Source organism: Gossypium hirsutum, chromosome A13 (assembly GCF_007990345.1).
Source record: "Gossypium hirsutum isolate 1008001.06 chromosome A13, Gossypium_hirsutum_v2.1, whole genome shotgun sequence".
NCBI classification, from domain to species: Eukaryota; Viridiplantae; Streptophyta; class Magnoliopsida; order Malvales; family Malvaceae; genus Gossypium; species Gossypium hirsutum.
The window spans coordinates 15218641-15290729 of record NC_053436.1 but is presented as its reverse complement, the minus strand read 5'-3'; the positions used below and the strand labels follow the sequence as shown (position 1 = coordinate 15290729).

Genomic DNA, 72089 nt, shown 5'->3' with positions numbered 1-72089 from the left:
GTAGTATAGAATTATTTAGAAATAAAAATGTAATATATATGTATATATTTAAATTTATAAGTAAATAAATAATAATAATAGATTATGAAATTATGAAATTTGAAAAGAAAATTATAATTGGAGAATATAAGAAATTATATTGTTTGAACATTAAGTAATAATGTTGTGACAAAAGTATATGTGTGAAAAAGATTTGATATTTGTGAATTGTGTAATATGTACTAAATTGTAATGATGAAGAAATGAAAAATCTTTTTCGAGATATTTATGTAAAGTATTTAAATGTATGAAATTCAGTTTTAATGCCCAAATAGATGAATCTAGAACTACTAGGATATTAGTGGCATGCCATTAAGGAACTCTAGCGCGCTCTCTGATTATTAGCACATTAGTGCTCTCTGTTCTATTATTAGCACGTTAAGTGCTCTCTGTTTAGCACATCTGTGCTCTCTGTTCGTTTGTGCATAATAATGCACTTTTGTATTTGTTCCGTATATCCAGTGTGTTCTATTAAGTCTACTTTGGGCTAAAGTTATAAGTTGTGAATCAAGGCGAATTATCAATGTACTAAGGTAAGTTTTATAACTTATATAATAATAAATTAAATTTTGTTATTATAAGATACAACTAAAGAAACTTATATGCATATAAATATATATTGATCAAAATGGATTATAATATTTTAAATAGGATTTATTTGCCTATTTATTCTTGTAGTGCTTACTAAGCCTTCACCGGCTTAACGCATTTAATTTTAATGCGTAGGTACAGTTACACTCGAAGAGGTAGCGTCGACTAGAAGATCTCTCATCTCATCACATCCTCAAGAGCTTCATAAGTAGGTACCATATTTTGAATTAAAAGTGGCATGTACAAAGGCGTTATTTTGATCACATCAGAATGTTACAAGACTTTTGTTGTAAAAAAAAATGGTAATTAGTATTTTTAATGTTTATACTAATGAAATGGTACAAAAGTTTATATAGTATATATGGTATTGGTTGTTTTTGGTTTGAACTTGCAGGGGGTTTTATACAAAATAAGCAGAAATGCTGCCGAAATTTTGAAAAAAAAAATTTTGTTCCACTCTTAATACGTATTTTGGGCCTCGAGGGTTTATTATAAAGACTTAAAAGTTAAACTATGCTATGAATTTTATTTATTTATGAATTATTTCTAAGTTGTCCAATATGTCCGATAATGCTCCGTAACCCTGATTCGGTGATGGTTTAGGGTTAAGGGGTGTTACACCGTTGGCCCGGAGTCGCTCAGAAATGGACCCCCTATTCATGGGCCCGATATTAGCTCCAGCCACCCTTTCCAGAACTCTTAACATGGCCTGGGACAGAGCGTCATCCCCCGCGGCTCGATCATACGGCCCATTCTCATCCATCGGTGGTGGTCGTGCTACTCAAGCGGGTATGTGTTCAGAAAACGAAGATCCAGCTTGAGTACTACCTCGGCCTCGACCACGGTCTTTTCCCCGAGTAGCTCTCGTACTCATATCGATTTATCTGATTACGAATTTTATGCAGTTAGTTTACTGTTTCCACTGTTTATTACAGAATATCTTATGAACAGATAAGGTTTCAGAGTTGTTCTCGCGTAACCACAGTTTAGCTACTGTCTCAGTTTCCTAGGGCTTAGTTTACCCTACAGTCTCAGTTTCGTAGCCTTTACGCTATATTATCTATAGTACTATCTCTAAGGTTTAGTACTAACTACAGTACAGTTCAGTATATAAAACAGAATAGTACTTACAGCCTTGGTGCCGGAGATTCAGTGTGCCACCTCATCAGTTTTCAGATAAACTCAAAAGATTTAGACTTTTTGAAATCCATTTTCCAAACATTTGTGTTTAAAAAAAAACAAGTTCGGGGATTATCTCCTTTAAACAGGAAATTTTCAAAAGTTAGGTTTTTCTAAAAATACCCTTTTTTTGGCATAAAGTTTTGAAAACCCTTTTTGGACCCGATCCACAGCCGAGTTGTTGCAACTGGGCTCTGATACCACTAAATGTAGCACCCCAAACTCGGCCCAGACGTTAAGGCCGAATTCGACGTGCCACTTTGAAGTCAAAAACCCGTGTTCCCTTTTTAGTGTTTTAAAAAGCCGACTTTTGTCAAACTAACCAAGTGAATGGAAGCTGGGCACCAGGTAGGTATCCATAACAGAGGAGGTGAGCCATGAAGGCTGCTTAAGTACCAAGCTCTCCGATTGGATCCAATCCTAGACATGTCCACATCCATTACCACACTTGGTTATAACAAGTTGAAATTTTTTTGAGTGGTTATCTTTGGTAAATTGAATATTCGTGACATCGTGTTATTTAAAAAAAACAAGTATCGTTTTGAAATCGTGCCCTAAGTCTAGCCCATTTGAATTATTATCCATCAATTTAAAGTTGTTTAAAATAATATAATCCCAGAAAATCAAAGAAGAAAATAAAGTTAAAATGGCTTTATTACAACCTAAAATTAAATAGTAATTAAAAATAACTTAAGAAAACCAGTCTCTTTTTCAAACCCAAAAGTGTTCACCATGGCCACTCTGAATCCCCTCCGGCTCCAAGTCACCCACATCAAGGCTCATCTGCAAGGTTAAAGAAGGGGTGAGTTTGGGGAAACTCAGTGTGTAAGGAAAACCCATTCAAAGTCCAAGTCAGCTCAAGCCCATTGGGCCTAAGCCCATTCAGGTAACAGTGGTACTGGGCCAGAGCCCTTTTCAGATTACAATAAACTGGGCTTTAGCCCCTTATTCAGATAACAGTATGGCCCATAGGCCCATTTCAAAATACATGCAACATCAGTAAACATATGCAAGCCCATTTGGGGAGACTACTCAACCCACCAACCACTACACTCCACCCGTACCAGCCATACACTCCATGTGGGGAATAGCTCAACCCACCCAGCCCAACACTCCACAGTTGCAGCCTTGTTGCTCAGTTAACAGTAAATTGAGGCAAAGCTTCCAGTACGTGGATAAGCCACTTTCAGTACTTCCTCCGTCAATATCCTAGTCCCATGCATCAGATAATAACAACATGGCATGCGGTAAATAACAACAGTCAAACATGCATTTAGGTCAATTTAACCCTAGGGGTATTTCGGTAATTTATCTCCTAGGGTAAAACTGTAAATTTTCCACTTTTAAAGGTATTTCAGTAATTTATTTATTTTAGGGTTTTTCATGCATATTCCTACCTTTCACATACTAACAGAATCACTACCGAGGGTTCTTACCGAATTGGGCCCGTTGGGCCATCATTCCAATTTTGGCCCATTAAGCCCAAAAATATCGAGGGCACAGAAATCATGTACTTTGCAGTCCAAACATTGCAGCTTACCAAAAACATTAATCGATTCACCTCACGAGCATTCGCACACTCGCAAATCTACAAAATACCGATTTTCGGCATTTCGACTTTTTGACTTTTGTCGATCTAGACTAAGAAAGAGGGTGTTAGTTACACACCTGTTTGCGACGATATACTGACGAGATCCACATACGAACCGCCTACAATTGGATTACTAACACGTTAATCTAACTATTCAAATACAAACTACGTATTAACCCCTTACAATATTTGGCCAACCACACCTATAGATCATGGTAAGCTTATAAGAAATCAATAAGCAACTCATTAACAAATTTTTGTCAATGTTTACCACATAATCATAATTTCACTGCAAGCTATCTTCCTAAGCAACAGTCACTCAATCATTTATAACTGGAGCTACGAAACTCCAAATCAAGTGCCGTTAATTTTCCCTGAAAATAGACTCATATATCTTCTATCCATAAAATTTTCAAAATTTTTGGTATGGCCAATCAATACCAGATTTTTCTTAAAGTTTCCCATGTTTCACTGTTTGACTAATCTGACCACTCTTCATTACGAATCAAATTTCTCATTGTACAGAATTCAAAATATATTCTCGTTTATTCCATTTGAAACTAGACTCATTAAGCTTTAATTACATAATTTAAGCAGCTTCTAACTCATCTCCCACAATTTATGGTGATTTTCCAAATTCACGTTACTGCTGCTGTCCCAAGCAGATTTATTACCAAATCACTCTTTCACACCTAACTTGCATGCTTGTTATTTAAACATGTATATCACCAATCAATCATTACATATCTATGATTTTACTTAAGTATAATCTCCATTTCATCATTTTAAAGCACAACATGTTAGCCGATTTTTCCCTTTAACATCTAAGGCACATGCATGCTCATTTGTTTGGTTCAACTTCACCTATCTTCCATTTTTCATCAAAAGAACATGAAACAACAACCAAAAACCAAAGTATGCTTCATGAGTTAGGGTAGAATCAAGAAGAACTCATGAACATTAAGATAGAAGCAAAGTACCAAGAACTTATCTTCAATTTTTCCCCCTCCTAGTGACCGAATATTCAAGGGTTTCCTCCCCTATTTGCTCTCTCTCAAATTCGGCTATGAAGAACAAAGAATGAACAAAAACCTTCCTTTACTTCCTTTTGTTATTCTTATCACTCAACATTTTATGACACATAAATGATATACTAATATTTGTGCCATACTCATGCCATAATTCCAATAAAAATATGCCCATAATGCTTACCATGCCCATCATCCATTAACTATTAAAATGTTAAAATGCATACATTATCAACTATCCATCACCTTGGCCGGCCACTACATTAAAAGTGGGGAATTTGACATGCAAATCCTCCTATTTTGCACTACTATTTATTTGGCCACTACAAATTAGCTTATAGCATTTTCAAACATTTTCACATAGATCCTATTTCATAATTTCACTCCTTTTTTCTTATGGAACAAAAATTAACTAAAATTACTGGGTTCTATCTTAAGCTTGGGCCTTCTAGAGGCCCACTAACATAATTAAACCTATGCCAACATTCACAGAATTCGCAAAAATTGGGGCGTTACAGAGTGGTTGGAGCAGACGTAATCTTTCATCCAAGCAGGTGGCCTAATAGATCATGTGGTATGGCGTAAAGGGGAAACAGTTGGCGCAGATAAAGCTGGTTGGGGAGCAGAAGGAATGGATAAAACAAGTGAATAGGAAGGAACAGGAATGGAAAGCAAAGATTCAAGTTGAAGAAAATTGAAACTATCAGTGATAAGGAGAGACAAAAAATGTTTGGTAGGAAAAGAAAAAGGAAATATTGTTTCATGAAAAACAACATCACGGTTAACAAAGAAAGTTTTGGTTTCAAGATTGAATAATAAGTAACCTTTCTGCACAAGAGAATAACCCATAAACACAGACGGAATAGCCTTAGGAGAAAATTTATCATGATAGTTTGGTGTGGTAGCATAAGCAAGACAGGCAAAGACTTTCCAACGAGAAAAATCTAGAGGCGTATGATATAAAAGTTCAAAAGGACACTTCCAATCCAAGAGAGGAGTAGGGATATGATTTATCAAAAAACAAGCAGTTAACATACATTCACCCCAAAATTTACTAGGCATATAAGACTGAAATTTTAGTGACCTGGCCACTTCAAGCAAATGTCTATGTTTTCGTTCAGCAACTCCATTTTGCTGATGAGTGTGTACACATAAGCTTTGATGTATAATGCCAAACATACTAAAAAAATCATTGCACTCATTCTTAAAGAATTCATACCCATTATCACTTCGAACAATTTTAATACCAGTGGAAAATTGAGTCTTAACCAAGCTTAAAAAATTGTTTAAGACAAACAAACCCATCACTTTTATACCGTAACAAATACACCCATGTCATCCTTGTGTAATCATCAACAATTGTTAAGAAAAATCTATGGCCATGATGAGTAGAAACCCGATAAGGTCTCCACAAGTCGATATGAATAAAGGAAAAAACAACATCAACACGAGACACACAGATGGGAAATGGATGCCTAGTTTGTTTAGCAAAAGGACATATAGGACATTGGTTTATACTATCAATATTTGAGGCTGTAAAAAGAAGGTTAGGCACCTTATTCAATCTTGAAACTGAAGCATTGCCAAGTCTAGTGTGCCAAAGAAAGGATGAGTCAACGGAAGCAACAACGACAACGGATGAGGGCAAAACTACACGAGTCTGTCGGGCTAGATCGAGGATGTAAAGACCACTATGTGCCTTACCAATCCTCTTCATCTTTCCACTAGAGAGATCCTAGATAAAGCAAAAATGAGGGTAAAATGAGACAACACAATTAAGATCAACAGTAAATTTTGAAATAGAAATAAGATTATAACGAAAATTTGGAACATAAAGGACTTTCGTAAGCTAAAGGCCAGGTAAAATGGTACAAGTACCGACATGAGTAACGGAAACAGATGAACCATTTGAGAGTCCAACACAAGGTGAACTTGATGCACACACAGCATGAGATTCTAAGAATTGAAAATCAGAAAGTATCTGGTCAGTCGCCCCAGTATCCAGAATCCAATTGTGACCAACATCAATTATACCTGCTAGACTGGCAGTAGCCTCAACTGTAGGTTCCTTGTTCAACAAACTCAAAATTTGATGATACTGTTCCTGAGTAAACATTGGTGCCTGTGGATGAGAACTAATGGAATCAATCACTTCATTATCAAGTGCAAGAGCAGTAGTAGAAGCATTATTCACTGCGAATCCGGAACCATTGTTCGCCTTTTTCTTGGTAAACTTAAAATCTACAGGATAACCAATTATCCTATAACAATCTCTCTTTTATGCCCTTTAACCTTGCAATGATTACAAGTTCCAGTAAATCATTTCTTTTATACCATCTGAACTGAAGAAAAAGAAATCGGATCAACCTCAATAGCACTGGAGCTATGTTGTCTCTAGGACTCTTCTTGCATAAGCATTGAGTATGCATTGTTGACAAACAGTAATGGATTCATCAACATAATTTGACTACGCACCGCATTATACGTCTCATTGAACCTCATGAGAAACTGGAACAAATGTTATTGCGAAACATGGGCAACTCTCTGTTTAGATTAGACACATCCACAAGAAAAAGATGGCACAAACGCATCATATTCATCCCAAAGCAATCGCAACTTAGAAAAATACGTAGAGATGGAAGCAGTACCTTGAAGCTGCGAGGCAATTTCACAATGCAGAAAAAAACTCTTGAACCATCCATTTTATGGAATCGTTCACCAAGATCACTCTATACTACTGCTGCACTAGAAGTAAAAACAATCCCTTCCGAAAGCTCCTTGCTAACCATATTTAATATCCTAGATAAAACAATAGCATTACACCTCTCCTACTGGTATCCTAATTCTCCAAGAAACAACTCCTTGGAACAATAACGACCTACCAATCTTAATTTATTTTGGCCAGCAGTGCAATTTTCATGGTTTGGCTCTAGACATTATAGTTTTCAACTCCAGTCAATTGGTGAGAAACTAATAGCGTACCTGGAGTATGCATTGTTGACAAACAGTAATGGATTCATCAACATAATTTGACTACGCACCGCATTATACGTCTCATTGAACCTCATGAGAAACTGGAACAAATGTTATTGCGAAACATGGGCAACTCTCTGTTTAGATTAGACACATCCACAAGAAAAAGATGGCACAAACGCATCATATTCATCCCAAAGCAATCGCAACTTAGAAAAATACGTAGAGATGGAAGCAGTACCTTGAAGCTGCGAGGCAATTTCACAATGCAGAAAAAAACTCTTGAACCATCCATTTTATGGAATCGTTCACCAAGATCACTCTATACTACTGCTGCACTAGAAGTAAAAACAATCCCTTCCGAAAGCTCCTTGCTAACCGTATTTAATATCCTAGATAAAACAATAGCATTACACCTCTCCTACTGGTATCCTAATTCTCCAAGAAACAACTCCTTGGAACAATAACGACCTACCAATCTTAATTTATTTTTGGCCAGCAGTGCAATTTTCATGGTTTGGCTCTAGACATTATAGTTTTCAACTCCAGTCAATTGGTGAGAAACTAATAGCGTACCTGGAGTATGCATTGTTGACAAACAGTAATGGATTCATCAACATAATTTGACTACGCACCGCATTATACGTCTCATTGAACCTCATGAGAAACTGGAACAAATGTTATTGCGAAACATGGGCAACTCTCTGTTTAGATTAGACACATCCACAAGAAAAAGATGGCACAAACGCATCATATTCATCCCAAAGCAATCGCAACTTAGAAAAATACGTAGAGATGGAAGCAGTACCTTGAAGCTGCGAGGCAATTTCACAATGCAGAAAAAAACTCTTGAACCATCCATTTTATGGAATCGTTCACCAAGATCACTCTATACTACTGCTGCACTAGAAGTAAAAACAATCCCTTCCGAAAGCTCCTTGCTAACCGTATTTAATATCCTAGATAAAACAATAGCATTACACCTCTCCTACTGGTATCCTAATTCTCCAAGAAACAACTCCTTGGAACAATAACGACCTACCAATCTTAATTTATTTTTGGCCAGCAGTGCAATTTTCATGGTTTGGCTCTAGACATTATAGTTTTCAACTCCAGTCAATTGGTGAGAAACTAATAGCGTACCTGGAGTATGCATTGTTGACAAACAGTAATGGATTCATCAACATAATTTGACTACGCACCGCATTATACGTCTCATTGAACCTCATGAGAAACTGGAACAAATGTTATTGCGAAACATGGGCAACTCTCTGTTTAGATTAGACACATCCACAAGAAAAAGATGGCACAAACGCATCATATTCATCCCAAAGCAATCGCAACTTAGAAAAATACGTAGAGATGGAAGCAGTACCTTGAAGCTGCGAGGCAATTTCACAATGCAGAAAAAAACTCTTGAACCATCCATTTTATGGAATCGTTCACCAAGATCACTCTATACTACTGCTGCACTAGAAGTAAAAACAATCCCTTCCGAAAGCTCCTTGCTAACCGTATTTAATATCCTAGATAAAACAATAGCATTACACCTCTCCTACTGGTATCCTAATTCTCCAAGAAACAACTCCTTGGAACAATAACGACCTACCAATCTTAATTTATTTTTGGCCAGCAGTGCAATTTTCATGGTTTGGCTCTAGACATTATAGTTTTCAACTCCAGTCAATTGGTGAGAAACTAATAGCGTACCTGGAGTATCGGAAGGATGTAAGTAAAGCGGATGATTGAAATCAAGGACTGATTCAATACTCATGACGCAAAATCCCCAACGTTGGAGCTTCAAGAGAAATGTTGAGTAAAACCAGAAAGCAACAATTGAAGAGTGCCCTAGAATGATGACCAAGAAACCACCTAATAGCTAGCCTTGGGCCAATATGACCCAACTAAAAAAACTTACTAACTAGCCGATAAAGGCCAAAAACAAGCGGCAAAACAAAGTAAACTGAAAAACCTGAAAACAGTTCAATTCTGCAAAATCATGAACGACTCAAGGAACACCGACGATTATGAACGGCGAGATTATGAACCACTAGTAAACAACGATTTCCCTAGCTTTGATACCATGTTGAAAATGATCAAGAATTCATTAATGTGTTGTAAATTTGATAGTACATTCTACACTTATAAACTCTGCTAACAAACTAACTTACACAAACTAACTCTAACTACCTAGCTAATTGTTTTCCCTTTTCAACATTTTGGCAAATCCAAGGCCAATTGTGGTTGACAAGCTCCATGCATCAAAATTTCATGAGATGATAAGGGAAGATAGGATCTTCCTCACTATGGAGGATGCAGTTGTAACATGTGCTCCAAAATTGGATTTAGAACCATAAGTTATCGTCGAACTGATTCGGAATCAAATTAAACAATATAAAGGTTTTCACATTGAAATATCTCATTTTATTATATATTAATTTTTAAATTAATAAAAAAGATATTAAAAAGAAATATCAATTAAAGTTTTTGTTTTTATTGAAAATTACTTAATTAAGTTGGTGTCATTTTAACGAAACCTATTGTCTATTTTCAATTAATTCTATAACTCTAATGAAATCCAACTAAATTATCCAACAAAATAACTTCTTCTTCTTTTTTACTTTTATATTGATAAATTTTATAATTAAAACAATAAAAATTAAAATATTCTCAACAAAAATGAATGTTTTTAAACTTTAAATTTATTATTTATTTTAATAAAATATGGTAAATTTAAATACTAATAATTAAGTTTGTCTTGAAGGCGAAGCAACCATTAAGAACTACATTAATGTAAGTAAGGCGAACCATTGTCCAATGAAATCATTTAGAATAATAATAAGTATACAAAGAATATAAAAACTAAAATTTGAAAAATTAAAATATAAAGACTAGCCTCTCAATTTTAATAAAGCAAAAAAGCTAAAATTTATAATTAAATAAAATTAATCTTGATAATGGCCAATAATACTTATAAATAGATTCTGACAATTTTGGATACTAATATCAGCTAAAAATAGATATAATGTTGCAATAAATTTAATCTAATATCAATTATTATGTTTTTAAAAATAAATTTATATATTAATATGATTTAATTTCATAACCATTGTTAATGAAACGTTAAAAAATTATAAAAAATAAAAAAAAACATTAAATATAAGTTAATTAATATATAGGTAAATAAAATTAAGAATTGTGTAAAATTATTATCAGGTATATATCATTCAATTATATAGAACACATAACATTTTGCGGAGCACCTAATATTATTTATTAGATGTATTTGCCAATACTCTTTCTTTCAACTTACAAATTTTAAACTAATTTGTTTTTCTTACAATTTTGAATATATATGCGTTTGCTGTATTCTTATTAGTTGCATTTTATATATTTTTTTGTAATTTTCAGATCCACATGTGGTTTTTAAATATGTGATAATTTATTAGTATATAAATTTGAAAAAAAACGAACAAAAATATTTAATTTTAAATATTTAAAAATTTTAATAAAAGAAAATATAAATATTGTCGGGATACCTTCAAATTTAACTATTAATAATATTCTTTACAAAAAGTAACAACTATTATTAAAATTTAAAATTTAATTATTAATTTCAACGTATTAAATCTTAAATATTTTAAAATTCAACTCAAAATTTAAAAAAATGACTAAGAAGATAAACTAACTTTAAAATTAAAGGTATTAAGGATGTGCTTTCAAAAATTAATAAATTATTTTAGAAAAAATTATTTGTAATAATTCATCGATTAAAGTATGATCTAAGTTCTGTACTCTTTGTATATTTAAAATCTAGTCACTTCATTTTTCAAATTTACAATATATTAAAATTATTAATACAATTAAAATTCTTCTGTTACATTTGGATTCGGTGCCTCATTCTTTTTGCTATATCAAGTAATTTTTTTAATTTCAAAATACCATATAAACAAATTTAATAGAAGAATTTTAACAATGTTAATAATTAGACTTGAAATTTTAAGTTCGATAAGTAGATGAACTATATTTTTAAAAATAAGAATAGAGTGATTAAATTCAAAATGTACAAAAAAAAATAGACTTGAAGCACGTATTAACCTAAATAATTTATAAATAAAATAATATATAAATTAAAATTTGAATAATGTTTCATGCATTGTCTATGCATGAGTCTCATGCACTGATAATGATTAATAACACCTCAGAATAAAAAATAAATTTATAATTAAATACTAATAATTTTATTTAAATATATTAAATATTAATTAATTATAATTATTATATATAATTACTAATAACTCTCATGTTTAAAGTTTGGGTTTAAAATTTAACATGTTAGATTTAAAGTCTAGGGTCTTAAATTTAGGATTATTTTTGTATTTATTTATAATAAATTGATATTTAATTATATTTAAATAAAATTATTAATTTTTATTTATAAATTCTACTTTTTTGTTTTATTAAATGATAAAATATTAAGTTATTATTCACTAATGGTATATAAAATTCTTACGTGGATAATGGATAAAATATCTTCTCTTAATTAGTATTAAATATTATTATTTACAAATCAATTTGAATAAAATAATTTTGTTTACGCAAAAATACGATTTAGTTAACCAAGTTTGATATGGATCAAGCCTATTGCTGATGTAAAGTTTCAACAAGGTGGAGAAGGTGGTGAAATTTTAGAGCTATTCGCCAGTGTAAGGCATAGATCCATCCGTGATTGGAACGAGGGTGAGAAGTCATGAAGAGCTCCCTTAGTGAGAAAAAAAGCCCAAATATGTGTGTGGTAATTGGATTCCCTTGGCCTAATCTCGAAAAATGTATATAAAGGGGCCCTTGGTGAGTCTCACAATGTGATCAAGATGTTTAGGATAAAAATTCCGTCCAATTAAAGTAAATGTTACAAAGTGACTTTGCTTAAGACAAAAGCAATAGTAAGATTTTTTTCTTGTGGATGAAGTCAATTTGATTTAGGAAAATTTATTACAAAAATTGTGGTAGTCCTCAAGTCTTTTGAATTACACCAACATCGTAAGCATTGTAACCATTGGTAAGTATTTAAAATTATGCTCATGGTGAAGATAAAACAATTGTTTGGAATTAAATTTGCCTCGAAGGCGGAGCAACCATCTGAGATTACATTAATGTAATAAGGTGAGCCATTGTTCAATAAGATCATTTGGGATTATAATAAGTATGTAAGGAATAATTATTCCATGAAATCGTTCGAGATTACACTGAGTATGTAAGGATTGATTACCTTTAGAAAATTCATCAAAAATGACAAAGTGTGAACAATCATTTTTATGATCATACATTACATACTTGTCTAATTTTTTTGAGTCAATATCAAAATGTTCTAAGATATTTAAAATAATTTTAAGGCACTTTGGTAGTTAAGTCTTAAAACATAAGACCATATGCCTAGATACACGAAAGTTCAAATACAAGAATCTACTTCAAAGATTGTATGTATTGAAATATAACCTGCCAATTGCTATATAACTATTTTTCAATCATATTTTAAGATATTTTAGCAACTCTCGAAACCTGAGTTATAGGAACAGTTTTTAAACCTGAAATTAATATTTACAAGAATTCATCTCTAACTCTATAAATGTCCACAAATTACTTTCTTAATATAAGTACTCTTCAAAGAAAAAATTGGCCTTATATGGTCCCACAAAAGGCAACAAATAGAAAAGTTTTTGAAGTATTAGTGACAAATAAGTGGAGTGGTTATAACAAAACATTATCTAAAAAATCAAAGCCTAAAAAAAATGCAGAATCAACCCTTTGCATCATCTTCGTATTTTCTGATGCCTCACCCACAATCATTTCACATGATCATAAATAAGATAACAATTTACAAAGTGCTGCACTCTGTTATTTTATCAAATTCACAAAGTTACCTGTTGTTATCTGAAACAGCACCGTTTTCTTCATGATCGATTTGTTTTTCAGCGGAGGCAGGTCGAGCAGTGGGGGAGCCATGAATCTGCCATTTCAAATCCGCAGCATAATGCTTTGTGAGCTTAGGGGAAACATGAGTTTTCTTCAAACGAAAATGAACAAGTGCTTTACCATGCCATGAGACTTTAGAGAAGCGGTATCAGTAGCAGGCCGTAGAGACGGATCCGAAGACCTGTGGAATAGTAAGTGTGCTGTGGATCTATCTATAGGGTTTGTGTCAGTTTCTATGTCCATAAATCTAGTGCACCTGGAAAACAAAACGAATAAACGCAGAATTTAGAATTACAAGAAAGAATGAGACAAAAGAAGCACACTGTACTCAAGATGTAACTATTCATAGTTCCTTAGAAATCGATACTTGCCAAGTTCACATCTTATGTGTGATTATCATTAATGTCCAGATTTTCACATCATCTGCCTTATGTAGTCAAACAGTGACAACATCAAAAGTACTAAGAAATTCATGTCAAAGCAACAAAACATACTTGTTTGTTTCTTCGGCCACCAATGGACCACTTGCATCTTCATCATCTCTAATGCCATTTTTCGTATCTGTGCAGTTATGCCTTTGTTCAGCAGTTCTACCCAAGCGATACAGACTATCCTGTATGCACAGTTTTGTCCTGATATCCAACTGAAAATTCAAGCAGTTTTAACTCAATCAATTACTGTTTTACCAATTACCTACAAGAGACATGCAAATATGTGCACATCATAAAACCTTTCCATCAGTTATACCTTTTCCATGATCTTGTTGAAGCTGCCGAAAACTCGTTGCTTCTAGTGAGACTTCATCCAACATTGAACCTACACAGGAGCTTTCCTACCTGTTTGAAAAGCCTAATTCTGCTTGCTTCCCTACACTAAATCCTTCAACTTCACTATGATCTTCGTCCTGTTCGGACTGACAGACCTGCTTTTGAACAGTGACTGGATCATAAAATGCAATCTGACTTTCCACTCTTGCCTGGTTGATATTCCCGTTGACTGGGGCTTTTGTATCTTGTTGATGAAATGGCTTTCCCATCTTCTCATTCGTTATAATGTCAGGAACCTCAAATGAAAGACCCCGAAGCTCTCTACGGACTGTGCCTGACTCGATGCACAAGATGACCCGTTTGTCGAAGGATGCTCGTTAATTTCAGATTTGGCACTAGTTAGAGTTGGAAATCTTGAAATTTGGTTTGAAGGACCGCTGTTATTGTGATGCATATAGGGAACACTGGCCTGCCCATAGCTTACAGAATCAGGCCCCGTGTTTTGCTTGTGCTGTTGAAGGTCCAGTGGGGAAAAGAGTTGACATGATGAATCAGTAAAGGGATGCTTCACATCTACAAACTGCTTGATGTTACCATAATGGTGATAAGAGCCACCGTTTTCGAGGAGATGATCTGTTTCTTCTCCAGATGCTCAGTTGCTTGGACTGCCTTTTCTGTGGGCTGATCTGTAATTTAACGATACAACTTAGACAACATAGTAAAGATTCCACATGGCAATAATATGTCAAAGAAAATTTACAATCAACTCTTTCATCTGAAACCAGCTTAAGCGTGGATATAGCATTTATTATCCAACTTTAGATTGAAGATTTATATACATTATGAACAAGGACTATGAAAATGTCATAATTCTTGCTGATAGTAGGCTGTAGTTTCCTTCGAAGTACCTTATTAGTAATATTTCTATTTAGCATCCTAATTTAGTGTAGCTCGAAATTCATCATCAGAAAGAATAAGTGGCTAAAAGATTTTTGGAGGATGACAACTTCTAGCTGAAAAAGTTAGATATTCAGATATTCCTAAACAAAATATAAAATTAAAAAGATCAATAGGGAGAGACACAGAAAGTTTAGAAAAAGGAAAGATTTTACTAACCTGCTCAGTGGGTGTCAAGTCATCCTTAATTTCAGATTCTTTATTGGATACATCCAAAGAAGACATGTCAGCAAGACCAGGATTATCACCACTCGTATCAAGGGAACTTATTTTGTCCCTTGGAAGTACATTTTTCTTGTACGAATCAATAGTTGAAAGACCGACATTGTCTGGCCTGGAAGTTGCACAATGCTCTGGTAAACTATTCAACTTAGCATCAGCCTTCAACACATCCTGAAATCCTTCAGTAGCATGTGAAGATGAAACCCAGCACAAATCATCTTCATTACTGAGACTCCCCAACCCAAACGTTGAATCACAACTTCTGTAAGATCAATATGAAAGGTTAAGTACTGATAAGTACTATGTAAACCCAAATACATGCATGCGTACAAATATGGTGCAGGTACATGTATGTGGATATTTACAGATGTTCAAACATAGATGCTTTTTATGTTATACCCAAAGCACAGATCCTACTGAACCTTGGGTTTTACATAGTAAAGCAAAACGAGAAACTTATTAATAATAGGATTTCAAGATCTACCTGAACATCCGGTCAACATCCTCAAAATTTCCAATGTCTCCCCAGGCATAACATAGGAGATCGCAGTTTTCTTTGTCTTCATGGTTATTATTAAAAAATCTGAGATCACCATTAGTATCAGACATGTGATTTAGCGGAAAACGGTAGATGTTATTGTCCTCTATAGCCCAGTTGTCAACCAAGACAGGATCTTCAGCACAGAAATCACTGCTAACTGAATCTATATCACCAATTTTGAGACCCTGGCTGGACACCATTGGATCATCAGAAACCATGCCCGTAACTTCTTTGAGTGAGTCATTATCACCTGAAGTGGGAAATATGCCATCAGAACTGTGAGACCAAGGACATTTTTCTAACATTTTGTTCTTGGTCAAAGTATGAATGCCTTTTCTCTTCTCGCTCAAAATACCATATTTAGCCGTATTATCTGCATTCCTAGCAACTCCAATCACTTCGTGTTGTGGTTTTGTTCGACCATCCCCTTGAATTTTGAATTGAGCCCTATATTCATCAACAGTACGAGGAACTATATGATCATCGGTAGCACTAGCACCAAATTCATCCCAAATATTATCTTCAAGCTGTAACATCAATTACATAAGTTTAGTCATAATCGGTCATTCTTTGTCAAAGGAAATGAAAATAGAGTAGATGAAATTAAAGAAACTTGATCACGTAAATTTAAAAAAAAAAACTACTTTACAAAAATTAAATTAGAAAAAAAAAAAACTTTTTACAACCAACCCCTCAAATCTCTAACAAACATTTTTAAAAAAATAAAAAAGCCTCCATTGTAAGATTAAAAAGTTACCATGAGTAAAATTATGTAGTCAAAGAAAAACAAAACTAAATAATTTAAGTAAGATAAAAGTTTTACACTTCAATACGATATAGGAATCAAAGTTAGGTGTGGATTAGAACTCTGAATATATATATATATAAAAGCAGACACTAGTTTATTCATATTAAAGTTTTTTGTTAACAAATCTGTCATTATTGAAATAAGTTTTGAAGAATTGAATATGTCCAAGTTAAAAGGTAAAGAGAAAGTTGATGATGGTGATCGTTCATGGCTGGAGTTGTTGAATAGTGTTGAAGCATCTACTTCTAGTGAAGGCGAGAAGCTACAGAAATTAACTCAGATGATATTGCCCAAGTTTGTAGCTCGTCTAGTTACGGAGATGGAGAACAAGATGATGGTTGAGAAAGAGGGTCTCAAATCCTGTCATGAAGCTGGAGTTGAAGAAGGAAAAGATTACTTGATCAGCAAGCAAAAGAAACTAAAGACGAGCGACAGCAGAAAGAAGAAGCAGAAGACAAACAACATTAATAATCAAAGAAATAGACAAGATCTGGAAAAGTTTATGGAATTGGGTTTGGAACCACCTCCGGATATGCCACAAGCATTCAAGGATTGCATTAAGGACTTGGGTGGGAGTGAAATAAAGCTGATTATTCAAAAGTTTCTTCAAGTTACTGATTTGAGGTCTCAACAAAATCGTTTGTCAATATCTTTGAAACAAATTAGGAGTACATTCCTACACGAAGATGAAGAGAGAATGCTTAATGCCAAAAGACAAATGGCAGTAACTTTTGTAGAACCATGCCTTAGTGTATCTACGGTGAACTTGGCCAAGTGGAAAATTGGATCGAGCCTGTCATATATTATAAATGGAGATTACAGTAAGGTGTTGAAGAACAATAGGGATAGTCTAAAGCCAAATGCAGTGGTTCAAATTTGGTCGTTTCGTGTCCAACCAAATTCGCTGCTCGGTTTTGCCTTGATCAAAGTTATAGACGGAGAAGATGGTTACGTTATTGATTAAGGATACACCCAACTTGCCGGGTGCTTCAGTTTTTTATTATGATGGCGCCACGGCGGGGCTTACAAGAAAGAGGTCCGTGGAAAGCTACCTCTGCTGCTCTCTGTTGTGTTACATAAATGGTAAAATTATGATTTTAATCCCTGTGGCATATTTTATTTAGTTTATATAGTTTAATTTAACTTAACTTCTACAGTTAATTCAATATTAAACACTAATAACATATTTTTCTCTTAGAAACTGACACAAAAAAGCTGTCAAAATTTTATCCCTTTATATTTAACTATTAACTATTAATTTTTTTGGTAATATACGTTTACCTGCTAGTATTTTTTTGTAAAAGAAAAAATAGCCCACGAGTATATCCGTTAGAAATTAATTAATTTTTTTTAAAATTAAAAATTGTAAAAATATATATTTTTATTTTTAAATTTTTTTTTAATTTTAAAAATTATTTAATTGTGTCAAAATGAAATTTTTATTTCAAATTTAAATGATTTAAAATTTTAAACGAAGAGTTAAAATAAATTTTTTAAGAGCTAAATAAGTTATTATGCCAAAATAACAATTGATGTCAAAGTTTAATTACTAATTTTAACATAATAAATAAACAACGCAAATTTTATCACAAAATCCAACTCAGAAATTTATGCATATCATTATCTAAGTTTAAAAATTTTAAGTTAATTCATAAAAAATAAATTAAAATTAAAAATTAGAGGTGTTAATGATTTTTTTATTCAAAAATTAATGAATTAATTTATAGAAAGCACAGAAGAAAAAAACACAATTTATATATAAATCAAAATTTTAATATTAAATATTATTATTACAACTCAAATTGAATTCAAACTAGAATTTGAATTTTGAAGAAGGATAAGAGATAAATTCTAATTGGGATTGAGGTGAATTTCTAAGCTTTATAAAGCTTTGGGGCATCATTATAATTTTTCCAAATTTGAGGGCGTTACTGCAATTTTACCAAAATTGGGGCGTCACCTGCAATTTCCTTACGTTGACCGAATTCAAAAGGAAATATAAGGGAAGAGGCGTGAATTGATCTTGGGCAAGGAAAATAGAATAAATGATTCTTGACCTTTAAGCTAATGTCCATTTTACGGTAATATTCTACAACAATTAATACCTAACCTATTTTTACCTTGGTTCCTTAATGCAGAAAAATGAAAAGGAAAAAGTGAAAATAAGTAGAATAAAATTCTTCTAACCTCTTAACCATTAAGGCTAGGATTTAAGTTATGTAAATTTTAAAATTATAACATCTTAATTCTTGGAGTGTTACACTTATCGCAAAATTCAACTCATAAATTTATGCATATCATTATTAAAGCTTAAAATTTTAAAATTAACTCGTAAAAAATAAATTACAATTAAAATTAGAGGCGTTAATATTTTGTTTTCAAAAAATTAAGGAACTAATTTATAAAAAGCACAGAATAATTAAAAGAAATTATATATAAATCAAAATTTTAATATTAAATATTATTATTACAAATCAAATTGAACAATACAAAGGTTTTCACACTAAAATATCTCATTTTATTATATATTAATTTTTAAATTAATAAAAAAGATATTAAAAAATATGAATTAAAGTTTTTTTGTTTCTATTAAAAATTACTTAATCAAGTAGGTGTATTTTAACAAAACCTATTCTCTATTTTCAATTAATTCTATAACTCTAATGAGGTCCAACTAAATAACTTCTCTCTTTTATCTTTATATTGAGAAATTTTATAATTACAAAAATTAAAATTAAAATATTCTCAACAAAATGAATTTATTATTTGTTTTAACGAGATACGATAAATTTAAATATTAATAATTAAATTTACCTTGAAGGTAAAGCAGTCATTAAGGATTACATTAATGTAAATAAGGCGAATCATTATTCATTAAAATCATTTAGAATAATTATAAATATGTGAAGAATAATTGCTTAATGAAATTATTCAAGATTATACTAAGTATGTGAAGATTGATTACCTTTAGAAATTTCATAAAAAATGGTAAAACATAAACATTATCATTTCCATGGTTATACGTTATATACTTGTCCAATAAAAAAAAATATAAAATTAAACAAGTATAGATTTCAAAAAAAAACTAAAAACATGTAACTAACCTCCAGGGACCCAAAGTAAATTGAATACCAAAATCCAAGTGTCTCTTGCAAGTATTTTCAAACCTTTAAAAATTAATATAAAATTAAACTTGTATATTTAAAACCTATACTTTTATTTTTAAAATTTTGTAAATCTATAAAACATTAACAATCCAACTTAAAATTTTAAATCTAGATAATAATATCTTGAAAATAAAAAAAAAGCATTATGATGTGTACTATTGCATGTTTTAACTATTTTTTGTTTTCAAATTCGTTAATATATTATATAATTAAAGATTGCTTTTATTGTTTTATTTAAGAATTGAAAAGAGAGATTATGAATAATTAAGGGGAAATTAAAAGAAGAGAAACTATTTAACATAAGAAAATTAGGGGAAAAAATCAACAATTCAACAATTTAAATGAAAAAAGAAAGAAAAAAACTAAAATTTATATGTTTTTTTAATTTTCTTAAAATATAAAATCTAAAATTTGAAAAATTAAAATATAAAGACCCTCTCAATTTTAGTAAAGTAAAAAAGTTCAAATTTATAATTAAACAAAATTAATCTTGATAATTGCCAATAATGCTTAGAAATAGATTCTGACAATTCTGGATACTAATATCGAAATCTATTAGAGCATGTGGATAAAAACAAACTTATGAGAAATTAATGAAGATTTCAAGGAGTGTAGCAATGCCACTTTCTTTAAGATTCTATTTGCCCCCATCTATACACGGTTTGCAAAAGAGTTACTGTCAAATAAACTTCGATGATACAAGGAAGCCTAGTAACTATCTACGTTTTGCACTAACGGAAACAATTCACTGAACACCGAGCAGAGCATAACAATGATATCAATTTCTATTTAAAATTTCTACAGGAATTAAGTATTTCAAATTACACTGACATCGTAAGCATTGCAACCATTGCTAAGTATTTAGAATTATGCTCATAGTGAAGATAAAACAACTGTCTGAAATTAAGTTTGCCTCAAAGGCGAAGCAACCATTTGAGATTACAATGATGTAATAAGACAAGATCATTGTTTAATGAAATCGTTTGGGATTATGATCAATATGTGAAGAATAATTGTTCAATGAAATCGTTTGAGATTATAATGAACATGTGAGAGCTGATTAACATTAATTGAAAAAGTATAATAAAGAGATTATCTTTAGAAAATTCATTAAAATGACAAAGTGTGAACATTGTCATTTTTATGGTCATGCATTGCATATTTGTCTAATGATATTTTCAAAATTTTTAAAGGGTATAATGATATTTTCCCAAAATTTTAGAGGGATATGGCCCCGAACTTTGAGAAATTATATCATAGCTCTTCTACATGTCATTACTTTTTTTTAACCATAATCATTAGTAAAAAAAAAAAGGAAAAAACTTTGCCTACAATCTATAGTGTCAAGAACAAGGTCAGAAAATTTCATCCAAAGAATCGGTTTATATTGGGCCCATATAATGATCACGTAAATTATAAAAAAATACTTTTTAGGAAAATTTACAATTAACCCCTCATATCCCTAACAAATATTTTTTAAAAATAAAAAATGGAAGCCTTGTAAGATTAAAAAATCATAGGAAATATTGTATAGTTAGAGAAAAACAAAATTAAATAGTCTGGATAAGATAAAATGTTTTTTACACTTCAATACGATATATGAATCAAAGTTAGGTGTGGATTAGAACTCCAAATATATATATAAACAAGAACTAATTTATTCATACTAAATTTTTTTTTGTTAACAAATCTATCATTGTTGAAATAAGTTTTGAAGAATTGAAGATGTTCGAGTTAAAGGCTAAAGAGAAAGTTGATGATGGTGATCGTTCATGGCTGGATCTGTTGAATGGTGTTGAAGCATCTACTTCTAGTGAAAGTGAGAAGCTATAGAAATTAACTCAAATGGTATTGCCCAAATTTGTAGCTCGTCTAGTCACGGAGATGAAGAACAAGAGAATGGTTGAGAAAGAAGGTCTCAAAGCTTGTCATGAAGTTGGAGTTGAAGAATCAAAAGATGAGTGGCTACAAAAAGAAGAAGTAGAAGATTAATAATCAGAGAAAGAGAGAAGATCCGAAATAGTTTATGGAAATGGGTTTGGAACCACCTCCGGATATGCCACAAGCATTCAAGGATTGCGTTAAAGACTTGGGTGGGAGTGAAATAAAGCTGGTTATTCAAAAGTTTCTTCAAATTACTGATTTAAGGTCTTAACAAAATTGTTTGTCAATATCTTTGAAACAAATAATGTAACACCCCCTACCCGTATCCATTGCCGGAATAGGGTACGAGGCATTACTGGAGTTTACTGAATATTTTCAGATAATTCTGAGTCATTTATTATTCATATTTTGAAAATAATCATAACGTCTCTCTATTGGGCCCTCGAAGCCCCAAACATACATTAGAAACCAACCGGAATTAAATCGGGATCATAAAAAAAATTTCGCAAAATCTTAAATTTTATTTTCATCTAAGTACTTACTATTTCAATGCTCCTTATAATTAAACATGTTACCATTCAATTAATAGCTTGGCACTTGTCTAAGCGTCAAACAACATCATTGTTATTATACTTGCACATATTTCATCTAAATTCAACATTGATATACTTATTTTCTCGACATATCGCACTTGAGTTTAATAATAGTCTCAACTTACATAATTTCCTTGTATCAACATATCAAAGATAATCATATATATACATGTCATGAAACATATCATGCTCTTACCGTTTCTTCATAAGCATATATCATTCATTTCATTATATCAATATTTCATGCTCCATCATTTCCATATATTTTATGTATATTTATTCCGGTAATAGTTTATATCAAACTTAACATAAATTATATTCCATGTACTTATACTTATTTCGTTTATCTATCTTTATAATTATTTCATACAACTATTTTGTACATATATTTCCATATGACCAGTTCTTGTAAACATTTCACACAACCATTTCATATAACCATTCGTCATCTGATACGTATTACCTGAATATCAATTGTTCAATAGATGTCATAGCGTCTCCCATCCACGGTCTTATTTATCTTTGACATGATGCCATAGTGTCTTTCAACTATGGTTTTACTCATTTTCTATCATGTTGCCATGGTATCTTTCAACCATGTTCTTATTCTTTTCATGTCACGTTGCCATGGTATCTTTCAACCATGGTCTTATTCATTTCATATCACGTTTCCATGGTATCTTTCGACCATGGTCTTATTCATTTCATATCACGTTGCCATGGTATCTTTCAACCATGGTCTTACATATTTCATATCAGAGACCACACTCCCGCAAACCTCATCCTTACAATGGGATTACCAGTCCAGGCTAAATCCCCTGCAGCGACAATTACTCTAATGAGCTTGGTCTGAATTACCAGTCCAGGCTAAATTCAGACCCTAATTCGGATTACCCGTCCGGGCTAAATCCATTTTACATGTATTCTTCGGGAGGGCTATATCAGAATAGAATCACGGGCTAAATCCATTTTACATGTATTCTTCGGGAGGGCTATATCAGAATAGAATCACCCGTCCGGGCTAGATCCTTTTTACCGTCAATTCCTTTTCAGAGATCCATCGAATTTTCCTTTCATTCAACCGGGATTTATTTTCAATTTATATCGAGTATTAGCAATATTTCATCAATTATCATGAATTGAACATTCAAATCATATTTTTATCACATAACCACATTTTTCAAGTATTTAAAATACAATTCAGGTTACATAAACTTACCTCATTACTTGTTTGTGTTTATAATTTCATTAATCCGATATCTTTTTTTTTTCACGATCAAGTCTCATATTTGAGTCGTCCGGATCTTTATAAATAAATTTGATCATCATTTTCATTCATTTCATATTCTAATGCATTTAATTAATGCTCTAGGAAAAATTACCATTTTGCCCCTAAACTTTTAATTATGACGATCTCATCCTTAGGGTCAGGAAAATAAAATTCTTGCAATTTAATCCTTATTTCCAGCTATTATTCTCATACATATTGATAACAATCCATGAATTCTATAAAATATCAAAATTTTCCATAATTTCAACACTTTTCAATTTAATCCCTAAAACATGTTTTCCCCATATCTTGAACTAAATTAATAATTTCATTCAATTTTGTAATTTAAATAATAAAATTAATCCATTTCATGCAATTTGGTCATTTCTGACATTTTTAAAAAATTACCATAAAGTTTTACTTTTATTCAATTTAGTTCCTGAGCCTAAAATATGCAAATTAGCCATGCTAAATGAATATTCATATATGTTTTCCTCCTCCTCCACTCCATTCCACATCCTTAATGTATATAACACACTTGTAAGTAACATTATCTATATTTTTTTATTATTTACTTTTATGAATATTCAAGCTGTCCATCTGCGTCATAGTCACTAAATTATTCATATCTGGAGCTATAGAACTCCAAATTAAGATCCGATAATTTTCCCTGAAACTAGACTTATATATATTCTTACCATAAAATTTTCAGAATTTTTGGTTTAGCCAATAAGTACAGTTTATTCTTTAAAGTTACCCCTGTTCTGCTGTCTGACAGTTCTGACCCTTCTTCACTAAAAATTAATTATCTCCTCGTATAGAATTCAAATGATGTTTCCATTTGTTTCTATTGAAAATAGACTCATTTATGATTCTAAACATATACATTTAAGCTCAAAATTATTTTTTTTTCCAATTTTTGATGATTTTCCAAAATTAGAACAGGGGAACCCGAAATCATTCTGACCTTGTCTCACAAAATTTATTATATCTCATGATTTACAATTCCATTGCTTACATAATTTCTTCTATAAGAAACTAGACTTAATAAGCTTTAATTTTATATTTTATTCATCCTATAATTAGATTTCTACAATTTTTGATGATTTTTCAAATTTAGACTACTGCTGTCCAAAACTGTTTTAGTACAAGATATTAATTACCATGTTATAACACCCTTATTTTCTTTTTCTACACCATTTCTCATCACTTTCTCTTATTTTCTCTTCACTAGCATATCAAGAACATAGGACCTTATGTAAGAAAACTCTACTATAACATTATTTTCATGCTTTGTCAATAATAACAAACTTAAAAAACATATTGAAATCTTGATATACTTAGCTTGTTCTATTGATACTAATCTTTAACTTGATTTTCTCTTTTCTCCAGCTTCTATTTCTTGAATCCAACTTGATATTTTAACTCCCCATGGTCTCCTTAACATTTTTCTCTCTTGGTAGCTATGGAAATTCTTTTGATTTTTGGGTGAAAAAGGTGAATTTTTGGTAAAAGGACAAAATTGTAAAGAAAGTAAAATTTTCTTTCTTTCTCTCTTTCTCTCACATTAGTTCATAGGAAATATGGATGAAAATTTCTCATCTTTCTTTCTTTATATACTAATAAAATAATAATAAAATATATTATTAAAATATTAATAAAATAATATTTATCTAATTAAATAATTATAAAATATCAAAATATCTCTAGCATTATTATTACTTTATAGATTTCTCTCTCTTTCAATTGACCATTTTTCCCTTCATTATCTTTTAAAATTCCATCCTTGAGTCATCATTTAATTTGGTAAAATTGTAGTTTAGTCCCTCATAGTTATTCATCTATTCAATTTGGTCCTAATTCATCCATTTTCCTTAGTTTCTAGATCATTCCACCCTTAAAATATTTACACTATTGGTCCTTCAAATTTTTCATATTTACACTTTAACCCCTCAAATTTTGAGTATTTACACTTGTGCAACAAAACTTTTCTCACTTTTACAATTTAGTCCTTTCTTGAATTAATATATCATAATATACTTCCCAATATTGACATAACTCAAAATTTCCCTTTTTGTCACTTTATTTCCTTATTTTACTATATCACGGATAATATTTTACTATAAAAATTTTCAAAATATTACAAATAAGGAGTCCATTCCTAAATGAATATGAAGAGAGAATGCTTAATGCCAAAAGACAAATGGCAGTAGCTTTTGTAGAACCATGCCTTAGTGTATCTACGGTGAACTTGGCTAAATGGAACATTGGATCAAGCTTGTCATATATTATAAATGGAGATTACAGTAAGGGGTTGAAGAACAACAGTGATAGTCTGAAGCCAAATGTGGTGGTTTCGATTTGGTCGTTTTGTGTCCAACCAAATTCGCAGCTCAGTTTTGCCTTGATAAAAGTTATAGACAAAGAAGATGGCCACATTATTAATTAAGGATGCATCCAACTTATTGGGTACATCAATTAGAGGCGTTAATGATTTTTTTTTCAAAAATAATTTATAAAAAATATAGAATAAAAAAATTTATATATAAATCAAAATTTTAAAATTAAATATTATTATTAGAAATCAAATTGAATAGTATAAAAGTTTTCACACAGAAATATATTATCATCATTTTATTATATATTAATTTTTAAATTAATAAAAAGAGGTTAAAAAAGTACAATTAAAGTTATTTTGTTTGTATTAAAAAAGACTTAATTAGAGTTGATAAATCATCAAGTTGGAGGGTTTGTGTCATTTTAACAAAACCTATTATGTGTTTTTAATTAATTATATTACTCTAATGAAATCCAGCTAAATTATCCAACAAAATAAAATACAGGTCCCTATAAACATATCTCACACTTCGTATCTAACCAATGTGGGATCTAAATCTTTACTTTTCCTCAACAATATTTCTATGTAGCTTATTTTGAGCATCAATTTCTCTTTCATCACTCAACCATTTTGAGCATGTGATATATTGTTGTAAAGGTCTCATGGAGTAGAATATGGAATCATAATTTTATGATTCAAGTTTCTATTTTTACTTATTGAGAATATGCCTTAAAGTTCTCATAAAAGTAATTTTTTCCGACAGGTTTATTTCAAAGGATGATGTGAACTTAAATTAATTAATGATCTAGTAACAAAAAGAGAAAAAAAAAGATTAAAAATAAAATCCATAACCTGATATAGTGCACAAAGTTTTAAATTTCAGTGAAAAGAAAATCGTAGGGACATAAAGTGAAAGTTAGAAAAATGAAACTCTAGGGGAGCATATGCACAATTTAGTTTACCAAGATAGATCAATTGTTGTATGTTCTCATGGGTCTAACCCCATATTGAAACTTCTTCGATACTAGTTGACCCTACAACAAGATTGCGACATGGAAATTATGTGAAATCTGCTAACAAAAGGCGACGTCGAGAAAAGCATGAAATAACATTACTTTTACATGAATGTAATTGATAATAGTGGTAATAATGTTTAGATATTTCTATGCTTCATTTAGCAACAAGAGATCAGTTATGCAGGGGCGAAGCCAAAAATTTTTTTTAGGTGGCTAGATGAAATTTTAATTTTTTATAGTTTATACCTTTATAATTTGTAAAGGATTAAATAAAATTTTTATAATTTTGAGGAGCCAAAGTGTAATTTTATCTTTACTAATTTAAATTTTTTTAAAAAAATTGAGAGCTTAAATAACAATTTTATATTTTAGGGGAGTGGGGTCATGCCAGCCCGCTGGCTTCGCCCCTCCAGTGATGATGAATATCAAATGGTTGGCTCAAATTCGTTACGAAATAATAATATATAAAAGTTGATTACATGATTTTTCTTATGTTTTGATTCTATGCAATTCAAATTTGAGGTACAAAAGAAAACCGAATTACTTGGTTAAGATATCTAAATTACTATTGATTATTTGAAATAAAATTAATTTATTAATATTATTATTTTCATATAATTTATTACTTGGACAGGATATTTGAATTAATAAAAGCCCATTTTATTTCGTTAGGGAGTTAGCTATATTGCTTTGTTGGATTGAAGAGAAATCATAAATTTTATTAACAATCTATGAAAGTAAGTAGATTTAATGTTTAATTTAAAGGAACGAATTATGACAGTGAAATGGTGTTTGTTCACTAATTGAGCAAGAAATTGGTCAATTGATTGATGAAAAATTATGTACGGTTCCATTTGCCTCTTTTGTTAAAAAGACAATATGTATTAAGCTGGAGTTTGTACTACTCTTAATTATATTTCGATATTCACCACAATTTGCAACCATGGAAGATCAACAACCATTGTTAAGCAAATATTACATCAATAAATTAATTAATTAACATTTCGATGGGGATTTAGGGTATGGACTTAAAAAAAGACACATTATATATGATCAATGAAAGTAAGTTAGAGAAAAGTAGTGTTTATTCATTAATTGAGTGGATAGTTAAGTAAATTCACTTGGCATGTATGTAAATAAAGGAAAATGTAAAAAAATTCCCAATGCCCCCATTGAAGGAAAACTGGAGAATAATCAAGAAAACCCTCTAGTAAATTTTACATTTTTACAAATTTTGTTGAATCACAATCCCGTATAATATCTATTCACTCTCGACATTTAATTTTATTTTTTCTATTTTTTTCAATATGAATATTTTCTGAATTTTGCGCTGACAAGCTTCTTTGTGTGATCTTGTAAATCGAACCGTGTCGAATAACTTGAATTCTGATTCAGTTCGACAGTAACTTATGGTTCCAAATCCATTTTTGGAGCACATGTTACAATTGCATCTTCCACGGTGAGGAAGATCCTATCTTCCCCTATCATCTCATGAAACTTTGATGCATGGAGCTTGTCAACCACAACTGGCCCTGGATTTGCCAAAACAAGCTGCAAAAAGAATGTATTATGATGCATGAACAATAGTACTTAGTTTAATGTATGGCACGTATGATGTATGATGCATGAACAGTAGTATTTAGTTAAAGTATGCATGGCATGGATGATGCAAAAAGAACGTATAATTCATGGACAATAGTACTTGGCTTAATGTATGGCATGTATGATTCATGAACAATAGTACTTAGTTTAATGTATGCCATGCATGATGTATGATACATGAACAATAGTACTCAGTTTAATGTATGGCATGTCTGATGCATGAACGATAGTACTTAGTAAAAAGCATGTATGGCATGGATGCCATTACAAATATTTTGAGTTTAATCTTGATCTATGTTACCTTAACATCTCTCTTCTCAAGGCTTCTGAATAACTCTTCCATGGCATGTATGCCACTAGTGTCAATGTCAGTAACGGCTGAAAAAGAATGTGTAAAGTAAGTGACAGTTCGATGAACCCGGAAAACGAAAAATCGAAGACAGCTTACGTGACATTTCGACGATGAGATACTGGACTCCAGGTCGGAAACTTTCTTTTAGTTGTTCTTCTTCATCAGCCAGCCATCTCAAAATCCTGCAAAATGTTTGCAGTTTGTCAATGTCTATACATCCTTTTTGGTACTTTATGTATGTGGAAAAGCTAACCTTTCTTTTACATAGTTGGAGTTGGAAAAGTAAATTGCAGAATCAACTCTAACAATGAGTATGCCAGGAACTTTCGTTGCAGCTGGATATTGAAGGATGTTTCTATAGACCGTAGTCCTCGGGATCTTTCCGAGAACCGCGGTTCGAGGTCTTGTAACTTGTAAGAGGATTTTCGCGAACGATATTGAGACCTGTTGCGACAACAACATGGATCATATAGGTGGATATGTGTGGCAAATCAATAAAAAAAACTTTAAGAATATGTCAACAGTCTACTTATGTTCCTCACCGCTATTAAAAGGCCGATCTCGACGGAAGAGAAAACGACGCCAAAGAAGGCTCCCATACAAGCAACAAAGTCGAACTTATCGATCTTCCATATTAGGGTCATTGCTTCAATGTCTACTAAGCTAATCACCGCAGATATAATGATGGAAGCAAGTATTGCATTTGGAGTGTACTTGAATAATGGAGTTATGAGTTCCAATGTTAGTAGCACGACAGAGGACATCACGATATTAGATGCCGCAGTATTGCATCCAGCCATGTAGTTTACTGCCGAGCGAGAGAAGGATCCTGCACAAGCATGTAGATGATTGATATTGGAACATTTTATTTGATTATATAAATCGGAAAGAGGTGATGAATCGTGACGGATATGACTTTCTGTTTTCTTACCTGTGGCCACGTAACAAGATGTCATCGAACTGACGACATTCATTGTTCCCAATGCTACCATTTCCTTGTTTCCATCCAACTGGTAGTCCTTCATGGAAGCAAATGTTCTTCCAATTGCCACAGCTTCCTAAAAGATGAAAGACACGGCTATTACGATCTAATCTCCTTAAGTAAAATCGAGGAAAAAGGGGGCTGGATTTGCATACCGTCAACGCAATCATACCAGCTAAAACACCTATTCTGAAACCTTTGGCAAGATATTCTCCAGAGAAAAATATTTCATTCAAAGATGATGGGTTGATTCCCCTCCTAATATGTTTCACCTGAAGATAAACATTGTGAAAATGAATCTTCATTACTTTTGCAACAAGCCAAGGCTCGTAAATAAATCGAAAAGAAGAAAGGATTATGCATACAATCTGAACACCATGCTTGTCAGCTCGTGTGATGTACACGAAAAAGGTGGAAAGGACAACCGAAATCAACGGAGCAATTGCCGGCACCCAAAATAGTTTCTTCTTCTTTTTCCCCTGCTCAGTTTCATACAGCGTCATGATTACATGAAGAAAGCTTTCTACATATACGATGAACGAAAAAATTACGAACTACGATCTTACAATGTATTTTGCGACCAAGAGGAAGGCCAGGAAGGACATTCCTATTAGTATAGTTTCCCAATTCCACTGTAAAACAAAGTTGCCATTACGATTAGCCGAATTCAAACATGTTCAATGCCTCAAAAGTATGATAGTAATCACTTACACCATGATGTGCTGCACTCCAAGCTGAGCGCATAACGGAGACAATATCAGTTTTCTTCGTAAACTTTTTTATGCCGAGCAGACCCTTAAGTTGTTGAAGGGCAATGGTGATAGCAGCACCAGCCATGAAGCCAACAATGGCAGCATGAGATAGGAAGTCTATCAAGAATCCTAGCCTGAAATTGATCACACCAACCATTCAGCATATACAATCTAAACCCGGATTTTCACCATAATGATGAAACATTCAAAGGATAGAGCAAAACAGGTACTTGATAAGTCATAAGGCATTGGCTATATTACCTGAAAAATCCAAGTGTGAATTGAGTGATACCAGCAAAGAATGTAGCTGTGAATGCAAGGCGTAGGTAGTCCACCGGATTTTCAGATGGGTCGATCTCATTCTGCAGGAGAGTACCAAGCAAGAGAGACACCACAGCCACCGGTCCAATAGCGATATCCCGTGAGCTTCCCATGAATGCATAAATAAGAGGTGGAACAAAGCTACTATCTGCAATGCAATCCGAAAATCAGTATGATTCCCTCCCACTCCACCATGGAAATACAATCTTAATAAGTAGAAAGAAGGTTACACAATCCATATTGGGGGTCGAGATTGGCAAGCTTTGCGTATCCAATGTCCTGATGTAAATTACAGTATATTAGAAACAAAAAGAAGAAGAAAAATGGAAAACTCAACTACATTAACTCGCAGACAGGGATACCTGTGTGTTGCGCGGAAGCGTGTGAAAGAGTAAAATTATTGTACTAAAAAATCACACTAAGTTCAATTCCCAGGAAAGAGAGGTGGATCACGAGGATCACTTAAGTACCAAGTCTTTCCTAGCCAGAATATCCCTCTATCGTAATTTAATAGCACAATAAATCACTACAATCAAATTCACAAAATATGAACAATAAATAGTAAAGAACACCAGAATTTTAACGAGGTTCGGCAAATCTTGCCTACGTCCTCGGGCACTACCAAATATATTTCACTCCAAAAATACAAGTGAAACTTTACAAATAGGGAGAGAGAACAATGCCTTAAGTAGAGAATGGCAAATGTGGGATGATGAGAATGAGCAATGGTTGGCCTATTTATAGTTGAGATTCAAGGGCCACCTTGCAAAGTCCCTATTCACTTAGGGACCAAAAATTGCTATTATCCCATGCCCAACACTAAATAAATATTTGGTGCCCATAACTTTGACCTTTCCAAGGTATGGGTAGGTATGGGAAAGGTATGGGCAAGGTATGGGATATATTCTAATAATCTCCACCTTGAAGATTTGATTAGGATAATCTTATCTTCACACAATTCTTTTTGCCTTTGACAACAATACTTGATAGTGCCTTCTTCGACTGTTAAACTTGCAGGATATTGATCAAGTTCAAACAATGTTCGAACTTGGTTGCTGTTACCACCTTGGTCATCATATCTGCGAGATTATCTGCAGTCTTGATCTTCTGAAGACAAATTTTCCCCTCTTCAATAATTTCCCGCACAAAATGGAATCGTACGTTGATATGTTTTGTACGTGCATGATAGACTTGATTCTTTGCTAAATGAATAGCACTTTGACTATCACAATACACGTTAATATGCTCCTGAACCAACCCCAAGGTTTTAGCCATACCTTGTAACCAAATAGCCTCCTTTACAGCCTCTGTTACAGCCATGTACTCGGCTTCTGTGGTTGACAACGCAACTGTAGACTGTAGTGTAGACTTCCAACTTATTGGTCCTCCAGCAAGTGTAAACACATAACCAGTGGTTGATCTTCGCTTGTCCAAATCACTGGCATAGTCAGAATCAACGTACCCAATAACACCTTTACCAAGTGTATTATCCTGCTTGAACAGTAATCCAACATCCACGGTCTTCTGAATATACCGTAGAATCCATTTCACAGCTTGCCAATGTCCTTTTCCAGGATTATGCATATACCTGCTCACTATACTAACTGCCTGTGAAATGTCGGATCTTGTACACACCATTGCATACATCAAGCTACCCACTACATTAGAATACGGAACTTGCAACATGTATTCTCGTTCCGTATTCGTCGAAGGAGATAGTTGTGCAGAAAGCTTGAAATGAGAAGCCAACGGGGTACTTACAGGTTTGGTCTGCTCGTTCATGCCAAACTGCTGTAGTACTTTCTTCAAATACTGCTTCTGAGACAAGCTAACTCTGCCATGAGCTCTATCTCTACATATTTCCATGCCGAGAATCTTTTTAGCTTCTCCTAGATCTTTCATCTCAAACTCGAGATTGAGTTGAGTCTTCAATCTTTCAATCTCAACTTTGCTCTTAGATGCTATTAGCATATCATCAACATATAAGAGCAAGTATATGAAAGTTCCTTCTTGTAGCTTCTGAAAATACACGCAATGATCAAATTTACTTCTTGTGTACCTTTGCCCTTTCATGAACTGATCAAATCGCTTGTACCACTGCCTCGGAGATTGCTTCAATCCATAAAGCGACTTTGTCAATTTGCAAACCCAATTTTCTTTTCCAGCAACCTTGAATCCATCTGGCTGAGTCATATAGATTTCCTCTTCCAAATCACCGTGTAAAAACGCGGTCTTCACATCAAGCTGAACTAGTTCAAGATCATATTGCGCAACCAAGGCTAGCAAAATCCGAATAGACGAATGCTTCACAACTGGAGAAAACACTTCATTGTAGTCTATTCCTTCTTTCTGAGCGTAACCCTTTGCTACCAATCTAGCCTTGTATCGAATTTCATTTTTACCAGGAAATCATTCCTTCTTTGCATATACCCATTTGCATCCAATTGCCTTCTTTCCCTTGGGCAGTCTCACCAACTCCCAAGTCCTATTTTTATGAAGAGACTGCATTTCTTCATTCATAGCTTGCTTCCACTTTACACCATCAGAGTTACTTATTGCTTCTGTGTAAGTGGAAGGAACATCATCATCTGCAATTGGAAGTGCATAGGCCACCATATCGTCAAAGCGAGCAGGCTTACGAATCTCTCTTCTTGGCCTCCTATATGCAATTGAATCTTGTTGCTGTAGAAGTTCTTGGGTCGAAACTTCTTCATCATTTGTTCTTTCAATATTAGCTGGATCATCATTAACCTTTTCAAACTCCACCTGCTGCAAAGTACTACTGGTTTTGTCATCCTTTTGTGAATCCTCGTTCTTCATCATGGTTGATTCATCAAAAGTTACATCTCTACTGAAAACAATCTTCCTTGTATCAGGACACCAGAGACGGTATCCTTTTACACCACCAGTTATACCCATGAATAATGCTTTCTTTGCTCTTGGGTCTAACTTAGATTCTTTTACATGATAATATGCAGTGGAACCAAAAACATGTAAAGAATCATAATCAGTAGCAGGTTTACCAGTCCACATCTCCATAGGAGTTTTTCCATTTATTGCAGCTGATGGCAATCGGTTAATTAGATGGCACGCATATGTAACTGCCTCAGCCCAAAATTCCTTGCCCAATCCAGCATTGGACAACATACATCGAACTTTCTCCAGTATAGTCTGATTCATGCGTTCTGCCACCCCATTCTGCTGTGGTGTATCTCGAACAGTGAAGTGTCGCACAATGCCCTCATCTTGACATACTTGTAGAAATGGATCATTTTTGTACTCAGTACCATTATCTGATCGAAGTCGTTTGACCTTTCGACCTGTCTGAGTCTCCACCATCTTCTTCCACTTCAGAAATGCATCCAAAACTTCATTTTTTCTTTTCATTAGATACACCCATACTTTTCTTGAATAATCATCAAGAAAAGTGACAAAATAGTGCATACCTCCCAAAGAAGCCACTTTGGTAGGTCCCCACACATCACTGTGAACGTAGTCCAGAATTCCTTTCGTATTGTGAATTGCTGGACCAAATTTTACCCTCTTCTGCTTGCCCAGAACACAATGTTCACAGAATTCCATTTTGCAAGAATTTGCACCTTTCAATAAGCCTTGCTTCACCAATGTCTGCAAAGCTTTTTCACCAGCATGTCCCAATCGCATATGCCATAATCTGGTAGCCTCTGAATCTACATCTTTTGTAGAAACTGTTGATGTTGATCCAATAACTGTACTTCCATTTAAAAAATACAAGTTATTTCTTCTTGTGCCTTTCATCACCGTCAGTTGCCCAGCTACTACTTTTAGTAATCCATCTCTCAAAGTGATTGTGAGCCCTTTAGATTCTAGGGCACCTAATGAGATGAGATTTTTCTTCAAGCTAGGTACGTAGCGAACATCTGTCAAGACTTGGATTGAGCCGTCGTGATTCTTCAATTGGACTGTACCCACTCCCATTGTCTTACAAGCACTATCATTGCCCATAAGAACAATTCCACCTTCTAGCTCTTTAAGACTAGAAAACCAGTCCTTATTAGGACACATATGGTAAGTACATCCTGAATCCAAAATCCACTCATCCGTTTGACATGCCATTGCCATGCCAACCAAGCTAAAGTCTGACTCCTCATCATGCTCCGCTACACATGCATTAGAAATAGCCTTGCCCTTTTGTAGCTTAGAACAATTCTTTTTCCAATGCCCTTTTTCACGGCAAAAGGCACATTCATCTTTGGCGGGTCTCCCTTTGGACTTTCCCCTTCTACCAGATTTGCTGCTGTGTGAACGACCTCTTACTGTTAAGACTTCTGTGGTTGTATCTCTGTGATCTCTTTTATCTTTCTTTCGAGTCTCAGATCTATACAACGCACTACAGACTGCATCAAATGTGATCGTGTCCTTCCCATGAAGCAATGTGGTGGTAAGATGATCATATTCATCAAGAAGGGAATTCAACAACAATAATGCCTTGTCTTCATCTTCAAATTTCTCATCCAAATTTAGCAAGTCTGCTAAAATTTTATTGAATGAGTTCACATGGTCATTCATCGACATACCAGGTGCATACGTGAATCGATAAAGTTTCTTTTTCATATAAAGCCTATTTTCAAGACTTTTCGCTAGAAACTTTTCTTCCAGTGTATCCCATAACTTCTTCGCTGATGTCTCCCTCATGACAGAGTACTTCTGCTCTTTGGCCAAACATAGGCGGATTGTACCACACGCCTGTCTATTGATCTTGGCCCACTCCTTGTCATCCATCTTGTCAGGTTTTTCTTCAAGGGCTATATCTAGCTCTTGCTGACATAAGACATCCAGGATCTCACATTGCCACATACCAAAATTATTGGTACCGTCAAATTTCTCTACTTCAAATTTTGCATTTGTCACAGTAGTCCTTGCTGATGACGATGCTGCTGCCATTTTTCTCCTCAATCCCAACTACTGTATACGTGAACAGTACCGTATACGTGAATAGTTCCGTATACGTGAATAGTGCTGTATACGTGAATAGTACCGTAAACGGTCGTATTCCCCAAGTACGAACCTTGCTCTGATACCAATTGTTGTGCGGAAGCGTGTGAAAGAGTAAAATTATTGTACTAAAAAATCACACTAAGTTCAATTCCCAGGAAAGAGAGGTGGATCACGAGGATCACTTAAGTACCAAGTCTTTCCTAGCCAGAATATCCCTCTATCGTAATTTAATAGCACAATAAATCACTACAATCAAATTCACAAAATATGAACAATAAATAGTAAAGAACACCAGAATTTTAACGAGGTTCGGCAAATCTTGCCTACGTCCTCGGGCACTACCAAATATATTTCACTCCAAAAATACAAGTGAAACTTTACAAATAGGGAGAGAGAACAATGCCTTAAGTAGAGAATGGCAAATGTGGGATGATGAGAATGAGCAATGGTTGGCCTATTTATAGTTGAGATTCAAGGGCCACCTTGCAAAGTCCCTATTCACTTAGGGACCAAAAATTGCTATTATCCCATGCCCAACACTAAATAAATATTTGGTGCCCATAACTTTGACCTTTCCAAGGTATGGGTAGGTATGGGAAAGGTATGGGCAAGGTATGGGATATATTCTAATACTGTGGTATGCAAAGACTTGCAATGGTAAGTCCAGCAATCAAGTCACCTTTGAATTTAGAAAGGCTATAGTTCCTTCCCCATTCAAAAATAGGAAACAGTGCTTGGAAGACTAGCACAAGCTTTCTCGACCTCGGTTGATCCTTAAACTGGCGTAAAGGATCATCGGCGAAGAAAGTTTCCTTCACGGTGCCTGCAATTTCTTTCAGCAGATTTTGCTTAGGGGGTACCCCCACCTTGTGAACATATGGCAAATTCTCCGAGTTGTGACGTGATGAAGCAGCACTGATGTTATCCATATCCTTGTAGCCAAGCTCATCAGCGACTCGGTGACTCATTCCGTCTAGAGATTAGTTTATGACCTACATGTTTTGAAGTAGTTATTCATAAGAAGACCTGTAAAGAAAACACTAGCAGCCTAGTACATAACAGTTCAATTTTAATCATATTGAACTTAAGGAACATAAATGCATGTAAGTAAACATACTAACATAAAAAGGTCTAATTTGATCAATGCAGCTAATTGATGACCATAGAAGGGGAGAGATGCTATTTATAAGAGTTAAAGGAGCCATATTTTCTGAACTGTTTAATGTCAAAAAGGAGACTTTTTCATGCAAGAAAATGAATCTAGCTCTCATCTATTCTACATTCATAAACTTTGACAAGTTGAATATAACAGTTGTTTTGGTAGTACTTGAAAGGGGATCATCCATGTTGAATCATTAATTATATTTGCATAATCAACATAAACCATATCATTTGTTTAGTGTTGACTTTGTGAGTTGGTGCTTCACTGGTTAAGGCCTATAAAAGTCAAATAGCCAACTTACCCCTAATTTCTTCCGCTACAACAAGGCTTTTACATCATAGTAGGGGATATCTAATTTCAGATTTTGATAAGCAAAAAGAATATTGACACAAAATATATATTCAAGAAAGTCCATGTATAATAGTTAAGAATAATAGTGTCCTACACAACAGATTGGTAATGTCATCAAACAGGTAGAAAGAACACAACAATCTGCCCATGTTTTAATCAACAAATAGTTATAGACCCTTAACAAGTTTGGTAGCTTTTGTATTCTCTTGACAAGTTCATAGTAGCTTAAGGGTAATATCATCAAACAGGTAAAAAACTGAAAGTGGGTTTCGATTAAGCTTTTCTAAAAGAATCATAAAACAAATATTTTATTTCATTCATTAATCCTATGAACTCTGAAGCATGAACACAAATGAAACCTATATACAACCCCACATTCTCAAATAAAGGGATAAAAGAAAAAGTCACTCAAATTAAAAGATTGTTCTTTTCAGTATTGAAAAAAATATATATAACTTTATATGACCACCATCCATAGTGAAATCATCATGCCAAGTTGTCAAAAGAAAAAAAAGGAAAGAAAGCATTTGTATGAGTTGCAAAGTCAAAGAACAAAATTCTGACAATGAAAGAGTTCCAAGGAATTTTACTTACAATTCACGAAGCTTGCATTCATCATCATCATCATTATATATTAATGTCTCAACATGAGGAATTGAAGATTAAACCATGTCCAGATTCATTGAATCTGAGACAAACACAGAGAGATAAATTTGAACTTTTTTTCCTTAAACAGAGAAATCTTTACATAAACTGCTGCACCACTTCATGAACTTTTATTTAAGGAATTACACACAAAAAAAGGTTGAAAAATTAGAGAGAAAAAAAAGTAGAGAAAGCATGCAAAATTACAAATGCAATAAATAATATAAATAAATATTTTTAACATTTTTTTAAAAATTAATTAATAAAATGACGATGTTTTTAATGCTTTTATGAAGATTGCTTGAGTCGTAAGGATGTTCTTAAACATGTAGGCATTCTTATAAATTTTTTTATTTTTTATTTTTTATTACATATTAATCATTTTCTTTATATTTCGTCCAATTTTCCATCGATAAATATAAATATTCAATTTCTAATTAATTATAAAATGTAGAAAACTAAAATAATTATATGGTGGATTTTTTTTCTTATCGATAATTCACTTGTGATTTTAGTTAGGTTAAATTTTGATTTGGTTCCTCTATTGTGTTCAAATTTAAAATATTTTTTTTTTAATTTGACATATTTTTTTCATCATTACTTAATTTAAATAGTTAATAATTTTAATTATTTTAATTAAAATATTAACATGAAATTTTATTTAAAAACATCGTTTTATTTTAATTAAAGTAATTAAAAAATTTAACTATTTGCATTATAAAAATAAAGGACTAAATTATACTAAATTAAAATATAAAAAATTAAATTAAGTATAATAGAAAATAGAAAAACAGAATTTAACCATTCAATTACCAAATTAACTCATGAAATAATGTGGATAAAAAACTAAAAACCTTTTGTGAATCCCAATGATGAAGGTGTACCCAACATTAATTAAATTAAATGCTACCTACAATTTACAAATATTTTATTTCTTTTCAAACAGCTGTTCACTGGTTAAGAATGTAGTACATTCTAAAACCCCATTTATATCAACTTAGAGTGAGTTTGGATGGGCGATTGAGTGCGGTGCAGTGCGTTTAGTTTACTTTTTGTCTCACGCTACAGTATCGCTACAGTATCTAATCTCACCGCCACCGCTGTTTTTACACTAACCGCAGGTAAACGCACCGCCCATCCAAACTCACCCTTAGCAAATAGGTTCATGTTCACGTTTGAATATTTTTTTTGAAATAGTTATTCATTTAAAGTCTATTCTATTAATAATCGTGAAAAATAAAGAGATAATAAACTTCACAGGTAGATCAACTTAAGCTCTTAAACTTGACAACTAGATTTATTTTGATACATGTATCTTTCTTTGATTCATTTTTGATACTTGAACTTGACAATTAGATCTATTTTGAGATTTAAACTTGAAAATTCTAAAAGTTTGATGATGTGATGCTCTAAGTTTGAGAAATAAAAAAAATAAATGATGATGTGGTACAATCTCAAAGTATTATATTCAATATTTTAATAATCGAACCGATGGTTGAACATGTTAGACCACTAATTCTCGATTCAACCAGTTCAACCGTCAAGCTAATAATAAATAAATAAATAAATAATCATAAAAATCTAAAAAAGTAAAAAAGAAAAAATATAGAACCAATTTTACTTAAATGTCACAAAAAAGTAAAACAACAAAAAAAGAGATTAAAATTACATAATGCGTAAATGTTTATGGTTAAGGCTAAACGACATAATTCATAAATATTGAAAGTTAAAGTTACTATTATGTCAATTTAAAAAGCTATCATCATTAGTCAACTCGTAACCAGAAAAGACAAAATTGAATAGTTAGATGACTATTTTGTAACTATCATAGTTGGATGATAAAAAAATATATATTAATAGTTAAGTGACTACTAATATAATTTACCCCAATATTATGTAATTATGTATAATAAAATTATTAAAATTCATTTATAAATCTTTCATTTTATTAAAAAAATGAAGAATGATGTTATTAGTTATTAATATAAATGTTTAAAGAAACAAAAAAATAAATAGTAGATGGCACCAATGGAAAAGAAATGTATGGCTTCTGAAAGTGGTGTGCGTTGTTCTCCTTTGAAAAGCTAGCTATAGAATAGAAACATTGCTTTGTTTCATCCACGAAAAGTGTATTTTTCCTTTTGTCTTGATGTAATGCTAGCCTGTCAAATACACCCATTTTATTGAATTCTATATAAAAAGTTTAGATTGAAAATATGTGGAATATGCCATGATATATATATATAGACGATTTGACGATTAGTGCGGTAGATCAGTATCCATCGACAAGAAGAAGAACATATCTTAGATCCAAGTTGATCTAACGATCAATGTTAAAGATCAGAGAAAAATAATGTTTGAATTTTAGTTTGTAGATATGTAACGTCTAAAGTTGTTTTATGAATAAAAATTAAATTGTAGAAAAGAAGAGGAAAGAGAATTTTCAATTGGTGTATACAGTACGAATAGAGAAAGCCATATATAATCAATTTTAACAGTTTGGTGACTTGAATGAAAACTTTTGAATAATCTAGTGACCAAATTGTAACATTTTTTGTTAAGTAACCAAAATAAAAATTTAACCATAATTTAATGACCAATGGTGTAATTTATCCTAATCTGAAATATAGAAGTTAAAGAGTTGCAACTTAATGATGTAGCTTTACCATGCTCCTGAAATCTTGTTCATCAATCAATTTTTATTCAAATTCGAAAAATCAATCTAACTAATATGAATCTGTAGAGGTGAATTTAATTAGATAATAATATAAATTATTGGAGGGATCAAAATCATAATTTTATGCTAAAAATTTTAAATTTACTTATTAACCTAGGTACTAGAAATGGAATTGTACCATTTTAATAAAGGAAACAGGTCCCTCCTTGCACTTTTAAGTTCACCCATGACCTAATTTGATTTCCTTATAAAAAAAAAGTTAGTTTAACTTAACCTAGACCTAATTGCCTTAAGTGTTAATCTTCTAATGACCCATTTAAAGAAAATCTAATTGGAAAATTTGAATGATCCAAATATGAAATAGTAAGATCTTTAAAATTTCGAATTTGAAATGATAAATACCAAAATTGATTCATACATTAAGTAATTCAAAAAAATTTTAAAACCCGATTTAACCTAACTAAAAACTAACTCGACTTAGTCTAAATGATATTCATAAGTTTTTTTCACCACCAAAAAATGTTAATTCAAGTCGAATAACTTATTAAATTAATATAAATAAATATTTTTATAATGCTTAAAACATGATTTGACTCCTAAAATTTACTAAATTTCACACTTTAGTAATTAATTTTTTATTTGCCCATATTGGTATTTTAAGTTACATTCCATTAATTGCTTTAGTTTCAATTGTGTTAAATAATCGATTGACTTGTGGCCCAATTAGAATGTACTAAGTAGAATGCAACACCTGACGTAATTTTTTTTCCAAAAATTATAAAAGAATAAAAAAATTAAACATTTTAGAAAATTACCACCTTTGACCATTGTTAGTTTAGTGAATATTAATTTAATTTTTTATATTTTTAAAATTGTAAGAAAATCTTAGAAATTATATATTGTTTATTTTTTGCAAAAAATATTTTTAAAATATTAATTTTTTAATATATATTTAATTTTTAAATTCTTTTGAATTTTCTTAATTTAATTTCCTTTCAACTAATTGAATTTTTATTAATGTTTGTAACTTTTTAAACTATGGTAATTTTCTAGAGTTTATATACACTAATTTTTGACATTTTCTCATGGTTTCTAATAATTAAAATTTTCAATTCATTAAATTTTTATTTTTGATTATTTGAATTTTTCTAAAACTTAATTAAAATTTTCATTATTTTTTATTTTTTAAAATTATATCGATATATTTTACAATTTTCAAAAATCGTATTTTAAAAGATTAAATTTTAAAATTTACTAAAGAAGTCCCGAGAATTTGAGGATGGAATGGAATTAAATGTTTGAAATTTAAAATTTTTAAAAATTTAAATTTGATTTATTTTCAAATTTAAACTTTTTAAAAACAAAAACTTAAATTTTTAAAAGTTAAGGAACTTTTTGGAAACTTAAATTTGATTTTTTTTCATTTTAAATTTAAAAAAAAACTTAAATATTTTAAAGTTAAGATTTTTTTTGGAGAAACTTTACTCAAGGGAATGTTTGAGTTGTGTCTTTCTATAACAGCCTAATTATTAGTGGTTAACAGTGGTTCGAAACCATTAAATCCGAAGAGTGAGTTTGAAATTTTTATTATTTAGTGTTAATTAGAAAATTATGAATTTAGGAAGGTTTATGAATTAGTGATTTGTGCTTTAGAAATATTTATTAAATTATTTGGTTTTGAAACCGAGGTATCGAGACCTCAATTTTATAAATCAAACTGTAAATATTTTTATAAGTATTTACATAGTGTCATTGAGTTAGTATTAAAGTTTCGTTAGGAAATTTTAACATTTGGATAGTTAACTAATTAAAAAAGACTAAATTGAAAAAAAAGTGCAAAACTCACTAAAATGATTAAATGGTTCAAGTGTTAAATGAGAGAGGACTTAAAAGGAAAATTATCCCAAAGAAGATAGCTGAAACGGCACAAGGGTAGAAGAAATAAACAAAATTAGGTTGAACTAAGGCCAAAATGGTAATTTGGTTAAAATTAAAAATAAAACAAGTGACTAAATTGAATTCTAGACATTTATTCTTCTAATTTTCAGTCCAAAAATGCCATTCAAGGTCCTCTAAGCTGGTTTTTCATATTTTTTCATCATTTGAGTTCAATTCTTGCTCTTTTCTTATAATTTTTGTGTTTTTAAGACTTTTACAATTAGGTCCAACTATTTAATTTATTATTTTTTTATTCTATGGGTAATTTTGAAAGTTATCATTGATGATTTATGGATGTTTATGATTAATTAACATGGATTTTTAGTTTTAATTTTGTTATATGATGATTTTATTCAATAGAAATTGATTTTAGGACTAAATTGTGAAAAAGATTAAATCTTAGGGTTTGTATTAAATTTTGTTTATCAAAGGCTGTGTAATAGCTTATAATACTTAGATAAAGTGTTAATTGAGAAAAATTAGCTCATTTGATGAGTTAATTGATGAGGGACTAAATTGTAAAAATTATAAAAGTTAGGGTAATTGTGTAATTTAGAAACTTGAAGGGAATAAATTGTGAAGTGGACTGAAATTGAAATATATGCTAATGAATGAAAAATGTTACATTCTAGATCAAGAGCTCATAGATTAGTGAGAAAAAGGGAAATTAGTCGACCAGTCCCTAAACTACTACCAATTTTACAATCCAACACAGGTAAGTTCGTAAGGTTAAACTGTAACATCCTGAAATAGGGCCTAGTTAGAATGGTGGTTTCGGGACCACAAATTCAACATCAAAATATTTACTTTATGATTATTATGAGGCCTAAAATATGAGTATATGCATGTGTTAAAGTTTCATGAAGAAATTCTTTGAGTAAAGTGTTCAATTAGAAATTAGGGACTAAATTGAATAAATTGAAAAACTTGAATTCTAGAAGAAATTTGTATAAAATTGCTTTGGGTTATGAATTAGAAGGTCTTGGAAAGTAGTTTGCCCAAATTCTAAATTTTTGGACAAAAATGAGCTTGCATGGATGGAATTTTAAAGAAAGGGTTTAAGAGCATTTTGGTCATTTGGTATTTTAATGAAATAAAATGGGAAAAATGAACCAAAATCAGCCCATTCTCTTCCTTGTCTAGCCGAAACTTTAAGGGTTTCCATAGCTAGGGTTTTCAAGCTTTCCAAGCTCAATAGTAAGTGCTCCCAAGCCCCGTTTTTCATACTCTTTGTATTTTTAAAATCCCGGTAACTTGCTCTCTCCATTTCTACCCATATTTCATGTGTCGTAACCATTTTTTTGAAAAAACGGGAATCGACTTAAATTTTTGGAAATGAAAACGAATAGAGGAGTCGCCACCAATCTTTTTTGATGAGGTGTGATCGGATCACCTTAAATTAATCATTTTAATAAAAGTTAAGATTTACTAAAACGATAATTTTTGGTCTACGAAAATCAGAAAATGAGTTCGGGAGTCGGTTACGCACAAGGAAGGATTAGCACCCTCGATACGCCCAAAATTGGTACCTAGTTGATTAATTAGTGTCTTAGTGTCGAAAATTTGAAAACTTGAAAGAATTTAAAATACGATCCCTCTTTGTAAAGAAAATGCTCAAATGTTAAAGACCTTCTCGTCTCACAATATAAAATGTCACATCCAGTAAGTTAGGACACGACATCTTGAATTTTCGAGAGCGAGCTTGCCTTTTATAAAAAAAATTCGTGTATTTCAAAAGGTTATTCAGTTAGTTAAGGTGAACGAGGAAAATCGAAACCCAGTAAGTTAGGGCACGTTTCCTCGAATTCCCGAACACTGGATATTGCCTTTACTTGCAAAAATCTTATTTCGAGGTAACAAAATGCCATACCCGGTAAGTTAGGGCACAACACCTCGTATATCTGAGAATAAGCATTTTTCAAAACTCATGTCGCGATTTAAAAGAGTATTCTGTTATTTAGGTTAAAGGAGAAAAATCGAAACCCAGTAAATTAGGGCACGATTGTCTCGAATTACCAAATACGAAATATTACTTTTATGAAAGAATTATTATTGGGTTGGATATAATGATAATAATAATAATATTAAAGTAAAGTAAATAATAATACTATATATAAATATATTTATGTATATAATAGAAATACACACTACTATATAATAATAAATATAGAAATACAAAAATCAAATATAATAAAAATATTAAATTAAAGTAATAAAAAACAATACTATATATAAATATATATATATACATAAAAATATACACTAATATATAATAATAATAGTAATAGCAAAAATAATGAAAATATGAGTAATATTAATAATATATTAGAATACAAAAGTAAAGTAATAACAATAGGGGTGATAATAATAATAATAATAATAATAAAAACAATAATACATATATATAATAATAGTAGTCAGAAATAAAAAATAATAGAAGTAACAATAATGATAGTAATAATATAAATAAATATGGAGAGGGCATATATAATATAATAATAATATAAATAATAATATATACATGAGAAATAATAATAATATAAATAATAGTAAAAATAATAAAATAAAAAAATAAAACAAAGCACTCAACTCTCTTTCTCCCTCTTTTCTAAATCCGGCCATTGGTCCGGCTTTGCTTCAGTCACGAACCCCCACGGGCCGCCGTCGGCGCCACCGTACACGGCGGCCGGACCTCAAAAAAAACCTTTTTCGGTAATGAAAATATGGGTAAGCTTCTTACTTTTATTTTTACTTTCGTATAAAAAAACAAAATAAAATTGAAAGGAAAACAATAAACAAACAAAGAACTTAAGATGAGAATAGACAAAAGAAACCTCTTTTGCTTTGATATTTGATTAATCTCCAAAAACTAGCCTTTCCAAAAAACAAAAACCCCCTTTCTAACATAGTCTTGAATGGCTTTTATAGCCAAATTTTACAAATAAATTTTTTGTAGGCAAATGGACTGGTTGGGGTGGTTTAGTGGAGTGGTTTAGTAGGGTGGTTGGGGTGGTTTAGTAGAGTGGTTTAGTGTAGTGGTTTAGTGGAGTGGTTAGAGTGGTTGGAGTAGTTTAGTGGAGTGGTTGGAGTGGTTTAGTGAAGTAAAGATATTTGGATTTTATTTCTTTTATTTTTTTTATTTTGGGTATTGGGCTTAGGTTTGGGTAGGTGCATTTAGGTTAGGGCTTTGGAGGTTGTTGGGTTTTGGGCTAGGTTTACTTTGGGTTTGGTTTTATTGGGCCCCAGGCAAATTTTGGGCCATACAGCTGCCCCTCTTTGCTTGTTGTTGTGTAACAAGAACAGAGCAAAGACTATAAAAGGACCAATTTTGCCCGGGCTCGCCGAGTCTTGAGTTCTTGATCTGCTTCTTCGATCTGTTCCCCATAAACACAAAGATGCCAAATCTGCTGTCTTCAACTTGTTCCCTATAAGCACAGGGATTCCATGCTGAAATCTTCGATCTGCTTCACCGTAAGCACAGGAATGTCAGATCTGCTATCTTCGATCTATTCCCTATAAGCACATGGATGCCAAATCTGCTGTTTTCAACTTGTTCCCTATAAGCACAGGGATGCCGTGCTGAAATCTTCGATCTGCTTCACTGTAAGCACAGGAATGTCAGATCTGCTATCTTCGATCTGTTCCCTATAAGCACAGGGATGCCAAATCTGCTGTTTTCAACTTGTTCCCTATAAGCACAGGGATGCTGCAACACCCCCACGCCCGAGACCATCGTCGGAGTCGAATATGAGGTGTTACTAAGCTTAGTTTAACATTTTTAGAACTTTGGATTATTGTTTCTACATTCACAGCTTTTAAGCTACTTGCGTCACAGTCACAAGAAAAATCATATCTCGATTTACGAAACTCGAAATCAAGATCCGTAAATTTTTCCTGAATCTAGACTCATATACCTATCTACTAAATTTTTTCTAGAATTTTTGGTTGGGCCAATTAGTACAGTTTATTAGTTAAAGTTACCCCTGTTTCAGGACTCGACTGGTCTGACCTCTGTTTACTACGAACCACATTTCTCTCTGTAAAAAATTCATATGACTATGAGATTTGTTTCTACTAAAACTAGACTCAATAAGGATTCTGAGGATATAAAATATACCACCTAATTATATCTTTATAATTTATAATGAATTTCTAAAGTTGGAATAGGGGATTCAAAAACTGCTATGACCCTGTTTCACTAAAATTCAAATATCTTCTAACATATAATTCCTTTACCTGTTTCATTTATTTCATGTGAAACTAGACATAATAAGCTTCAATTTGATATGTATTCCATCACCAAATTCAATTTCTATGAGTTTTAATAAATTTTCAAACTCGCATCAGTGTTGCTGCAGTATTCTGTTTATGGCAAATTTCATCCTTTTTATGAGTTTTTATGCACTAAGTATCTTAATAGTTTTCCTTAACATCAAACATAATCTACACTAACCATTTTCATAATTTATCATTATCAAGCATTTCCTCAACCATTCCACAACCACACCATAAGATCATTTACACAAAATAGGTATATTGCTATACATGCCATACTTAAATTTACAAGCCATTTACCAAAAGTCTTCCGAATAGTGTGACTGAGCCTTCGACCTATCCCGACTCCTGAGCTGGCTTGTCCAAAACTACAATGAGTAAGAAGGAGGGAGTAAGCATAAATGCTTAGTAAGTTCATATGCAAATAATAAGTAACATAACAAACAGTTATACCAATCAACATTAGCATACATCACTAAAACACATATCACATTTCTGATCATTTTTCATCATCTTATTACCTTATAGTGGTTGTATCAATACTCAACCCGAGGGTTAAATACATACCTGTCCAAAATATCCATTTCACATCACTCACCAATACTTCTCTTTACATCTCGAATATTCCTCCATTGAGTAGAACTTTACCCGTTGAACACATCGGAATATAATTCGGATACATGGATAATTTGCATATAAGTGCCACATATTCAATCAAGCAATCATGTAACCCGCCCATAAGCGAACTCGGACTCAACTCAACGAGCTCGGGCATTCGCATCCATAAGTGAACTCGGACTCAACTCAACGAGTTCGGATGCCTAGTTACATCTCACGAACTCGGACTCAACTCAACGAGTTCGGACATTCGCATCCATAAGTGAACTCGGACTCAACTCAACGAGTTCGGATGCTCAACCATCCTAGTGACATGTCACTTGTATCCTAATCTATTCCTAAGGTTCAAACGGGCTTTTTCCTCGAACACTTATCCTTGCCGTCTTCCGTAGAATGCCGAAATCAATACTCGGTAACAATTATATTTAACAACTAGTTCACATAATTTACATATTATTTGAAATTAACCACAAAGCATACATTTCATAATAAAATTTAGCATAACATATAATTAACATAAATAACTTAAAAATAACCATTATGCTACATTATTTACACATGAACTTACCTTGGTACCAAAATACAAAGATTTTGCAATTTAGTCCACAATCTTTTCTTTTCCTCGATTGAGGTCGATTCCACGTCTTTCTTGATCTAAAATAACACATTTAGCTTATTTAATACTCACATTATCAAATTAATCCTTAACTCAAATTTTGGAAAAATTACAATTTTACCCCTAAACTTTTGCATATTTACATTTTTGCCCCTAGGATCGGGATTAAACTTTATTCCTTATTCTTATGTTTTACAACATGCTGATCACTTTTCTCTTCTATGGCAACATCAAATTCTCACTCTAACATGTACTTATGACTATTAGGTATTTTTACCGATTAAGCCCTTTTACTCGTTTTCACTCAAAACCGAGTAGCACAAGTTGTCTAACATAATTTAAAACCCCATATTATATCATAAAACATCAAAATACACAAATTTCACCTATGGGTATTTTTCCAAATATGAACCCTAAGTTGAATTATTGTTAGCATAAGCTTAATCGAGCTATCGGGATCTCAAAAACGTTAAAATCATTAAAAACGGGGCTTGGAATCACTTACTATGGAGCTTGGAAGCTTGAAACAAACCCTAGCTATGGAGAACCCTTGAAATTTCGGCCTAATGAAGAAGATGGACAAAAATTGGCTTTTAATTTTTTTAATTCATTTTAATAACTAAATGACCAAAATACCCTTACTACTAAACTTTCCAAAAATTCCTTCCATGTCCTAATTTTGTCCATGAACTTAAAATTGGTCAAATTGCTATTTAAGACCTCCTCATTAATATTCCAAAACAATTTCATACTAAAAACTTCTAGAATGCAAGTTTTGCAACTTATTCGATTTAGTCCCTACTTTCAATTTAAGCACTTTAGGCATAGAATTTCATCACGAAATTTTCACACAATCATGCAATCATATCATAAACCTCAAAATAATTATAAAATAATTATTTCTATCTCGAATTTGTGGTCACGAAACCACTATTCCGGTTAGGCCCTAATTCGGGATATTACAGATGCCATGCTGAAATCTTCGATCTGCTTCACCGTAAGCACAGGAATGTCAGATCTGCTATCTTCGATCTGTTCCCTATAAGCACAGGGATGCCAAATCTGCTGTTTTCAACTTGTTCCCTATAAGCACAGGGATGCCATGCTGAAATCTTCGATCTGCTTCACTGTAAGCACAGGAATGTCAGATCTGCTATCTTCGATCTGTTCCCTATAAGCACGGGGATACCAAATCTGCTGTTTTCAACTTGTTCCCTATAAGCACAGGGATGTCATGCTGAAATCTTCGATCTGCTTCACTGTAAGCACAGGAATGTCAGATCTGCTATCTTCGATCTGTTCCCTATAAGCACAGGGATGCCAAATATGTTGTTTTCAACTTGTTCCCTATAAGCACAGGGATGCCATGCTGAAATCTTTGATCTGCTTCACTGTAAGCACAGGAATGTCAGATCTGCTATCTTCGATCTGTTCCCTATAAGCACGGGGATGCCAAATCTGCTGTTTTCAACTTGTTCCCTATAAGCACAGGGATGCCATGCTGAAATCTTTGATCTGCTTCACTATAAGCACAGGAATGTCAGATCTATTATCTTCGATCTATTCCCTATAAGCACAGGGATGCCAAATCTGCTGTTTTCAACTTGTTCCCTATAAGCACAGGGATGCCATGCTGAAATCTTCGATCTGCTTCACTGTAAGCACAGGAATGTCAGATCTACTATCGTCGATCTGTTCCCTATAAACACAGGGATGCCAAATCTGCAATCTTCAATCTGCTCTCCGCCGCTATAGAGACGCCAAATTATCTTGGATTTGCTTTAACGTAAACACGTGAAAGCCAAATCAGCTATGTCTTCGATTTGCTCCTTGTAAGCACAAGGATGGCAAACCATCTTGAATCTGCTTCAGTATAAACATTTGAAGGTTGGATCTGTTATGTGTCCCTCCATCGAAGTGGAGATGCCAGACTTCAATTTGTTCTCTGACAATACAGAGATGCCAAATCATCTTAGATTTGCTTTAACGTAAGCATGTGAAAGCCAAATCAGCTATGTCTTTGATTTTCTCCTTGTAAGCATAAGGATGCCAAACCATCTTGGATCTACTTCAGTATAAACATCTGAAGGTTGGATCTGCTATGTGTCTGCCTTCCGTCGAAGTGGAGATGCTAGACTTCGATTTATTCTCTGACAATACAGAGATGCCAAATCATCTTAGATTTGCTTCAACGTAAACACGTAAAAGCTAAATCAGCTATGTCTTCAATCTGCTCTCCGCCTGATACAGAGATGCCAAATCATCTTGGATATCTTCAGCTTGTTGCCCCACTGCTTAGAGGGTTAAGACTTGTGAATTCACCTATTCTACTGCACTGTCTTTTGAGGAACATGATCTGTAAAATCAGTTTCATGTATCCATGCTTATGCCAAATAATTAGGATGCTATGATTGAAATGAATCAAATCCTCCTAACTAAATGTGATGCTTTATGTCAAATAATTAGGATGTTATGAAATGAATCAAATGCTCCTAACTAGATGTGTTATTGTAGAAATGTCATGAGCCTTTTTTAAAAAGGCTTAAGGTATCATCGTTCGTTGTTCATTAGGACATTATCGCTGACGTATTATGCCAGCATCTTGTTCGGCTGGTATTCTTGACAGAAAAGTCAAAGAAACAATCACATTTTGCTTAGCAAGCTTGCCCCGTTGTAATTTCAGAGTCCCTTTCACTGTACCTTTTGGGACATAAATTTTGTGCCTCCTACTGCAATTTCAAAGGAATAACATTTGGTTTCTTCCATCCATTTCGCTGCAACTCAAAGGAATAGGATTTGTATCATCTTCAATTAGTTCGATCTATTACACTATTCCCTGGGTGTAATGACCAGATGTATATGAATGCAGAGTATTATTTTCTTTTCTCGAGAATGACCCCCTTTTACACTTAGGTTGACATTGCTCGTCATTTGTCGAGGTTGTATCACTGACGAAATGTCTTGTCTTTTGGTTCAACTAATAAAGAGTCCAAAGAGATAATATTTCCAACCCTTAGGCTTTGTGAGTTCTAAACAATAGTCCTGTTTCAGGTTCTTGTATTATTTAGAAACTTTCCGAGTAAAATGTAAAACTTCTTTTGTGAAAGTGTTATTAGTCCATTAATCGTTATTTCAATGCAAAATGCTTGAAAAAGATCAAAATAATGAACAAGAAGGAAATTAATTAGGAGCATAACTTGAAATGGATAAATTAATCAAAGGTTGCAAATGCAATAAGAAGGAAATCAACTCAAAACGAATGATTTAATCAAAGATAGCAATGCAATAAGAAGAAAATTTATTTGGACATATCTAGATAACAAATTCAAAATGGGCAAAATGGAAGCTAGATGCCCTAGATATCGCAGCCTGAGCTTCTCTGTACCAACTTCTTGAGGACCTTTCTAAGCTCAATGTGTTTAGGGGATCCGGAGTACTTTGTAGATGCTCCAAGACATAGCATACTTCTTCATTGTTAATTCAGGCATAGCAACACTAATGTATGCCCCACTTTGATCCAAATTTGAGCTGTCCTTTTCGAGTTTTCAACTCGAAACCCTTTTAGTCTCAAGGCTCCATTTGCGGGGTTTCACCCTAGCTTCTCTTTTTTTCCCTTTTTTTTTAGAATTTTTTGTTTTTTGTTTTGTTTTTTTTGTGTTTTTTTAGGGTTCTTTTTGCGAGTTTTCACCTTAGCTTCTCCCTTTTTAGGTAGAATACACTCATTGACTGGATTTGAATTCACTGACTTGGGCAAATCTTTGCCATCCATTTCGGTTAATATCAATGCCCCTCCAGAACAGGCCTTCTTTACTATATAAGGTCTTTTGCAGTTCGGCATGCATTTTTCTCTAAAGTCCTTTTGTATAGGAAGGATATTCTTCACTATCAAGTTCCCCTCGTGGAATTCTCTAGGATAAACCTCTTTATAGTAAGTTCGCATCAATCATTTCTGGAGTATTAGACCTCGATAGATAGCTTTGGACCCTCTTTCTTCAAATTCAATTGATCTTATCAGGATTGGATCCATTTTATCTTATCTAACTTTAGCTCTGACGAGACTCGGAGGAAAGGAATCTCATCTTCAAAACCGATTCTATCCCATAAACCAACGAGCAATTTGTTACCCCAGCTAAGGTCCTGGCTGACGTTCGATGAGCATAGAGGGTACATGATGACTTCTTATACCGATATTTACAAGTCTCAGTCATCTTTCCATGATCCCTTTTTTTTTATGATTTGATGATTGACATATGAAGCGACTTTCACCCTCTTGGCGAAGTAGTTGATGCCTGCTAGGATCCTTCAACGAGATTGGTCCAATAATCTCCATGCCCCACATAGAGAAAGTCGAAAGAATGAAAGGTCATATGAATTTTCTCTCCATAAATTTGGCATTTATGGCATACTGATGCAATCCCTTTCTATGGTAGACCAGCAGAACCCAAATCTCATGATTAGCCTGGCCATCGTAAAACCATTAGCATATGTCATTCAAAACCCTGCAATATCCTCCTGTCTTAGTAGCCAGGCGTATCTTGATATGATCGTGCAAAAAATCTTTAAATTCTCGGAAGTGACTCAATGACGTCTAGCTTTGCCTTTGTAGTAATGCAGACTCCGATATTTGCCTCTTTCTCTTGTCCTAGGCCTACTGTCTACTGTCTTTTTGTAAGAGAGGATCTGTTTTCATTTTACTCTACCATCCTTAACAAATCAGAGAGTAGTCTACATCTCTATCATCTTCAGAGTGTTGTGATCCCTTTAGGCCCATATTTCGCTCAAAAGGAGACTCGGAGTCAATGACAGCGTTACTCACATCATTGATATCTGTGGACCCGTTGAAGGCAGATTTCAAAGAATAAATGATTCTAAGGATGATTATTTGTATGGTATGATCATGAATGAAGAATAAATAAATATTTGAAATAAATTCCAAAGAACAAAAGAATCTAAAAATAATTATTTGTACCGTATGAGATGAAATCAAATAATATTTTCTCAAAAAGATGCATTTTATTGAAATAAAGACTTAGGACATAAGCCTATTTCACAAAAGGGGTTTAATTGCTTCTAGGCTTAAAACAACAAGCATGTTTTGAATATTACTCTAGATTAGCTCTAAAAACTACAAGAGGTTCCTCTACAGACTAATAATTCAAAACATTTCCAGGTTTGTAAGGACGAATGCCTCACAAGTTTCTCTACTCAGGATCCAATGCTACTAATCCTCTTCTTATTCTTCCATCTTTGACAGAGTCCTTTAATCATTTGCTCTTATCATCGTGATTTGGTAACAGACTCTTTGTACCAGGGGTATCATCAAACTTCACAACCCCCATCTCCAAGAGTCTTTCAACCGTCTTCTTGAAGGCAGTACAATTTTCTATTGAATGCCCCGATACTCCCGCATGATAATCACATTGAGCGTTTGAATCATACCATTTGGGGTACGGGGGTTGCAACGGCTTTATATAATATGGGGACACCACATGTGAATCAAATAAACTTTGATATAACTCCTTATACGACATTGGGATTGGCGTAAATTGGAGCTTTTCAAAATTTTGCCTTACACTTGATTCCTGCTTTTTCGAACCTTGTTGCCCCCTTGTAGTTACCTTTGGTTGATTGATAGTTATTGACCTTGAGTGATCTCTATTTTATGAGCTCATACTATTCACTTCATTCTCCTTTTTCTTTGGAACTGACCTCTTGGTAGTTTCTCCAACTTCAATCTTGTCACCTCTTATGGCATTCTCAATCATCTCGCCTGCCATTACCATATCGGAAAAACTTTTGGTAGTATTTCCAATCATATGGGTGATAAATGGGGCCTTCAAAGTATTAATGAAGAGCATGGTCGCTTCCTTCTCCAAGAGAGGTGGCTGGACTTGCATCACTATTTCCCTCCACCGTTGTGCATATTGCCTGAAGCTCTCACCTGGCTTCTTTTCCATGTTTTGTAGAGTAATTCTGTCGGGTGCTATGTCTATCACGTGACCGTATTGTTTCATGAAAACTTGAGCCAAGTCCTTCCATGAACCAATTTGGGCACGGCTGAGCTGGTTATACCACTTGGCCGTAGATCCGATCAGACTATCTTGGAAATAGTGGATCAAAAGCTGGTCATTGTTAACATACCCTGTCATCCTTCGACAGAACATCGTAATATGAGCTTTAGGGCAGCTCGTCCCATTATACTTTTCGAACTCCGAAGTTTTACATTTTGGTGGGAGCACCAGATCTGGGACCAAGCTTAAGTCCTTAGCGTCGATCCCGCCACGGTAATCAGCAGTCTCCATTGTTTTAAACTTTTCTTCAAGCTATTTACACCTATCATCGAGTTGTTTTGCCATGTCTACTTTTCCTTTCTCCATTTCTGCCATGTCATCAAGGTCCAAAACCACCCGGGATTAGAGCCCGATCCTATAAGAATATTCATTGGTGTTGAGGCATTGGCCTGGTATTGCTGGGGCTTGATAGTGACGGGTACCGTTCGTGGATGCACCTCCGGTTGTGGTTGAGTGTTTACCGGAGCAAAGCCTGGAGGATAGATAGGGTCGTCATTATTGTTCCCTATAGTACTCTTCCCTTTCTCGCGTTCTCTAGCCAGCAACTGCGCCAACTGGCCTATCAGATTATTTTGGGATTCTTCTATTTTTTCCTTCATATCTTGTTGTATCTTAGCCAGTTGCTCTTGCATCTACGCTTGTAATTGTTCTTGCATCTCCCTTTGCATTTGTTCTATTCTTTCTAATCTCTGGTCCATTGCTTTGGTTTTACGGCGGGTATAGTAGCTGTGTTCGGTTGCTTGATTCTCGTTGGTTTCCAGATTAACTAAAATAATTTTGTTTAATCAGGGTTCTTTAGTGAAAGTTTAATGCAAATGTTGCAATGTAATGCAAATGTATGGAATGAATGCAAAAGAAAGGAAGATGTTGATCTTGAATTCAATTCCATTAGAATAACTTTTCTAGAAAACATATTTCTTTACATGAAAATAGATTACATATGCGGTGTTGCCCTTCATAGTCCAAGTAAACGCTGATCTTTTCTTCATAGTCGAATCTTGTAAATTCTCCAAAAGATACATTTGCTAGTTCCTTGCTACTTAATCTGAGCCTCGATCTCTTGCTCGCTTATCTCCATGATACTTATCAAAAAGTACCGGCTCTTGGATAATCTTCGTTGGCAATTAAATCAAGTCATGTATTCCTTCGTGGACTTCCGACTTTCTCTCGTCATGCCTTTGTTGGCTTGAATCTCTGGCAATTACATCATGTATTCCTCCATGAACTACCAGCTTTCTCTCATCGTGTTTACTTGGACTATATTTAGGCGACCGCACTATAATCTACTTTATCAAGAAATTTGTTTCCTTATGACAAACTATTCTATTTAGGAATCGAATTTCGAATCAACACATTCTTTTCTTTGATGTAATGTAATGCAAATGCATGAATGCAAAAAAAAAAAAGGAAGGCATTGATTCTAAATTTAATTTTATTAGAACAACTTTTCTAGAAAGCAAATTCCTTTACATAAAACGGACTACATATACTACTTTTCTCTTATATTCCAAGTGAAGACACCTATCTTCCTCTTCATATCCGGATCTTATGGTCGAGTCTGACGAATTCTCAAAGAGATGACTATATTAACTCCTTTTTTGTTCGATCTAGGCTGCGACTCGTTGCTCACTTATTACTGTGATACTTGTCAGCTCCTTTAAGAAGGTCAAGACGTGACGGCTCTCAAATAGTCTTTGTCAGTTTCTGTCTTCAGGCAATGAAGCAAAGTCTTGTATTTCTTCACGGGCTATCAGTCTTCTTTCATGTGTTCACTTGGACCATATTTAGACAACCGTATTATAATCCACTTTATCAAGAAATCTGTTTTCTTATGACAAACTGTTCTATTTAGCAATCAAATATGAATCAACACCTCCTTCCTAGGATGATGTAATGTAATGCAATTATAAACAAAACAAAAATAAAACACGTTAGTGCAAGATAAATAAATAACAAATAAAGCAATTCGGGTGACCACTAGGGGTTCGGAGTGGCTCTACCTAGTGTGGGCTCTTAGGTCTCTCTATATGTGGTTTGGTTCTAGAGTAAGGGTACCTGAACCAGCAGATTCCTCGATCTTCACCCGTTATAGGCTCATTTGAATCGAGTTCAATTCAGGGGAATACATTTCCCTATGGCTACACGGAGATGAAAATCTCACAAAACCATAGGTACAGATGTATTCCGAAAGTGATCCACTATCCTGCATGGAGGTGAAAACCTCACGAAGGCGTAGTTTCTCACTCCCACTTAAGGGTGTGACTACAACTGTCATGCAATGCAATGCGAGAAGATATATGCATAAAAACTTGAAACGATTAAAGAAAATAGGAATAAAATGATGAAAACAGTACAAAAAACGGGTTAAACGCAATGAAGAGATCGTATATCAAAACCAAATTCTCAATTTTCAAAAAAAGACAAAAGTTAATCAACTTGTGGCTTGACTCTCTTATAAAACTCCCCAGTGGAGTCGCCAAGCTGTCGTAACCATTTTTTTTGAAAAAACGGGAATTGACTTAGATTTTTGGAAATGAAAACGAATAGAGGAGTCGCCACCAATCTTTTTTGATGAAGTGTGATCGGATCACCTTAAATTAATCATTTTAATAAAAGTAAAGATTTACTAAAACGATAATTTTTGGTCTACGAAAATCAGAAAATGAGTTCGGGAGTCGGTTACACACAAGGAAGGGTTAGCACCCTCGATATGCCCAAAATTGGTACCTAGTTGATTAATTAGTGTCTTAGTGTCGAAAATTTGAAAACTTGAAAGAATTTAAAATACGATCCCTCTTTGTAAAGAAAATGCTCAAATGTTAAAGACCTTCTCGTCTCACAATATAAAATGTCACATCCAATAAGTTAGGACACGACATCTTGAATTTTCGAGAGCGAGCTTGCCTTTTATAAAAAAATTCGTGTATTTCAAAAGGTTATTCAGTTAGTTAAGGTGAACGAGGAAAATCAAAACCCAGTAAGTTAGGGCACGTTTCCTCGAATTCCCGAACACCGAATATTGCCTTTACTTGCAAAAATCTTATTTCGAGGTAACAAAATGCCATACCCGGTAAGTTAGGGCACAACACCTCGTATCTCTGAGAATAAGCATTTTTCAAAACTCATGTCGCGATTTAAAAGAGTATTCTGTTATTTAGGTTAAAGGAGAAAAATCGAAACCCAGTAAATTAGGGCACGATTGTCTCGAATTACCAAATACGAAATATTAATTTTATGAAAGAATTATTATTGGGTTGGATATAATGATAATAATAATATTAAAGTAAAGTAAATAATAATACTATATATAAATATATATATATATGTATATAATAGAAGTACATACTACTATATAATAATAAATATAGAAATACAAAAAGCAAATATAATAAAAATATTAAATTAAAGTAATAAAAAACAATACTATATATAAATATATATATACATAAAAATATACACTAATATATAATAATAGTAATAGCAAAAATAATGAAAATATGAGTAATATTAATAATATATTAGAATACAAAAGTAAAGTAATAACAATAGGGGTGATAATAATAATAATAATACAAACAATAATACATATATATAATAATAGTAGTCAGAAATAAAAAATAATAGAAGTAACAATAATGATAGTAATAATATAAATAAATATGGAGAGGGCATATATAATATAATAATAATATAAATAATAATATATACATGAGAAATAATAATAATATAAATAATAGTAAAAATAATAAAATAAAAAAATAAAACAAAGCACTCAACTCTCTTTCTCCCTCTTTTCTAAATCCGGCCATTGGTCCGGCTTTGCTTCAGTCACGAACCCCCACGGGCCGCCGTCGGCGCCACCGTACACGGCGGCCGGGCCTAAAAAAAACCTTTTTCGGTAATAAAAATATGGGCAAGCTTCTTACTTTTATTTTTACTTTTGTATAAAAAAAAACAAAATAAAATTGAAAGGAAAACAATAAACAAACAAAGAACTTAAGATGAGAATAGACAAAAGAAACCTCTTTTGCTTTGATCTTTGATTAATCTCCAAAAACTAGCCTTTCCAAAAAACAAAAACCCCCTTTCTAACATAGTCTTGAATGGCTTTTATAGTCAAATTTTACAAATAATTTTTTTGCAGGCAAATGGAGTGGTTTAGTAGGGTGGTTGGGGTGGTTTAGTGGAGTGGTTAGAGTGGTTGGAGTAGTTTAGTGGAGTGGTTGGAGTGGTTTAGTGGAGTAAAGATATTTGGATTTTATTTCTTTTATTTTTTTTATTTTGGGTATTGGTCTTAGGTTTGGGTAGGTGCATTTAGGTTTGGGCTTTGGAGGTTGTTGGGTTTTGGGCTAGGTTTAATTTGGGTTTGGTTTTATTGGGCCCCAGGCAAAATTTGGGCCATACATCATGCTAGGGTTCATCTTTAAAAATTTACCCATGCATGAGTTTCTTGTATTTTGATGGATTATAGAGGAATATGAAAGATGAATATGTATTAAACATCTTTTCCTAGTTGATTTTCATGAAAAACCCTTATATGGACTATTTTGCAAAAGATGTAAATGTGTGGTAGAAATGAGAAAATAATGGAAAATGTGGACTACCATAAGAAGGAAAAGTGTTCGGCTAGGCTTGGGTAAGATAGAAAGTGCATGTGTTTCATTATACGAGCCTAGGGACTAAATCGTAAAAAAATGTAAAAGGTTAAGGGCAAAACAGTCATTTAAAGCGAGGGTAAATATTAAAATTGAAATGTATAATGTAGTGTATTAATGAGTTAATTTTGTTGTTAGATACCTCGAGGAGCAAATTTCGGAGTTCGATCGAGGTAAATGTAAGGTTTCGGAATAACCGAAACAAAACTCCGAAAAGAATACCAGGTAAGTTCGGATAACTTAAAATAAGCCCCTAATATGCATAATTGAATGATTTATGAATGCAGGATGATTGCATTTATTATTAGCATGAAATATCATAGAAATGCATATTTGATGGTAACATGTGAAAAATGTCTCGGATGAGGTTGACAAAGGGAATTCGATGGATAAACCCTCATTGATATGTGTAAAGAGATCCTGCATGTGTTCAGTAAGGATTTAGCCCGGATGGGTAATCCGTGATCTTAAGTATGAAAAGGATCTAGCCCGGATGAGTGTTCCTTGAATGATCAAGCCTCCCGAAGAATATGTGTATGCATTATGGACGGGTTATCCGATTAGGGTCTGAATTTAGCCTGGGCTGATAATTCAGATCCGAACTCAGTAAGAGTGTTTGTCGCAATAAGGGATTTAGCCTGGACTGGTAATCCCGACATCACCTTATGAGTTCATGATATGGGGGATTTAGCCTGGACTGGTAATCCTGCGATAAGATGTGAGGTTCGCGGGAGTGCATATATGTGAAATGATCATTCGTGAGAATTGATGGATAATGGGTATTCCATCGAGATTTCTTAGAAACTCAACGAGATTATTATGATGTATGTCGACAAGATGATGAATGATGAGCTCATCTACATAAATTACATAATGCTTTGTTATGTAACTGACTCATTGATTGAGTGCATATGATAGGGAGTCGTTTCGTAATTGATGGTTTCATGATTTAAATATGGATGTATGCTAATTACTCAGTAAATTTACTTTCCGGTTATTCGAGCTTACTAAGCATGTAAATGCTTACCCCTCTCTTTTTCCCTGTCTCACAGAGCTCGAGGACTCGAAAGGATTGGAAGACGATTAGAGAATCAACACACTATCAACTAGACAAGCTTTGGTATAAAGACTTTGTTTGTTTTGTTCAATGGCATGTATAGTATTTTTGAGTATTTTGTTATATGTGTCATTTGATTTCCCAAATGAAGGCATGTAAAAATATGTTTATCTCTTTGTATATGGCCACGAAAATTGGCTTAATTGAGGTAGGCTATGACTTACGAATTTATGCATGGTTTTATTTTCAAGTGATGGGTCGTTACCAATTGGAAATGAGTCGCATGAATGAGCCAGTTTCAGATGAATTAAAGTGACATGGGAACACATAAACACTAAATGGGAAATAACCTATCATGTATGAAACCAATGATATGATGTTTCCATACATCTAGTTTAATCAAGATTATTTACAAGTGTATAATTGTGTTTTACTTTGAATTTGGTAACCACTAAGCACGAGTAGTAGAAAGGGGTGACTAAAGGCTTGGAAAATAGCCTATTAGAGTCCACATGGTTAGACACACAGGCGTGTGTCTAGCCCGTGTGCGACACAAGGTTCCCTCCCATGGGGGTGTGCTACGGCCGTGTGTCCCCTGCACTTAAAATTTTAGCTCAAAGTTGTACACAGATAGGCCACACGGGCGTGCACCGTGGCCGTGTTAAAAAGATAGTGTCATCCATGGGCAGGCAGCACGGGTGTATGGCATGGCCGTGTTGATAAGTTAGTGTTGCCCACGGTTGAAGGGCATGGGCGTGCCCCAAGTCACACGGGCGTGTGAGTCCACACGGCCCACCTACACTGGCGTGTGACACTTTATGATAAGGAAAAATTTCCTACGGAGCCCAAGGTTTATAGAACGTACCCGAATTTGTCTCGCACTGCCTCTAGGTATGTTATAGGCCTCGAAGGCCTGTATAAGGGATCAATTGTTCATGGATGAAAAGCTTAAAATTTGAGTAAGACTTGGTGACCCAATTTGGTACGTTTCAAAATGTAAAGTCCTGGTAATGCCTCGAACCCTATCCCAGCGTCAAGTACGGGTGAGGGGTGTTACATAAACTTTCATGATTTTTCATTAAATTATGAATGATATAATGTTTCATACTTTTATTATTGAAATTAAAATTTATTGTTAAAATAAGAAATTGAAATTAATGCTTAAAACAAGTAGAACGTAGGATTGAGTACAATCGTTTTATAGCAAAGGATGAATTGATAGATAAGACTACGGTTGGACCATGACAATGTTTATATGTAAGACCATAGCCAGGTTATGACATTTTAATGAAAAAACCATAACTGGGTTATGACACTCTGAACGCAAAACCATGGTTGGACCATGATAGTATTTATAAGGAAGACCATAGCTGGGCTATGGCATTCTAACGATAAGACCATAATTGGGTTATGGCACTACGAATGTAAGACCATGGTCGGGCCTTGGTAATGCATGTGTAAGACCATAGTTGAACTATGGCATAAAGATAATGATGTACTCATGTCCGTAAGTCGTTCCTCGATTCAATAAGAATTGGTCAAAGACCTATGTGAATGAATTGAAAGATGTATTAATTATTAATGGTATTGATATGAAGGAAGTGTGTTCATTAACTTATGTTGTATTTGACAGGGAGAATGTATGATTTATTTACAATTTAGTTTATTATATTAAGTTTTGTAAGATCAACGTTTAATTTATTGAACTTACTAAGCTTCATTAAGCTTACTTGTGTTGTTTTATGTTCTTGTAGATTAATTTGTAATCAAAAGATCGGATCAACACATTAAGCCACACTATCCAATTTAATCCGGTAGTTTTTGAAATGTAAATTTTGGTTTATATGGCATGTATAGGGTTGGTTTGGCAATAAAATAGTTTGAATTGTGGTTGTGAATCTTAAATGTTTGTAGGTGTGTAATTAGTAGTAGAATTTGATAAATCAATGAAGTGAGTTAAATGGGTAAGTATAAGTAATTGATGTATATGTAATCGTTATATTATGTTTAGAACATGTATTGGTTGGTTTTGTTTGATTGGTTGGGATATATCAACGTATTTAAATGTTTTGTTTAGGTTGATGTCAAAAAGGGTGAGAAAAATGACCTTAAAATGACCTATTTTCGTCCACACGAGCAAAAACATGGACGTGTGTTTCAGCCGTGTGTGACATATGGCCATGCACATGGGTGCGTAGTCTAGCCATTTGTCCTTACATTTTGAAATTTCAAAACAAAATGCCCAGGTATTAGCACACAGCCTAGCATATAGGCGTGTAGCTTGGCCGTGTAACCCCTACACCTTACACACGGCCTAGCACATAAGCGTGTAGTTGGCCGTGTGACCCAAGTTAGAGAGTTACAAGAGTAAGGACATGGGCTGGGACACGGCTGTGTGTCTCATATTGAATGCCCACGCGGCCTGAGACATGGGTGTGACTCACATGGGTGGCCACACGGGCGTGTGTCCTCTCACTCCTTTGCTCCTAAGAAAATTTTTGAGATTTTGAGAAGAATTCTCTGAGTATCCGGTTTAGTCCAGATCCATTTCTAAGTTGTATATTGGGCCTCGATGGCCCATCTAAGAGTCAATATGAGTGTTAACTAAATGATTTTTGATATGTATAATTAAAGGTTATGAACTACCTGAAAGCCTTTTATAGAGAGCTTTTACCTCTTTACAACGTCTTTTTAGAGGAATTTAATCTCTTACATTATTACAAAGATTTTTTCCCTTCTTACATAAATTTTATTTTCAAGATTATTATTACAATTGCAGAGGATATATTCTTTGAATTATAAAACTTTTCCAGGAAATCTCTACTGTGTATTATCGTTTTTTCTTTTGAGAGAATTTTGTCAGAAAATCTTTACTGTTCATCTCCATCTCATCTTTGTAGAAAATCTTTACTATTCATCTTCATCTTTTCTTTGTAAGAATCACTCGTGTTAATCTTAGTCTTTTGTTTGAAGGGAATCACCATTGTTCATCTCTCGATCCTTAGATCCTTGAGATTCGTTTGGTATCCAAACCAAGGAGGAATACGTAATTCTAAAATTTCAAAATCTTCAAATTTGTTTCCAATATTTCTGAATTCTAGTTTAACTATCTTTATTATTGTATTATTATTTTTGCTAAATATAGATAAACAGTTCAGTTAGCTATGGGTTAGGTGTGTTGAGGATAAAGTATCCCTGTACGTAATTTTAATAATCGAAAAATTCTGATAGTAGAATCCCCTTGTAGGAAATTTTAAAACAAAAAGATGTTTCCTTCCCTTATGAGAACTAATTCTTTTGCAAGCTTACTTCCAATTAATCCTAAGAGTCTAACCAAACCTCCAAAAACACTGTTCGTGAACTAGAACATTATGGAAATGTTCCCCAAAGATGTGATAATTAAACTCTTCCGGGAGTTCCCACGAACCAAATTTATAAAAACACCACATTTCAAACTTTAAATGCCTTTTGTAGTTATGTTATAAAAACAAAAGAAAGAAGTTTACAAATCCAAAAAGAATATGAAACTATCCAATTCTTAGATAGAGCCATCATCAAAGCTTAAAGAACAAAATTATAAATATATATGTTTTGGATTAGTCTCAATCGATTTCAAACCACTTAGTGTTTATGTTGAAAAAAATTAGTTCGTAAATAATTTTCTTGCACAGCGGAAAAATAAAAATTTGAAAATCGAGTTGGTTTGTGATATTTATAATAATATTCTTTCCCAAAATCACACTTGTATTTTGGGATAGACGGATCATTTTCATTCTTGACTTTCAACTGAACGGCCTTCTTCATTATTCTCGTACCACGAACTACTTCGAATGTGGGCTCTAACACTTTTGAATCAAACACAGAACCAAAAATAATTTTCGTTTACTTTCAGTAGGAAAGTAGATATCTCTTTTTTATAGAAACCTGTAAATTTGTTGTTCCCAGAAAACAGAATTTATATTTAGAAATAAATTCTCTCTATTTTCGAGGAGAATAACAGTATTTCAAAAGTTGTGTGTAACTTCTTATATTTTTAGCCTTATCGGTACGATCTATTTAAAAGGAGAGGAAGTGAAACCCTTGTTAAATTAGTAGAACACATATAATGTATATTTAATAGAAAAAACCAATCTAAAGAGGGGTTGCTAATAGAGTGTGCCTCCGCTCATATGTATTATGATAGGGATTCGAGTATCTCTTATTTTAGGTCCAATTATATGTGCTTCATAAAATTTCATCCAACCCAGTAAATGTTTTTCTATTTCTCAAAATAAACATTATTTATTAAATTAATTTAAATTAATTTTTCAATTAAATAAATTTTCCAACCCAATTCTAATTCCATTAAAATCATGGCAACTTTACCCTAAAAGAACCTATGAGAAATTATACTTAATTTCTACATTCAATGGATTCACAATGATCAATTAATTTAATTTCATTTTTGAACTTCAATTATTTAATTAATAATAATTCAAAAAACTTAAATTAATTCTCGGGTCATTTCCCTTAGTGAGAAACCACATTCATTTCCAAATGTAACACATTTCTCTAACTCATTTCTATTCATTTTTGTTCATTTGATTCAACATAAAATTAATTTATGGTTTCAACAAATTAGTAGATGGAGCGATTGGACATATGTGATTAGGGCTCAAATGATTTATAATTAATTTCCAGCTTTTCGCCTATTAATTATAAACTCATTTAGTCATGAAGTCATTCTACTATAGTATCGTGACTAAGCTCTCCCCAATTACTAATCATTACAAAAGCTACTCGATCATTGTTCGTCTAATAAGCTTGCCATAAATGTGTTATTGTCAGGAAAATAGTTAAGTTTCAATTCTTGTTGGGTTAGGATGGAACCGTGATGGTCGTAAAACTAACTATAAATTCGACTAAGGCAAGCGCACCTATCGAACAGTAGTATAGTCATGGTGAGACCGGAATATAATATCCACGAGGACTAAGAGTACTAGTAGTTACTCTCTTTTTATTATCTAGCCTAAGAATTAAAGTGTGTTTTTAAACTAAAACTAATTATCTAAATTAACTAAGACTACGACAAAGATGAAGTTTGGAAAATACTTTAGGAAAAACCGATGGAGAAGACAATACCCAATGAAGATTCCACCTAGACTTCACTTATTACTTCTGAATTAGACGATTTATTCACTTAAATTAATCAGTAGAAATCCCTAATTTATGTTAATATCTCTCTCGAGACTAAGAACAACTGACTTTAGGTTGATTAATTAAAATCTCTTTCTAATTGAAACCCCTATTGTCGTATTAACTTGATCTATGGATTCCCTTATTAGATTTGACTCTAATCCGGCAGATTTATATCGTCCTATCTCTAGGATTGCATTCAACTCTGCTTAATTATGACTGATCTACTCTTAAACAGAGACTTTTGCTCCACTGAATAAGCACATCAAAACCTGAATTAATACCCCGGAATATTAAAACAAGTATTTAGAATTCAAAATTAAGAATAAGCATAAGTCTTTATCATATAATTCAAATAACAATAAGATTTGTCATAGGTTTCATCTCCCTTAGGTATTTAGGGAGTTTAGTTCATAATGATAATGGAAAACGTCTCAAAGTTTGGAAAACAACAAAACATAAAAAACCCAAAGAACTTTTAGGAAATTGGATGGAAATCTTCAGTCTTGATGTAGATCTTGGCTCCAAGGTGATTCCGATGGCTTTTCTTGAGTACTTTCTACCTCCAACTCCGTGTGTCTTTCTAATCCTCTTTTAGGGTCTTTATATAGACTTTTGAATGCCCAAATTAGCCCAAAATAAACCTTTTCCGAGTAGAACTAGTTCTGGTCTCGATAGGGACACGGTGGTGTGCCATGCCCGTGTGAAGATGCTCAAGCCATGTGCAATTCTGACTTGGATTAATGTCGACACGGCCAGGACACACGGGTGTCTGGTCTACCCGTGTACCACACACGGGCATGTGGATCATCCATGTGGAAGTGCCTAGGCCGTGTGAAACACTGATTTAGGCCCAACTTGTCCGTTTTTGGCCCGTTTCTCGCTCTTTTTGTTATCCTAACCTTTCCTGAGTATAAAACATGAATTTAAGGGATTAGGAGCATCGAATTCAATAAAACCAAGGAAAAACCATTCATAAATATGTCAAGTATGGGGCACAAATATGTATATATTACGGTTTATCAAATATCCCCACACTTAAGCATTTGCTTATCCTCAAGTTAAATCCTCAACTCACTGTTAAAATAAATCCTTCTCAACTTATAATTCTCATCAATGATGTTTGAACTAATCCATAAGTAATCATACATTAAGAGCTCAACTATAAGAACATCAAAGTTTCAAACAATCCAAATCGAACATTTCAATCATAAAATTATAGGTATCCCCATTTATCTAAGTAATCACCTTTAATTCCAAATCGACAAGGTTGACATCCTCACTATTGATTCACTCAAATCACTCAGGGTGTTTAGGGTTTAATAATTAAGCACTCAATAGTCAGACATGGAAAGTTATTACCATAGGCTTGCATGAAAATCAAATCTCCACCACGATAATGAAATGATACACAAATCAAAAGGCCTTTAACAAGGTTGTAATGGGGCTTGGGTTAAAGGTGTGGATGAAGGCTGAAAAAGGGGGTTAGAATCGAGATTAATTTAACTAAATTACTAAAGTTAGAAGAGTGAGCCTAAGTGCTGAATTACAAGAAATTGCTAGAAATTGGACAATTTAAAGCAAATAATGTGAGCTTCTTTTTCATAACATAACAACTTTAACTCATCCAAGCTCAATATGTAACTGTATGAATATAAATATACGTTTTTTTTAACACAAGCATACATAATGGAGAATACATCATAAGAATAAATTCAGCATGATAAATTCAACAACTAGAATAAACGATCATAAATAGATAAGTAATCAAATTAAATCTCAACTAAAAAGGGAGTTAATAAAAGGGAGAAATTCTTAACGAATTAAAAAGGGTTAAGTTATGGGTTAATATCAAGGGAAAAATTCAAGAAATAATAGTTAAGGCTCAAAGGGGTTCACTAGGGGTCAATTATGTGGGTAGGCTTTTTATGGGAGAAATGGGTTAGAACCTAGGTGCCTTTATCATTTTCGTATATCAAATCAGAGGTGTGGTTTCAACATGTATAATCAATACAAGTTCTAGAATAACAAATCAATGTTGACACGCTCATAACCAATAAAATCATTGAGCAAGAAAGATATATGCTCTAAAAGGCCCAAAATCTCACGAAAATTATGTGTATTTGATGTCAATCTTGTAAATTCAAAACTTCAAGGTAATACCTCAATTCAGAGAAACAACCTAGCAATTTTATTTCTCAAAAGCCAACTCATCATACTTGATTCCCTAATATCTTAAAGTTTAAAAAATTAATGCACACTTACCTGTGATTTAATTCAAAACATATCAATAAAAATCATAGATCAATCAGAATTTACTCTAATAATGATATGAGAAAATTATTTAAGAACAGATAAAAATTTAGAGATTTTTTGATAATCACATAAATATCCTTCCCACACTTAAGATGTACATTGTACTCAATGTACAAAGATAGATAATAGCAATATAAGCAGTATATCAGAAGAGAGAATTTGAATGTACTCCTTGAAAGAGCGCAAACAGGTTTAGAGGCATTGAAAGTGATATGTATGTAGACAGAGGCGAAGGTGGTGGTGGTAGAGGTTGGGTTCCACAACCACAGTGTCCAGCGAAGAGGTTATCGTGGTGGTCGGTGTCGTGGTGGCTATGGTCATGATCGAGCAGGACATGGTAGTCGTGGAGGGATGTTTGTTTATTCCTGAGTAACTCCCATCGACTGAACCTTTTGAAACTACGATGACATCAGTAATGTATAAGGGATTTATATTTATAGGGTTGTTAGGGTTAGTAATAATGAAATAACTAGATAAAATAAAATTCAAATTAAACTAATAAAAGTCTTGGAATAAAATGATAAATAAAGTCCAAAAGAAATGCAAAAATAAAAATAAACTAAAAAGAAAAACAATTTAAAAATTAAATGGACTTAAAAGTCCTCGTCGACAGCTGGATCCTGCGGTGGTGGTGCTAGAGGCGATATGTGAAAATGTTGGCAAATTTTTTGTAAAGTCGCCTCGATGCTGTCAAATCATTGAGTGCAATATTGCTCAAAGTGATGAAGGTGGTTTGAAACTTCAGATAGTGAAACAATCGCATGAACTAGCTGGTGTCTCGGTGGTGGCTGAAAAAGTGGCTCGTCCTGAACTGAAGGGATATCATCAGGAATATCCTCCTCGTCATCTTCATCGGTGGCTCGTGCAAGTCGATACTGAGGAGGGTCGAACCCACACTGACGCTCAATCATTCACATATGGAGTATACTTTGGATGCCCTGTAGGGACATCTGACCAATGAGAGTAAGCAATGAAGACTCCGCTATCATATTCAAGAGCCCAAAATAGTGCGCTAGACGAGTCACATATGGGCCGATACTGATGACTCATTTTCAGTGTTGTTCTGTCTGATGGAGAATAATAAGAGCAACGAAGTACGCAAGATCAAATATATGCCCTCTCTTCATGCTTCACAAGAAGTAGGCTTCGTGAGTGTTGACGACGCCAGTGCTCTCTTGCCCCCACGTTAATGTGTGTGCTAAAAGGGCATGGAGATAGCGCAAAGCTGGAGGTAGTGCCGATGCCTTTAAACGACTAGGATCATAAACACCTGTAGCAGGTTGGATGTCGTTCCAGCACACCGAAAGTGAACGATGAATGTGATGGTGGAGGTTTAGGAAGATGTCAACATCCATAAACTCGTCCGTATAGAGTCCCAAGGCAGCTCCAAATTCGGGGACACTCAACTGACGTACTAGACCGGCAAGGCAGAATTGAACTGTCTCTGGGTCGTCATGTTCTACCATCACCATCTGTAACTGGAAAGTCGAGCCTAGTTCCAAGGTAAATTCTAGATATGTCAACTCGATGATGTCAAAGAACCGGTCCCACGAAGCCGTGGCTAGAAGAGCTCGAACCAAATTGGCTAGATAGACCTACTCTAGTGCAGTCTAATCAATGCAACGGCTCACACCTAGGGGTCGGGCCCGTAGTATCTAGAATAGTTCCTCCTGGGGTCCCGGTGGAAATTAAAGGAATGGGTGTCGTATCTCATTAGTAGGACCCGAGGAGGATGCTGCTCCTTTTGGATTCTTCGAGGCGGGGATGAAAATCTTCTTGCCTCTAGTGTTTGTCATAGTGTGCCTGTGAATAAAAAGACGAAGTTATTAATAAAAATAATCCCCAAGAATAGCATGGATAAGTATGCAAGCAGGTTGAAACTAAATAGAAATACTTCATAACCACATCCCAATTGGCAGACATATCAAATCATTTTTAACAATAGGAATACGAGGATAGTGTTAAACGAAATACCTAGTGAATAATATAGACAGCTTATATTAGACATAAAACCAGTAAATTGGTGAGGAAACAATGCATATGGGGATGATAATATGGAATATGGTGTGGGTAAAGCATGAAGGCATAAAATCTATGGAAACACAAGAATGACTAAATCTATTATAATGCATAGGGTAAGTTCGACTAAAATGGTAAATTACTAAACAAGAACAGAGACCATAAACAAGAATATCATTAAAAGTGTGAAGATTAATCAAAAGTAGTCAAATAAAACAAGAGATAACATAAAATTAGTAAGAGAAATGAAGATAATAGAGAGGAAAGAATAGTGCTTGGTAGAGGGAGGAGGTTGGTCGTCCGAAGAGTGGATGAGGAAGTGGCCAGCGACGTGTGGTGGTTGTGCGATGGTGGGGTGTGGGGTGAGTGGTTGGGGTTGTTTGGAGAAGAGATTTCGGAGGGGGAAGTGAGGGATGAGGGGAAAAGAAAGGAAAATGGCAGTTGTGGATGAAAGGAAAGAGTTTGAACAGTGAGAAGGGGAAGAAAAATGAAATAGGAAGAAGGGTGGTTGAAGGAAGAAGATAATGAATAGTAAAGGGAATAGGGAAGAAATTAAGGTTAGGGGTAATTTAAAAGGGGGTCAAGGTTGTACGAGCCCTATTTTGGGCCACACGCCCGTGGCCTAAACCCGTGTAGTAGTCTCTCAGCCCATTTTTTTCGTGTTTTTGTAGTTAGGTTCGCACACGGGCCATTGGACACGCCCGTATACCCTGGCCGTGTGGTACGCACTGCCGAATCGCATGGTTGTGTGTACATTCATTCGTTTCTCCTACGTCCGTGTTAGATCCTCCATGCCCGTGTCTCAGATTTAAGCTTATGGGTTGATGTTCAAGTCTGTGTCCCACACAGCCTGAGGACACGCCCGTGTCCCTGGGCTGTATGACCCACACGGCCACATCGCATGGTCATGTGGTGCTCCCTTCATTTCCCCACGCCCGTTTCCATTAGTTAGGATTGCGCATGACCCTGAAACACAGCCGTGGCTTGCACCCGTGTTCTATCTTGACTTCATTTATTGTTTCGATTTTTGGGCAAGCCCTCATACGGCCGCTCGTACGTCCGTGTTTCAGGCCGTGTGTCTCCCACGACCGCCTCGTACGGCCATGGTGTTTCATCGTAGGCCGTGTCTCTGCTGAATTTTTATGAAAATTAAGGTACAGTTTTACCATGGTCTGGACACGCCCGTGTCCCTTAACTGTGAGCTTTACGCAGCCGTATCACACGGCCATGACTCCTTTGTTGCAGCCTGTGTGCCTCTGTTTTGAGAAAAAATGAGAGTCATATTTCAGCACGGCCTTGGCCACGCCCATGGGCTAGGCCGTGTTCGCCCCTGTCAAATGTCAAAATTTCCTGCAGTTAAACTATGAACAGAAAAATTAAACCCTATTTAGTGAGGTTAGTGCTTGGGTTGCCTTCTAAGAAGCGCTTATTTAGAGTCTAAGCTCGACTCTACCTTGTGGGTATATTCAGGAAAGTTTGTGGAGCCGTAGCTCCTCTCTATCGTCTTTAAAATTCTCACCGTTATAAAGTTTGAGACGATGTCCATTTACCTTGAAAGTGCCTTGTGATGGGTGACTTACCTCTACTGTGCCATATGGAAAAACAGTTTGGACTACGAAAGGACCTAACCATCATGATGTAAGCTTCCCAGGAAACAATTTGAGCCTGGAGTTATATAGCAGGACAAGATCTCCAACTTTAAATTGCTTACGTTGCCTTAAACGAGCATCGTGGCGGTGTTCGTTGCTTCTTTGTATAGGTGTGAATTTTCATATGCATTGGTTCACCACTCATCTAACTCGTTTAACTGCATCAACCTATTTTCACCTGTAAGTTTGAAATCAAGGTTTAGAAACTTTATAGCCCAGAATGCCTTGTGTTCTAGCTCAAATAGTAGATGACAAGTTTTTCCATAAACAAGTCTGTAAGGTGATATCCTTATGGGAGTCTTAAAAGCAGTTCTATAAGCTCATAAAGCAGCATCAACTTTTATCTCCCAATCCTTCCTGTTTGATTCTACTATCTTTTCTAGGATACGTTTAAGCTCTCGGTTTGCTATTTTGACTTGTCCACTAGTTTGAGGATGGTAAAGAGTAGCTGTCTTATGGTGAACTCTATATTTCTTAAGGGTCTTATCAAATTGGGCATTACAAAAATGAGTACCCCTATCACTGATAATTACTCTAGGTGTTCTAAAACAAGAGAAGAGTTTCTTAAGGAATCGTACTACCACTCTTGCATCATTAGTAGGTAAGGCTTGGGCTTCCACCCATTTAGACATATAATCAATGGCTACTAATATGTATTTATTCCCAAATGAGCTGGGGAATAGACCCATGAAATCAATACCCCATATATCAAATATTTCACATGAGAGTATGTATGTTTGGGGCATTTCGTTAAGTTTAGAGATATTACCTGTTCGTTGGCATTTACCGCAAGTAGTAACATACCTATTGGCATATTTGAAAAGTGTAGGCCAATAAAAACCTGATTCGAGTGTTTTATGTGCGGTCTTATTTCCACTGTAATGTCCCCCAGTCGATCCTAAGTGGAAATGCTCCAATATTTTAAATGCTTCTGACCTCGTA

General features: G+C 33.7%; 2 protein-coding genes and 1 long non-coding RNA gene across 3 annotated transcripts; all 3 read right to left on the bottom strand.

The window, feature by feature from the left end:
• Window positions 1-13190: 13190 nt before the first annotated feature.
• LOC107894627 (uncharacterized) lies at window positions 13191-14021 on the bottom strand. Its single transcript, XR_005907510.1, has 3 exons — window positions 13869-14021; window positions 13495-13630; window positions 13191-13408 (listed from the first exon to the last, which is right to left on the bottom strand). It is a non-coding gene; the product is annotated as an uncharacterized lncRNA (long non-coding RNA).
• A 180-nt stretch (window positions 14022-14201) lies between these two features.
• Window positions 14202-16426, bottom strand: LOC107894917 (protein LNK1). The gene is made up of 3 exons (XM_016820085.2): window positions 15805-16426; window positions 15258-15582; window positions 14202-14827 (listed from the first exon to the last, which is right to left on the bottom strand). Exons 1-3 carry the CDS (start codon window positions 16395-16397, stop codon window positions 14732-14734), a joined length of 1014 nt encoding a protein of 337 aa, XP_016675574.1. The 5' UTR covers window positions 16398-16426; the 3' UTR covers window positions 14202-14731.
• An 11766-nt stretch (window positions 16427-28192) lies between these two features.
• LOC107894918 (sulfate transporter 1.2) lies at window positions 28193-36895 on the bottom strand. The gene is made up of 14 exons (XM_016820087.2): window positions 36557-36895; window position 34487; window positions 31177-31225; window positions 30887-31094; window positions 30585-30759; window positions 30440-30505; window positions 30239-30352; window positions 30029-30145; window positions 29823-29949; window positions 29434-29720; window positions 29145-29335; window positions 28988-29073; window positions 28841-28917; window positions 28193-28488 (listed from the first exon to the last, which is right to left on the bottom strand). Exons 1-14 carry the CDS (start codon window positions 36889-36891, stop codon window positions 28345-28347), a joined length of 1977 nt encoding a protein of 658 aa, XP_016675576.2. The 5' UTR covers window positions 36892-36895; the 3' UTR covers window positions 28193-28344.
• Window positions 36896-72089: the final 35194 nt, after the last annotated feature.

Coding starts and splice junctions, on each gene's coding strand:
- LOC107894917 (XM_016820085.2), bottom strand. CDS start 16,397: ATGTTACAGCTTGAAGATAATATTTGGGATGAATTTGGTGCTAGTGCT. Junction 15,583..15,804: donor GATGTTGACCGGATGTTCAG/GTAGATCTTGAA, acceptor TTGATCTTACAG/AAGTTGTGATTCAACGTTTG. Junction 14,828..15,257: donor ACTTGACACCCACTGAGCAG/GTTAGTAAAATC, acceptor GTTAAATTACAG/ATCAGCCCACAGAAAAGGCA.
- LOC107894918 (XM_016820087.2), bottom strand. CDS start 36,891: ATGAGTCACCGAGTCGCTGATGAGCTTGGCTACAAGGATATGGATAAC. Junction 30,760..30,886: donor TTCACACTTGGATTTTTCAG/GTAATATAGCCA, acceptor GATCAATTTCAG/GCTAGGATTCTTGATAGACT. Junction 30,353..30,439: donor TCTTGGTCGCAAAATACATT/GTAAGATCGTAG, acceptor GAAACTGAGCAG/GGGAAAAAGAAGAAGAAACT.